The sequence below is a fragment of the Lycium barbarum genome, chromosome 4 (assembly GCF_019175385.1).
Source record: "Lycium barbarum isolate Lr01 chromosome 4, ASM1917538v2, whole genome shotgun sequence".
Taxonomy (NCBI): domain Eukaryota; kingdom Viridiplantae; phylum Streptophyta; class Magnoliopsida; order Solanales; family Solanaceae; genus Lycium; species Lycium barbarum.
This window is the reverse complement of record NC_083340.1, coordinates 64779511-64851599: the sequence shown is the minus strand read 5'-3', so window position 1 is coordinate 64851599 and position 72089 is coordinate 64779511. Positions and strand designations below refer to the sequence as shown.

Genomic DNA, 72089 nt, shown 5'->3' with positions numbered 1-72089 from the left:
GGTTATGCATCTATATAATACCAACTGATCAGGTGGTTACGCGTCTATATTACTCTGCCCTCTTTCCCATATACATATACATGTATCATGTTCATGTATCATGTGCATATATCATGTCCATGTATCATCGCTTTGTCTCACCTTGAAGGAATAATTATTATAAGGTGAGACTACCAATGAAGAATAATGTCAAGAGAAAACATAGAATAAGATCATAAATCTCATAAGGCGTCAATTCATATACTTTGGAATCTTTGAAAATAGTCATCATCCATGAATAAAATTGAGAAATCAAGAAATAGCTCAACATTCGTATATCGTCATTGAAATCGTAAACTTGGAACATTTACACACGGAATCATCATCATCATAATCATTGTAGGAAAATATTCTCATCTTTGACCTCATCATTATCATTGTGAAAACAGGTTCATCGTTGCTATCATAAGAGCTCACGGAGCCATAGATCTTTGATTTAGGAAATACGAACATTTTGGAAAACATTTATGAATTATTAGGAAAGGGGTCATGCCTTGGAGTCATAAACATCTAACTTTTGAAAACAAGGAAGATATAGAAACATTTTTGAAGTCATAACATCGGAATCATGCCTTTGAAAGAAAGGGACGAGCCTTAACATACCTGTTCGACCTCCTATTAGCTACGCTTATTCGTCCGAGCTCGCAAGTCTACATTTAAGAGGAGTTATACTAACGTTCAACTCTTTATTGTACACTTGTTCCAAGTTCCAAATCAACTATTCTATATTTTTCCGAAAATCGAGCAGCATCTCCCCTATTTATATGCCTAGCCCAAAATTACAATTCAGCAACCAACAAACAACCACAACAATACCAACATCAACAACACTATTATCCATACCAATACATTCCATAAACATCCCACACGATGTTTTTCAACATACAACAACAATATACACTTCCTTTCATCCCAATCAAGGAGTATAATTTCATCAACACACCAACAACATTAGCTACCATCTCTATACATATAAATCAGCCCAGCCACACGGCCACAACATGTCCAAAACAACCCATAAACACAACAACTATGACACAACACTTTATGACATTTCCTCCATAACTATTTTCACTTTCTAGGCTTGCTAATCCTTCAAATAAACTCAACATAAGAGCTGGGATGAAGAACATGCCTTATACTTGAAGAAACTTAGCCACACCAACTTTCTCCAACGCCAAACTTAAGTTGAAGCAAGAACAATCGCCTTTCGTGGGCTAGTTTGGCATACTTGTTAAATTCTTGATTTATCGGACTATAATGTTTGGGGGACGTGTGGAGAAGTTTCTAGGACTCTTTGGAATGTCATTTTGCTGAAAAAACGGGGTTGATGGGGTCTTTATACCCCTCCTAGGTCGGTTTCACCAACTTTCTCAAGTGGGGCCCGCGGAGCCATTTGGTAGCTTAGGGTCTTGATCTTAAAATGGCCATAACTTTTGATACCGATGTTGTGTGAGGGCCCACGGCCTACAGTTAGAAAGATCTTTCAATTATCTACAACTTTAATTCTTTGGGTTGTTCCAAATTCGATATTTATAATAGCGTTTTGGCCCCTCCAAGTCAGGTCATCCGAAAACGTATCTTTAAATTACCCTTTTGGAGGGCTTATGCCCATATATGGCTTAAGGGTCCTTCTTAAGATTTGCTCAACTTTCCATATACTACTCATATCACTTTTCATATGTCCTTTACAAAATCCCGACATGTGGGCCCCACCTTACCTTATGGTCATGAGGGTTATCATCGAGTAACGTGTTAACTGATTTACTCCATACAATATCCAAATGTCATATCTATATTCTTGTACTCTGATAATATAATATTTATCCCTAATCCTTGTATAACTTTGCTCTCCCTTGAGCTCATACAAAGCCGTCTACAGTCTTGATAACGCGAAAGTTTTCAGAGTGTAACAAACAATATCACAAACATATCTTCCGGGCTTTCCATACATATATCATATACATAATCATAGTAGTATCGTGCCCGACTATATAGGGTCGATGTCGTACGTGCCCAACTATAATAAAGTGTTACACCTTGGAAATTTCCCCCGCTAGCGTACAGTGATTAGGCCAATGAAGGGTATGACGTATATGGTGTTTTGACGAGGGACAACGTCCTTTAGACTGGTATTGAGGTGTTAAAATTTTTTTAAGAAGGTTCCATAAGGGTCGGAAATGAAGCGAAGTGATGGAAATGAGATTCAGTGAACTGGTGGATTATACGGTCTATTATACGGACTGTATAATGCTTTTACGGCCGTATAATGAACCGTAGAAGAGTCACAGAGTGAGGTTGCTGAGAGGTGGGTTTTACGGTCAATTATACGGACCGTATAAAATTATACGGACCGTATAATGCACCGTCAAATTGACACAGAAAAGGGTAATCACTGGAGCAGTTTTACGGTCGATTATACGGAGCGTATAAATTTATACGGACCGTATAATGACATCGGGACAGATTTCAACTTTATAAAATAATGATCCAAGTGCATTTTTTTTATTTCCCCTTCTCTCTCCACGACCCAATCTCTCTCTAGAACATTCCAAAACTCTTCCAATACAAGAATGGAAGTGAAAATCAAGATCAATAACACCCAAATCCATGAAATCAAGAGTGTGAAACTCACCAAAGTTCATCTATACCAAGAAATTGCAAAGGAAGTGAAGTATGGTTTTAGTATAAAAGAGTATTTCTACTCAAGACTTGTTCCACCATCATCTAAGGTATGTTTTATGACTTTATCATGTTATTTAAGGTATTAGGAAACTAAGAAGCTTAAATTGTAGAAAGACATGGGAAATGGGTCTTGAATGGGTGAATAGTGTCACCATTGAATGATAGTGGAATGGAATCATGAAGGTGACATGTTGTGATTATGAATACGTTATAAATGATGTTTGTATCATGAAACAACTATTAAATGCGCGAAAACACAATAATGAGTTATAAGGACAAATGTGGGGAAATTAGAGAAAAATGGCGGAATGTGGTGAATATATAAATGATGGTTGTTGATTGTAATATTGTGGATGTTGTTGAGAACGTTGGGAGTTGATATGGACTATGGGAAAAGTAGTATAAGTAAAGGAAGTGCTACCCAACTTTCTCTAGAAATAGTGACATATTCCTTAAGTCGACTAACAAACGTTAATACGGATTCTTTCGTGAAGGTAGCGACGTGACATTAAGGAGAGCAAGCGAACGATAGCTCAGATAAATGACAAAGGTATGTGAGGCTAGTCCTTTCTTTCTAATGGCATGAATCCTATAGCCTAAGTTCCTTTCCTCTCCAGGAGTTCCTATATTCCGGTGTCACGACCCAACCCCGTAGGCCGTGACTAGTGCCCGACTTGGACACTCATATCATCCGTTAACTATAATCATTTGCAACCAGCATATCATGAACCTATTTACATAAAAACGGCAGGACGTTATTTAAAGTTGTCACAATTCTGTATGTCGTAGGCACCTGTCTCCTGAGGAGTTATAATTTTTAAACAACAATGTATATATTTCTACGCAAGCCGACAAGGCTGCCACGATATGCAACATACCAAACATACATATATATGCAAGCCGACAAGGCTGCCATTACGAATGGGTACGCCCCAAACATAAGTCATAGTCATACAACGCAACAACAACTATATACAGACCCACAAAGATGTCCACAGACCTCTAAGAGTAATGATAGTATCTTATGACGGGACAGGGCCCCGCCGTACCCCGAATAACACATACATATACAACAAAAGGGAGTTATACCACAAGCTAGTCTCCGGAACAAAGGAGCACTTCAAAGTAGCTGAATAGATATCCTAAGCTGGCGGATCTCCAAAACGAGCGTCTGTACCTGCGGGCATGAACGCAGCCCCCCGAAGAAAGGGGGTCAGTACGGAATATGTACTGAGCATGTAAAGCATGAAACATAGTAATATACTCATACTGAGACAAGGTGTATAGGACTCAATGCAACAATCAGAATTTCATAAAACTTACCTTTGGACATATTTCATTTGTATCGTTCTCATATCAATATCAATATAGAGTTTTGTAATTAAGCTGCATAATCATTCTGTATATAACATATATAACGTGTCCCGGCCCTTTAGTGAGAGACTCGGTAATTAAAATCATAGCATCATGAAACATAAACATAGACGTGTCCCGGCCCTTTAATAAGGGACTCGGTAATAGGGAATATGCCCTCCTGGCCACCATCTCCATATCATCATGTCATCATAACATCATATCATCATATCATAATATCATCATACATATATATATATATATATATATATATATATATATATATATATATATATATATATATATATATATATATATATATATAACGTGTCCCGGCCCTCTAGTGAGGGACTCGGTGATTAATATAGTAAATATGTGCACGAGAACGTGTCCTGGCCCGGGACTCAGTGAAGGATACAGCGGTAAGAACGAGTAGAATAAATAGCAACCACATATATGCAATTAATTCTTTGAGACTCAATGGACAAGCACTAACCAGCTCTAAAGTGTCAAAATAATATTCATATTCAGTTCTTTTTAAGTCTCATAACAAACTATAACAAGAAACGTTTCAGATTTCGTGTACATGTACCAACTTAACATGGTGTAGCTTTTGAAAGTCAAGTATGCCTCTATTTGTGCAATTCTTTAAGAGTAGGAACTTCTATACATCATTCATTAGTCAATCATATAGTAGGCTTGTGACAATAGCATTAAGGAAATATAGAATCATAAGTCATGCATGGAACTAGAGAGTAGAATTTACCCCAAGGTTCATATCGTTTCATACTTACGTCTAGGACATGCCAAAAGAAAGAAGGAATAGGCTTTACATACCTTTAGCGTTTAGTCGTAGTATAACATGTACTTGCTGCCCAAAAACACTTATACTATATTAAGATATCAAGAGCTACAATTAGTCTACAAGGGAATTCAATACGTATTTTGACGCTCACAATCCCTTTCTAACATTTAAACGACGTTTCGTTCGCATTCAAACCAACTAGCGCTACAAGCTAACATTGCTAATCGTTCTTTCATATATTAATCCAAACTTGTTTAAACATGACTTAGGGAACTTGGGCAGTCCATACATCATTCAAAACTGTCCCATACACACGGCAAAACAACACACATAACATTTCGATTCTCACTTAGCAATTTTCCAGTTTTAACTTACAACAACAACAACACGTTTAATGACATTACTTTCATGATTCTTGGAACTGTTTTAGCATCATTTCCATTCTTACAACAGCCCACAAATCATTCCAATTTCGACCTGAATCATTGCACTTCACTTTCTGTCAAGACCCAACCCCGTGGGCCGCGACCAGTGCCCTAGCTGGGCACCTATACGTACCCGATACCCAAATTAGCATATTATCAGAATAATAATATAATAATAACATTAGTGGATGCTACAGAATTTAGCAGAAGAGCAGACTTGGCACACAGAAGCCGATAAGGCTGTCATATAACAAAACATCCCAAACATATGTACAGAACCCACACAGATGTATCCACAGACCTCTACAGAACATATCGCAATCATAAGACGGGACAGGGCCCCGTCATACCCTGAACAAAGTACATATCCAGATAGCAGTGACAGACTGTACCAAAAGATGGGCTCTGTAGAAGAGAGCGCCCCAAAATAGCAGAAATGGGATCCTAAACGTGCGGATCAGCAAACCTGTCGTCCGTACCTGCGCGGCATGAAAACGCAGCCCCCGAAGAAAGGGGGTCAGTACGAAATATGTACTGAATATGTAAAGCGGAATCACAGAAGTCAAATCATAATGATTACAGAAAATGGGTACAAAATCCAGAGTGTCAAATGCATATTTCCAAATCAGACAGAATGTGTACAGAAACATATGTCATATCATATCATATCCGGTCCCTGCCACGGGACTCGGCAGACAAAATGTGGCCACCCTCCCGACGCTGGTGCCACTATACAGAGGAATCAGAAAAAGGGGCGTGGCCCCGTATCATATAATGTCATATCAAAATGGCCATAACAGATCAGATCAGAATAGGCGGACATGGCACATCATACTCCACAGACCCATGTACGCGTATACCTGCCCCCTCACATCGGGACGCGGCGAACAATGCAGAGAATTACGCTTGACAACATATCCTGGCCCGGGCTCAGTGTGGGAAACATTGGGACATCCACGAATGGAGTAGTGAGACACTAATGCAATTTAAAAATATCATAAATGGTTTCAAAGACTCGATGAAGCGTATCAAAGCCAAACAAATCCAATGGAGTCGGACGGAATCAGAACTAATACAATTCGGATATCATAATAATTTACAGGAATATAACCTTCCTGAAGTCATTCCGAGTGTCAAAATAATTTATAAGATTTAATAGAATATTTAAAATAATATTCTTTAAGAGATTAGTAAGGTAATCAAAACATTTCTTTCAAAAATCGCTTAAAAAGTAAGCTTTAGCATATTAGGAGCAAAACCGAAAATAGTGGGCCCGCCTCGGGACAAATAAGGCGGCGGGCTCAAATTATGCCCTCTAAGCTTATGGTATCACCTAAAAAGGTTATACAGACATTCTATGACTTTCCAAGTAATTTGGAGCAAAGTTGCACAATTTCAAGAAATAGCGTATCAAAGATGGTTCAATTCTACTGAAGGAAAAACTGAAATTTTGTCTTGCGGATTCCGAGGGCCAAGAGGTCCTTCGAGGCCCGGATCCGACTCTAACACACTAAGGGCATGCCAAGGGAAGAATTGGGTTTGCTTTACATACCTTTCACGCTCCTTAAGCCTTTCCAAACTCACTTCCCGTTTCGTCGAAAAACTGCAATTGGTCAAGTTTACCAATTGTGAGTTATTAATGCCATTATTACAACTTTAATCATATTTGGCTACCGAAATTTCGGTAGCACTTCCCCTATACATATGGCACCCCGAGAATTCAACTCGGCTAGAAATCATCAACAACAGCCCAAACGACGACATTAACATCAACAAAGAACATTAAGAACACAAATATCCTTCAACAAGACATTTTTCTCACAAGTTGACATAACCTTCATTTCAATCCAAACTTTCACTAATATCAATAATTTCACATTCATCAACAATCAAGATCATCACCATATAGTTCTAGATACATTTCATATCGATTGCCTTAAGATATACACTTGATATACATAATATACAATTGTCCGCCAAAGTCTTAACTTATGCAAAACATCAAACTTTGGCATGCAATTCCATAACAAGTTTCCAACTTCCAAATTCAGCAATGATTATCACCATTAACAACCAAACAACTTCATTTCCTTAATGTCGGAAAATCATACTAAAACGACATAAGTTTCTACATTCCAATTCAATACAAACTTATATCATTCTAACTTCATTTCTATGCCAAGCATTACAACAACACTCCAATACATTAAACAAACTTAATCAATTCCACTCCATAGCCAACATACCACACGGCCATATGCTTATTTTTCCATATCAACTAAATTCATCCAACTTTCAATTCCCACATGCATTTCATCTCAATCATAACTAGAATATAACATAAATTCAATACAATTTGGCTATACAACATGCATATACACACGGCTACAAGCCATATACCAAACCCACATTGCAAACTTCCATTTCTTCATACAATCAACACATTTCCATATACTACAACACAATCAAAACTTCACAACACAATAAAAAGGTAGAAATTCATACCTTTTCTTCAAGTTTCCTTCACTTGGAGATGTAGTCACTTTGATGATTCTAATGCTCCCCACTCCAATCCAACTATACCAAGTTACAAAGGAACCTTGACTTAGTAGGAAATCAACAAGAAATAAATTTTTGAAGCAAGATTTTTGGTACCTATTTTTTCCTAGCAAACCCGAAACCCTCTTCTTTCTCCTCTTCTATTTTTTTATTCTTGGTTATCTCCTTTCATACTTATCATAGTCTTCAATTATATAAGTATTGAAGTGCTTGGTCACATGACCAAGCACATGACCCATAAAATGGGCTTGGACCAAGCCAAAGTGGCCGGCCAAGCACCCCATTTTGGGCCTCACTTTGCTTCAATTATTTTTTGAGCCCAATACTTATGGATCACATTTTGTAATTCCCGAAACTAATTTCCAAAATTCAAAAATTACCCTTAACCTTGTCCCACACTTTCATGACTCTATTCTTTCATGCATAACTCCTATGTTCAACAAAATATCAAATTGATCTTATATCTCAAGAATCCAATGTAATTCAAGTCTTTCCAAACGTGTGAAAACACGGGTCATAACATCCTCCCCCCCTTTAGAACATTCGTCCTCGAATGTAAAATTAATCTTATAGGGTTGGAAAATACTTTGGGGGAGTTCATGCTTACAAACAACACATAGGACATACGATTGACATTGAAATGAAATTAAGCAGGATTTAAGGTTACCTGTGGGCATAGGGAACAATTGAGGATATTTCTTCTTCATTTCCTCTTCGGCCTCCCATGTCATTTCCTCCCTATTATCGTTCCGCCACAGTACCTTAACAGAGGCTACGTCTTTATTCCGGAGCCTTCTTACCTGACGATCCAAAATAGATACGGGCTGTTCCTCGTACGATAGTTGCTCCGTCACCTGAATATCATCCGCAGGGAAAATTCTAGAAGGGTCACCAATGCATCTGCGAAGCATAGAGACATGGAATACCGGATGTACCGCTTCCAAATCAGATGGCAAATCTAACTCATAGGCGACATTTCCAACCTTCCGAACAATCTGATAAGGCCCAATATAACGCGGACTGAGCTTACCCTTTTTGCCGAACCGCATCACGCCTTTCATAGGCGATACCTTCAGAAATACCCAATCGCCTAACTGAAACTCCAACGGTCGACGCCGTTTATCCGCGTATGATTTATGTCGACTCTGGGCTGCCAACAGTCGCTCTCGAATAAGTTTCACCTTGTCCACGGCCTGCTGGACCATATCTGGGCCAATCAACTCTGTCTCGCCAATATCAAACCAGCCGATCGGCGATCTGCACTTCCTGCCATATAAAGCCTCGTACGGAGCCATCTGGATGCTGGAATGGTAACTGTTATTATATGCAAACTCAATCAACGGCAGGTGATCATCCCAGCTGCCTCTGAAATCAATAACGCAGGCCCGCAACATATCCCCCAGCGTCTGTATAGTGCGCTCGGCCTGCCCGTCGCTCTGAGGATGAAATGCGGTGCTCAGACTCACCTGAGTCCCTAGTCCCTCCTGAAAAGATCTCCAGAAATGCGCCGTAAACTGGGCGCCTCTTTCAGAAATAATAGATATAGGAACTCCGTGAAGCTTCACAATCTCCTTAATATAGAGCCTGGCATAATCCTCGGCGGAATAAGTAGCCCTGACGGGAAGAAAATGGGCTGATTTCGTGAGCCTATCAACAACGACCCAGATGGAATCATACTTCCGTGGAGTGCGAGGCAAACCTGTAATGAAGTCCATATTAATAACCTCCCACTTCCAAGTCGGGATTTCTATCTCCTGCAGCAGTCCACCCGGTTTCTGGTGCTCAATCTTGACCTGCTGACAATTAGGGCACTGGGCGACGAACTCTGCAACATCCCGCTTCATACCGTCCCACCAGTATAAGCATCGAAGATCATGGTACATCTTCGTAGACCCAGGATGGACCGAATAGCGAGCATAATGTGCCTCGCTCATAACCTGCTGCCGAAGGCCTGCAATATCAGGTACACACAACCTGCCTCTGTGTAACAAAGTACCGTCCGGTGAAAACTCGAACGGAGTCCTCTCCTTATCATAGGCTGTGTCCCTGTACCGAGCTAAGACAGGATCCTCATACTGACACCGCTTAATATCGTCCCTGATAGACGACTCAGAAACCCCTCGAACAGAAATCTGGGTATCTCTAGAATCGGCTAGACGAACCCCGAGACTAGCCAACTGCTGAATATCACGGGCTATCTCTCTCCTGTCTGGCTGTAAGTCGGCCAAACTGCCCATCGACTTCCGACTGAGCGCATCTGCAACAACATTAGCCTTACCCGGATGATACAGAATATCCACGTCATAATCTTTCAGAAGCTCCAGCCACCTCCGCTGCCGCAAATTAAGCTCTCTCTGTCTGAAAATATACTGGAGACTCTTATGATCAGTATAGATATCCACATGAACGCCATATAAATAGTGTCTCCATATCTTCAGAGCATGAATTACCGCTGCGAGCTCCAGATCGTGGGTAGGATAATTCTTTTCATGCTTTTTGAGCTGCCGGGAAGCATACGCTATAACTCTGCCGTGCTGCATCAATACACAGCCTAACCTCATACCAGAAGCGTCACAATAAATAACATACCCGTTCGGTTCCTCTGGAAGAGTCAGAACTGGGGCTGAAGTCAGCTTCTCCTTCAGCAACTGGAAGCTCCGTTCACAAGCGTCAGACCACTGGAACTTAGCTCCCTTCTGAGTCAGCCTTGTCAAAGGCGCTGAAATCGAAGCAAACTTCTCCACAAATCTCCTGTAATAACCTGCTAACCCCAGGAAACTGCGTACCTCTGTGGGCGTCGTAGGTCTGGGCCAATTCTTCACGGCCTCAATCTTCTGTGTGTCCACCCGGACACCATCAGCTGCAATAATATGCCCCAAGAAAGCCACTGAAGACAGCCAGAATTCACACTTAGAAAATTTGGCATATAATTTCTGATGCCGGAGTACCCCTAATACCGATCTCAGATGATCTGCGTGCTCCGCCTCAGACCGAGAATAAACCAGGATATCATCAATGAATACAATTACAAACATATCTAAGAATGGCCTGAATACCCGGTTCATCAAATCCATGAATACTGCGGGAGCATTAGTAAGCCCAAAAGACATAACCCTGAACTCATAATGCCCATATCGGGTCCGGAAAGCTGTCTTAGGGATATCGTCCTCTCGTACTCGTACCTGGTGGTAGCCGGATCGAAGATCTATCTTCGAAAAACACTTAGCGCCCTGCAGTTGATCAAACAAATCATCAATCCTGGGGAGGGGGTATTTATTCTTTATAGTTACCTTATTCAGCTGCCGATAATCAATACACATACGCAGCGACCTGTCTTTCTTATGCACAAATAATACCGGGGCTCCCCAAGGCGAAGTACTGGGTCTGATGAAACCCTTATCCAACAAATCTTTCAGCTGCTCCTTCAACTCCTTTAATTCTGCAGGCGCCATTCTGTACGGAGGAATAGAGATAGGCTGAGTGTCTGGGAGTAAGTCAATAGAGAAGTCTATCTCTCGCTCTGGAGGAAGACCTGGAAGCTCGTCGGGGAAAACATCTGGAAACTCATTAACCACGGGGACTGACTGAAGTGTCGGCATCTCGGCGTCCAAGTCTTGCACCTGAACCAGATGATAGATATAACCCTTTCTGATCATTTTCTTTGCCTTAAGGTATGAAATAAACTTACCTTTCGGCGATGCTGTATTACCAGCCCAATTTATAACTGGCTCCCCGGGAAACTGGAAGCGAACCACCTTATTCTGGCAGTCAACATTAGCATAACAGGAAGCTAGCCAGTCCATGCCCATAATAACATCAAATTCAGTCATATCTAACTCTACCAGATCTGCCTTAGTATCACGGCCTCATACAATCACAGAACAGTCTTTATAAACCTGTTTCGCTACAATAAAGTCCCCTATCGGTGTGGCTACCTCAAATGGCTTTATAGGTTCAGACATAATACCAATTTTACCGGCAACAAGAGGTGAAATATATGATAAAGTAGAACCTGGATCAATTAATGCATACACAGACCGAGAGAAGACCAATAAAGTACCTGTAACGACATTAGGAGATGCCTCCTGATCCTGGCGACTGGCCAAAGCATAAATACGGTTCGAAGGACCGCTAATACCAGAAGCTCCACCACGGCCTCTGCCACGACCCGCTGGTGCCGAAATACCCTGCCCCGTAGGGCGCATAGCCACTGACGAAGATGAAGACCCAGCGGCTGATCCGGTAGGCTGCGCTGCACCACCCGAACTACCCTTATACGGGCAATCTCTCACAGAATGGCCCTGACGGCCACAAGAAAAGCATGCACCGGTGGCTCTGTAGCACTCTCCCGTATGGTATCTGCCGCAAAAAGAACACTGAACCCTGGGTGGCCTCATCTGACCAGAACCCCTATCTGTCCGCGAACCTGAAGCCCTGGAGCTCTGGCCTGCTCCTGAATACCCTGGGCTATCGAATCTGCGACCTGTAGGCTGGGGAGGCGCGCTCTGCGCCGGCTGAGATGAAAATCTGCTAGGCTGCTGCGGCTGTTGGGGTTGTCTGCCCCGAAAATCTCCAGATGACCTGGCCCTCTTGGGCTGTCTCCGATCCTGGCCCCTGTCAGGCTGGTGTCCTCCTCTGCCCCGATCCTCCATGCCCTGGGCATGGGCCTGGATACGGGCAATGTCCATACCGGGCTGAGCAGCCAATACTAAGCAGCTATCAACAAAATACCGATCCAGCCCCATAATATATCTGTGCATCCGGTCCGCCATAGTAGCCACCACAGTAGGTGCATATCGGGCCAAGGAATCAAACTCCAAACTATAGTCCCGGATACTGCGGCCCTTCTGCCTCAATGATAAGAATCTATCAGATCTGGCTCGTCGCAACTCTAGGGGCAGAAAATGTCCAAGAAATGCCTGAGAAAAATCGCCCCAAACTGCTGGAGGAGCGCCGTCCCCCCTGGATAGCCCCCATGACTCGTACCAGTTTGCCGCCACATTATATAACCGGTACGAAGCTAACGCGACTGACTCTGTCTCGGAAGCATTAATCAAATCTAGAGTGCGTCGCATCTTCCTGATAAACTCCTCAGGATCCTCCTCGGGCTTTGTCCCGAAGAACTCTGGAGGGTTACAAGTCAAAAACTCACGGGCTCTCGAACTATCACGCCTGACTGCCCGGTCACCTCCCAGTCCATGCCCCTGAACCTGCCCTGCCACAAGTCTGGTCAGCAACTGGACTGCCTCCCTCATAGACTGATCCTCAGTGCCTGGCCGTGGAGCTGGAGGCTCAGGTACTGGAACTGCGGGAGCTGGCGGTGGAGCCGCCCCCCGATCTGCGGCTGCGGCCGCCCCAATCTCCTCCACGAGTGGCGGTGTAGACGAACCCTCTGTCTGGGGCAAAGTCCCCGGAGCAATATGTGCCTGGGCCCTGGTAATCCTCTGGACCCGGCTAGTCTCTCCCAAGGCTGCTGACTTGGCCTTTTGGGCCGCTGTTGCCTTTTTTGGAGGCATATCTGCAAACATAGCCACTCGTTAGGGAGGGGTCATCCTGATAACACAGCTCTATCGCACGATCTAAGACAGAAAGAAAGGTAGTATCCTAAATGCCCTGTAGCCTCCTGTTTATAGGCGTGGTGCACAACACACCGTTAAACAAGACTCTACTAGACACGGTCTGTGGACATTCCGAGGACGAACTGCTCTGATACCACTTTTGTCACGACCCAACCCCGTGGGCCGCGACCAGTGCCCTAGCTGGGCACCTATACGTACCCGATACCCAAATTAGCATATTATCAGAATAATAATATAATAATAACATTAGTGGATGCTACAGAATTTAGCAGAAGAGCAGACTTGGCACACAGAAGCCGATAAGGCTGTCATATAACAAAACATCCCAAACATATGTACAGAACCCACACAGATGTATCCACAGACCTCTACAGAACATATCGCAATCATAAAACGGGACAGGGCCCCGTCATACCCTGAACAAAGTACATATCCAGATAGCAGTGACAGACTGTACCAAAAGATGGGCTCTGTAGAAGAGAGCGCCCCAAAATAGCAGAAATGGGATCCTAAACGTGCGGATCAGCAAACCTGTCGTCCGTACCTGCGCGGCATGAAAACGCAGCCCCCGAAGAAAGGGGGTCAGTACGAAATATGTACTGAATATGTAAAGCGGAATCACAGAAGTCAAATCATAATGATTACAGAAAATGGGTACAAAATCCAGAGTGTCAAATGCATATTTCCAAATCAGACAGAATGTGTACAGAAACATATGTCATATCATATCATATCCGGTCCCTGCCACGGGACTCGGCAGACAAAATGTGGCCACCCTCCCGACGCTGGTGCCACTATACAGAGGAATCAGAAAAAGGGGCGTGGCCCCGTATCATATAATGTCATATCAAAATGGCCATAACAGATCAGATCAGAATAGGCGGACATGGCACATCATACTCCACAGACCCATGTACGCGTATACCTGCCCCCTCACATCGGGACGCGGCGAACAATGCAGAGAATTACGCTTGACAACATATCCTGGCCCGGGCTCAGTGTGGGAAACATTGGGACATCCACGAATGGAGTAGTGAGACACTAATGCAATTTAAAAATATCATAAATGGTTTCAAAGACTCGATGAAGCGTATCAAAGCCAAACAAATCCAATGGAGTCGGACGGAATCAGAACTAATACAATTCGGATATCATAATAATTTACAGGAATATAACCTTCCTGAAGTCATTCCGAGTGTCAAAATAATTTATAAGATTTAATAGAATATTTAAAATAATATTCTTTAAGAGATTAGTAAGGTAATCAAAACATTTCTTTCAAAAATCGCTTAAAAAGTAAGCTTTAGCATATTAGGAGCAAAACCGAAAATAGTGGGCCCGCCTCGGGACAAATAAGGCGGCGGGCTCAAATTATGCCCTCTAAGCTTATGGTATCACCTAAAAAGGTTATACAGACATTCTATGACTTTCCAAGTAATTTGGAGCAAAGTTGCACAATTTCAAGAAATAGCGTATCAAAGATGGTTCAATTCTACTGAAGGAAAAACTGAAATTTTGTCTTGCGGATTCCGAGGGCCAAGAGGTCCTTCGAGGCCCGGATCCGACTCTAACACACTAAGGGCATGCCAAGGGAAGAATTGGGTTTGCTTTACATACCTTTCACGCTCCTTAAGCCTTTCCAAACTCACTTCCCGTTTCGTCGAAAAACTGCAATTGGTCAAGTTTACCAATTGTGAGTTATTAATGCCATTATTACAACTTTAATCATATTTGGCTACCGAAATTTCGGTAGCACTTCCCCTATACATATGGCACCCCGAGAATTCAACTCGGCTAGAAATCATCAACAACAGCCCAAACGACGACATTAACATCAACAAAGAACATTAAGAACACAAATATCCTTCAACAAGACATTTTTCTCACAAGTTGACATAACCTTCATTTCAATCCAAACTTTCACTAATATCAATAATTTCACATTCATCAACAATCAAGATCATCACCATATAGTTCTAGATACATTTCATATCGATTGCCTTAAGATATACACTTGATATACATAATATACAATTGTCCGCCAAAGTCTTAACTTATGCAAAACATCAAATCTTTGGCATGCAATTCCATAACAAGTTTCCAACTTCCAAATTCATCAATGATTATCACCATTAACAACCAAACAACTTCATTTCCTTAATGTCGGAAAATCATACTAAAACGACATAAGTTTCTACATTCCAATTCAATACAAACTTATATCATTCTAACTTCATTTCTATGCCAAGCATTACAACAACACTACAATACACTAAACAAACTTAATCAATTCCACTCCATAGCCAACATACCACACGGCCATATGCTTATTTTTCCATATCAACTAAATTCATCCAACTTTCAATTCCCACATGCATTTCATCACAATCATAACTAGAATATAACATAAATTCAATACAATTTGGCTATACAACATGCATATACACACGGCTACAAGCCATATACCAAACCCACATTGCAAACTTCCATTTCTTCATACAATCAACACATTTCCATATACTACAACACAATCAAAACTTCACAACACAATAAAAAGGTAGAAATTCATACCTTTTCTTCAAGTTTCCTTCACTTGGAGATGTAGTCACTTTGATGATTCTAATGCTCCCCACTCCAATCCAACTATACCAAGTTACAAAGGAACCTTGACTTAGTAGGAAATCAACAAGAAATAAATTTTTGAAGCAAGATTTTTGGTACCTATTTTTTCCTAGCAAACCCGAAACCCTCTTCTTTCTACTCTTCTATTTTTTTGTTCTTGGTTATCTCCTTTCATACTTATCATAGTCTTCAATTATATAAGTATTGAAGTGCTTGGTCACATGACCAAGCACATGACCCATAAAATGGGCTTGGACCAAGCCAAAGTGGCCGGCCAAGCACCCCATTTTGGGCCTCACTTTGCTTCAATTATTTTTTGAGCCCAATACTTATGGATCACATTTTGTAATTCCCGAAACTAATTTCCAAAATTCCAAAATTACCCTTAACCTTGTCCCACACTTTCATGACTCTATTCTTTCATGCATAACTCCTATGTTCAACAAAATATCAAATTGATCTTATATCTCAAGAATCCAATGTAATTCAAGTCTTTCCAAACGTGTGAAAACACGGGTCATAACACTTTCACTAAACGTTCACAACAAGAATCAACACTCAACACATACAAATTCACTTCTAGCACTAAAACAGTCCACTGTTTTGGACTGCTTGTATGCTTCAACATAATTCATTTCTTTAACACCTCAATTCACAAATTCAACATGCATACAATACACCACAATGTCCATAACAACAACAACCAAAATGTGACACAAAACAGTCCATAATCTCCCCTAAAACAGTCCCCTCACACTGCTACAACACCACTCCAACAACTTCATGATTTTTCATCCATTTATCCATACTACAACACATTCAATCCACTTCCAATACATGTACAAGAAGATTAAACATGATTCCATTAAAGCATACAACTCACGGGTCATTTAAATTTTAAGAAAAACAGTCCAATACCAACATACAACATCGTAAACCAACTTCTAAAATCTTTGTTCATTTACGTATGTTGACACATATTCAATTCATCAACAATACAAGCAAAATGAAATCAACCATGACTTCACCACTACTCACGACTCACCCCCTACTTCAACTACAACAACAATCCAATAACCTTCATGAACTATACATTCAAATCATCATGCAACACAAGAACAATAAACATTCTTACCTTACAACTTGTTCTTTACTTTGGCCGAATCTTCAACCCTATTGAGGTGCTACACCTCCTTGTTTCTTTTCCACAACTACTACACGTTCTTGTACACTAGTTGAGGAGTAAAATTGGTGAAGAAACTGATTTTTTTGGAGCAAATTTTGGACCTCACTCTCGGCTAGTTCTTGGCCGAGAGCTCCCCTTCTCTCTCTAAGTGTTCTTAGTTTGTAAGTGTTGAAATGAACTTGTGTATTGTTAATGAATCAGATTTTTTTTGTATATATGTTTCCCCCATGATTTGGACATGTGTATCCCACTAACTTGGGTCAAGATTCTTTGACTATCCCACTATAGTGCACGACCAAACATGGCTTAAAAGTGGACTGATTTTTGTCTTTCCAATCCCACTTATTAATCCAATTATGGTTAGTTTAATCCCAATTTTTCCATTAATACTTCCATGCCAAACGAAATTGTAGGTAAATTGTGACTTGAAATGAAACCGGAAGTTAAAGTCTCTACTTCGTACCTTAAAATAGTCTTGTCTTTAACTTGTCACGTTTAGTTTAAAACGTCCCAATGTATGAAAATATGGGATATAACATCCGGAAAGCTAAAAGGGGTTCATAAGGCCCAGTTCATCGCCGTGGGGAGTAACGGTCTTATTTGTGAGAAAGAAGGACGGATCTCTACGGATGTGCATCGATTATAGACGGCTGAATAAGCTAACAATAAAGAATAGATATCCCCTCCCCAGAATTGATGATTTGTTTGATCAACTGCAGGGTGCCAAGTGGTTCTCCAAGATAGATTTGAGATCTGGTTATCATCAAGTGACAATTAGAGAAGAAGATATTCCCAAAACAGCCTTCAGAATGAGGTATGGCCACTATGAGTTCTGCGTGATGTCGTTTGGGTTGACGAATGCCCCGACTGTGTTCATGAATTTAATGAATAATGTATTCAGGCCATTTTTGGATCTCTTCGTGATAGTATTTATTGATGATATTCTGGTGTATTCTCGCACAGAATCAGAACATGCAGATCATCTAAGGATTGTTCTTGGCATTCTTCGAGCTCGAGAATTATATGCGAAATTTTCAAAGTGCGAGTTTTGGCTAAACTCTGTGACATTTCTGGGCCATTTTATTTCAAATGATGGCATTCGAGTCGACACTCAGAAAATTGAAACCGTGAAGACTTGGCCAAGGCCTACGACGCCTACAGAAGTTCGTAGTTTTCAGAGTTTGGCAGGCTATTATAGAAGATTTGTAGAGGGTTTCTCATCCATTTCAGCCCCATTAACGAAGCTAACCCAGAAGTCGGCAAAATTCCAGTGGAGCGACGCTTGTGAGCGTAGTTTTCAAGAGTTGAAAGATAGATTAACTTCAGCTCCAGTGTTAACACTTCCAGAAGGACCAGATGGCTATGCTGTCTATTGTGATGCTTCCGGTATGGGACTAGGTTGTGTATTAATGCAGCATGGCAGAGTTATTGCATACGCTTCGAGACAGTTGCGGAAACATGAACAGAATTATCCAACTCATGATCTCGAATTGGCCGCGGTTATTCATGCCTTAAAAATATGGAGGCATTATTTGTATGGTGTGCGTGTTGATATCTACACAAATCACAAAAGCCTCCAACATATTTTCAAACAGAAGGAGTTGAACCTGCGGCAAAGGCGGTGGTTAGAATTCTTAAAAGACTATGATGTGAACATTTTGTACCACCCCGGCAAAGCAAACGATAGCCGATGCACTTAGTCACCGATCAATGGGCAGTCTATGTGAAGTTTCTCCGGAAAAGAAAGAGATGGCTCGTGAGCTCCGCCAACTAGCTAATCTGGGAGTACGTGTGATGTTTTCGGGTGATGCAGGGATCAGCATTAATGACCCCACAGTGTCATCTTTGAATATAGAAGTGAAGGAACGGCAATATGAAGATTCTCAGTTAATCCATTACCGAGACCTATCTCGTGAAAAGGAGAAGTCCCCATTTGAAGTTTCCATAGATGGGATCCTTAGATATCGAGGCAGGCTATATGTACCGGACGTGGCAAATTTGCGCCAACAGATTTTAGAGGAAGCACACTATTCTTGGTATTCTATTCATCCTGGTGCGACCAAAATGTATCATGACCTCAAATTGATATATTGGTCGGATGGCATGAAGAGGGACATAGCAGATTTTGTAGCACAATGTCCAAATTGCCACCAAGTGAAGGCCGAACATGAAAAACCAGGGGGCTTGTTGCAAACAATGGAAATTCCTACGTGGAAATGGGAAATAATTAATATGGATTTTATCGTGGGATTACCCCGTTCACGAGGGAAGTATGATTCTATATGGGTGATCGTGGACAGACTCACGAAAGCCGCTCATTTCCTCCCAGTTAGAGCCACGTATTCAGCGGAAGATTATGCCAGGTTGTATCTCAAGGAAATTGTGCGACTTCATGGTATTCCATTGTCTATTATTACTGATAGAGGAGCACAGTTCACGGCCAAGTTTTGGAAGTCCTTTCAAGAAGGTCTAGGTACTCAAGTTAAACTCAGCACGGCGTTTCATCCACAGACCGACGGACAAGTCGAGCGTACTATTCAGACCTTGGAAGATATGCTACGAGCATGTGTGCTGGATTTTGGTGGTAGTTGGGATGAGCATTTGCCCCTTATTGAATTTTCTTACAACAATAGCTACCATTCCGGTATTCAAATGGCTCCATATGAAGCTTTATATGGAAGGAAGTGTAGATCTCCAATGGGATGGTTTGAAACAGGAGAAGCACAATTAATAGGCCCCGACTTGGTTCAACAAGCGGTCAAAAAAGTTAAAATCATCCGAGATCGGTTGTTGACAGCCCAAAGTCGTCAAAAGTCTTTTGCAGACAATTGCCGACGAGACTTGGAATTTCAGGCCAATGATTGGGTATTCTTGAAAGTATCGCCAATGAAAGGGGTAATGAGATTTGGTAGAAAGGGTAAGTTGAGCCCAAGATATATTAGACCTTATAGAATTATCCGTAAGGTGGGCCGTGTAGCCTACGAATTGGACTTGCCTTCGGAACATGACTCAGTGCACCCAGTTTTTCATGTATCGATGCTCCGTAACTGTATCGGAGATCCCACAAAGATTGTCCAGGTAGAGAATTTGCAAGTGATAGAGAAGCTAACATACGAAGAAGTGCTTGTTTCCATTCTAGATAGGCAAGTGCGAAGGATTCGGAATAAAGAGGTAGCATCAGTCAAAGTTTTATGGCGGAACCACAATCGGGAAGAAATGACTTGGGAGGCGGAAGAGAAGATGAAATCCAAGTATCCACATTTATTCCCATCTCCAGAAGAGGTTCATGGTGTAACGTCGACAAGATGAGGTATGTATGCTTTATTTTTACTCTTTTTGTCGCGTGTGGCCATAGATATGTTGATATTGTGATGTATCCCTGTGAGGCGATGATATTATGGGTTGTTGTGTCAGGTTGGTAGTGTCAAATTACAGGGGAAAACTCTGGCAAAATGTTTCTAGAATCCCGAGTATTTAACATTCGGCGACGAATGTTCCAAAGGGGGGAAAAATGTTACACCTTGGAAATTTCCCCCGCTAGCGTACAGTGATTAGGCCAATGAAGGGTATGACGTATATGGTGTTTTGATGAGGTACAACGTCCTTTAGACTGGTATTGAGGTGTTAAACAATTGTTAAGAAGGTTCCATAAGGGTCGGAGATGAAGCGAAGTGATGGTAATGAGATTCAGTGAACTGGTGGATTATACGGTCTATTATACGGACCGTATAATGCTTTTATGGCCGTATAATGAACCGTAGAAGAGTCACAGAGTGAGGTTGCTGAGAGGTGGGTTTTACGGTCAATTATACGGACCGTATAATGCACCGTCAAATTGACACAGAAAAGGGTAATCACTGGAGCAGTTTTACGGTCGATTATACGGACCATATAATGGACCGTATAATGACGTCGGGACAGATTTCAACTTTATAACATAATTATCCAAGTCCATTTTTTTTATTTCCCCTTCTCTCTCCACGACCCAATCTCTCTCTAGAACATTCCAAAACTCTTCCAATACAAGAATGCAAGTGAAAATCAAGATCAATAACACCCACATCCATGAAATCAAGAGTGTGAAACTCACCAAAGTTCATCTATACCAAGAAATTGCAAAGGAAGTGAAGTAGGGTTTTTAGTATAAAAGAGTATTGCTACTCAAGACTTGTTCCACCATCATCTAAGGTATGTTTTATGACTTTATCATGTTATTTAAGGTATTAGGAAACTAAGAAGCTTGAATTGTAGAAAGACATGGGAAATGGGTCTTGAATCGGTGAATAGTATCACCATTGAATGATAGTGGAATGAAATCATGAAGGTGACGTGTTATGATTATGAATACGTTATAAATGATATTTGTATCATGAAACAAGTATTAAATGCGTGAAAACACAATAATGGGTTATAAGGACAAATGTGGGGAAATTAGAGAAAAATGGCGGAATGTGGTGAATATATAAATGATGGTTGTTGATTGTAATATTGTGGATGTTGTTGAGAACGTTGGGAGTTGATATGGACTATGGGAAAAGTAGTATAAGTAAAGGAAGTGCTGCCCAACTTTCTCTAGAAATAGTGACGTATTCCTTAAGTCGACTAACTAACGTTAATAAGGATTCTTTCGTGAAGGTAGCGACGTGACATTAAGGAGAGCAAGTGAACGATAGCTCAGCTAAACGAAAAAGGTATGTGAGGCTAGTCCTTTCTTTCTAATGGCATGAATCCTATAGCCTAAGTTCATTTCCTCTCCAGGAGTTCCTATATTCCGGGAAGCTAAAAGCCTATATCCATGAACGTCTATGTAAGATAAGAGATATGATATCATGATGCCATATTTGTAATGATGTTATTTATTGCTTACACTCACCTTATGTATTAATTCCTTCAAGTTGAGGTAGAATGTCAATCATTGCTCCATAATGAGATCGGGGGATCACGACCTTACGTCACCCCGATAGAGTATAGTTGATCTTGAGCTTTATGCATGTACTATAATAATATGAGCATGTTATGATAATATCACACCGCGCCTTGTTGGACGGGCAGTCACCGCTAAGGCCGGGAGCTATACGGATACACCATGACCATTTGGCATGGGCAGACACCACTAGTGGGCGGCATGAGATGGTACCCCGGACGCGGGAGGCCTGGACGCGGGCTATTGTTATTGATTATCACACCGTTCCGATATGGACGGGCAGTTTACATATTATGCCTATATGATATGATGATGAGTATGAGTAAGATAGCATGCATTACTTCTCTTATGATTATCACTCAGATCCAGATGTTTCATATTGATGTCCTCATTATATTATTGTTGTCTTTCTTCATTGTTCATGCCTCTCATACTCAGTACAATGTTCGTACTGACGTCCGTTTTCTTTGGACGCTGTGTTCATGCCCACAGGTAGACTGGGAGGTGAGATTGATCCAGATTCTTAGTAGCAGTCAGCTGATTGAGAGCACTCCATTGTTCGGAGGTGCTTGTGACTCCCCTTTTGGTATATATGCATATTTTGGGCACGGCGGGGTCTTGTTCCGTCTATATGTTTAGTATTTTAGTTGAGGCTCGTAGATACGAAGTGTGGGTTAGGTGGTATCACAAGATGCTATTATGTGTATATATTATTTTGATGGCCGAGAGGCAAATGTATATAAAGCATTTATGTTTCCATATAAAATATGATTTTCCTACAATTAGTGTATAAAGTTGGTAAAAGAGCATTAAGTGAGTAAGATGAGTGGTAGCTGAGTGGTGCTCGGTGGCTAGCCCCGGGTACCCGTCGCGGCCCCTAGCTGGGTCGTGACAGAAGTGGTATCAGAGCGGTTCAGTCCTAGGAAGTGTCTACGAGCCGTGTCTAGTAGAGTCTTGTTTATGGTGTGTTGCGTGCCACGCTAATAGACAAGAGGCTACTGTGCATTTAGGAAAATGACCATCCTTCTTCTTATGAAATGGTGCGATAGAGCCATGAGTAAGATTTTATCCTCCCTAATAGTGTGTTGTGATTTCAGAGAACGCCGCCAAAGGGAAAATCTACAGCCGCCCAGAAGGGCAAAGCTAGAACAAAAAGGCGGGCAGAACGAAAGCTTTCGATGAATATAGGGGAAGGCGAATCACAAAATGAGGCCTCACCCGATGTAGAGGAGCAAGGAGGGGCTTCAGCTCCAATTCCTCCACCAGTTGCCTCGGGTCAACAAGTGACCGAAGCTATTCATTTATTGACGCAGTTGGTTGCCGCCCAGGCATAGCGGCAAAATGCGGGCTCGAGTGATCGTTCAGCTAGTACGAGAGCCCGTGATTTTATGACCTTAAATCCCCCGGAATTCTTTGGGTCGAAGCCGGATGAAGATCCGCAAAACTTCATTGATGAGATGTTGAGGACCTTAAAGATTATTCATGCCTCTGAGACCGAATCCGTGGAGTTGGCTTCTTATAGACTCCACGATGTGGCGGTACTATGGTACAACAATTGGATGGCATCAAGAGGAGAGAATGTGCCTCCTCCGGTATGGCAAGAGTTCGTGCATGCCTTTATTCGTCCCTATTTACCACCCGAGGTCCGCCGAGCTAGAGCAGACAGGTGTTTGAATCTAAAGCAAGGAAGCATGAGTGCCCGAGAGTATAGTATGAAATTCAATTCTTTGGCTAGATATGCTCCAACTATGGTGGCCGACATGGGAGACCGGGTCTATAGGTTTGTGAGTGGGTTGGGGCCACATCTATTTAGAGAATGTTTGACGGCCTCTTTGCAAGACGGGATGGATATTTCCCGAATACAGGCCCATGCTCAGAATCTTGAGGAACGACAACAACCGCAAAGAAGTGATTGTGATAATTATCGAAGACAAGGTAAGAGGGCTAGATCTATGGGAGCGAGCAGTGAATATAGAGGGGGACCGAGACAGATGAATTCTAGGCACTCAGTTCAGTCAGCGACCAGTGCGCCACCCAGATTCTCAGATATGAGGTTTGATCGTTCTTTTCAGTCAGGACAGGGCCAGAGTTCGAGGGCCTCAGATTCTCAGTTTAGGGGAGATTTTAGTCAGCGGAGACCTCCGGTACCGCGGTGTAGCCAGTGCGGTAGATTGCATTCCGGACAGTGTCGTTAGGGTTCGAATGCTTGTTATGCCTGCGGGCAAGTTGGCCATATGATAAGGGATTGCCCTTCAATGAGAGATAGAGCTGGGACTTAGACTATAGGATCAGCAGCTGGGTCTTCTTCAGTACGCCCGACAGCACAGACTTCCCAGACTACAGCAGGTAGAGGTAGAGGCAGAGGGGGAGCATCTACTTCAGGTGCTGTTCAGCCCCGCGTATATGCTTTAGCTGGGCGACAGGATCTTGAATCCTCCCCAGATGTTGTCACAGGTACATTGACTATATTTTCCCGTGACTTATATGCTTTGATCGATCCGGGTTCTACATTCTCTTATGTTACGCCGTATGTTGCTGATTGTATTGGGGTGAGCCCTGAGCCAATTAAACCTTTCGTGGTATTCACTCCGGTTGGTGATCCCGTAATAGCGAGGCAAGTATATAAGAATTGTGTAGTTGTTATATGTGATCGCCAGACAAAAGCAGATTTGATTGAGCTGGAAATGATAGATTTCGATGTAATTATAGGTATGGATTGGTTGGCCTCGTGTTACGCCAATGTTGATTGCCGGATGAAAATGGTTCGATTTCAATTTCTGGGAGAGCCCGTACTTGAATGGAAGGGTAATACGGCATCTCCAAAGGGTAGATTTATTTCTTACCTTAAGGCAAGAAAGATGATAGCTAAAGGCTATATTTATCATCTAGTTCGGGTTCATGACACCGAGGCAAAGCCGCCAACTCTCCAATCTGTTCCAGTAGTGAATGAATTCCCAGATGTATTTCCAGATGAACTTCAAGTTCTTCCTCCTGAAAGGGAAATTGATTTCACTATTGATGTATTGCCGGACACTGAGCCCATTTCTATTCCTCCTTATCAAATGGCTCCGACAGAATTGAAAGAGCTAAAGACACAGTTGAAGGATTTTCTTGAAAAGGGGTTCATAAGGCCCAGTTCATCGCCGTGGGGAGCACCGGTCTTATTTGTGAGAAAGAAGGACGGATCTCTACGGATGTGCATCGATTATAGACGGCTGAATAAGGTAACAATAAAGAATAGATATCCCTTCCCCAAAATTGATGATTTGTTTGATCAACTGCAGGGGGCCAAGTGGTTCTCCAAGATAGATTTGAGATCTGGTTATCATCAAGTGAGAATTAGAGAAGAAGATATTCCCAAAACAACCTTCAGAACGAGGTATGGCCACTATGAGTTCTGCGTGATGTCGTTTGGGTTGACGAATGCCCCGGCAGTGTTCATGAATTTAATGAATAATGTATTCAGGCCATTTTTGGATCTCTTCATGATAGTATTTATTGACGATATTCTGGTGTATTCTCGCACAGAATCAGAACATGCAGATCATCTAAGGATTGTTCTTGGCATTCTTCGAGCTCGAGAATTATATGCGAAATTTTCCAAGTGCGAGTTTTGGCTAAACTCTGTGACATTTCTGGGCCATGTTATTTCAAATGATTGCATTCGAGTCGACACTCAGAAAATTGAAGCCGTGAAGACTTGGCCAAGGCCTACGACGCCTACAGATGTTCGTAGTTTTCTAGGTTTGGCAGGCTATGATAGAAGATTTGTAGAGGGTTTCTCATCCATTTCAGCCCCATTAACGAAGCTAACCCAGAAGTCGGCAAAATTCCAGTGGAGCGACGCTTGTGAGCGTAGTTTTCAAGAGTTGAAAGATAGATTAACTTCAGCTCCAGTGTTAACACTTCCAGAAGGGCCAGATGGCTATGTTGTCTATTGTGATGCTTCCGGTATGGGACTAGGTTGTGTATTAATGCAGCATGGCAAAGTTATTGCATACGCTTCGAGACAGTTGCGGAAACATGAACAGAATTATCCAACTCATGATCTCGAATTGGCCGCGGTTATTCATGCCTTAAAAATATGGAGGCATTATTTGTATGGTGTGCGTGTTGATATCTACACAGATCACAAAAGCCTCCAACATATTTTCAAACAGAAGGAGTTGAACCTGCGGCAAAGGCGGTGGTTAGAATTCTTAAAAGACTATGATGTGAACATTTTGTACCACCCCGGCAAAGCAAACGATAGCTGATGCACTTAGCCGCCGATCAATGGGCAGTCTATGTGAAGTTTCTCCGGAAAAGAAAGAGATGGCTCGTGAGCTCCGCTAACTAGCTAATCTGGGAGTACGTGTGATGTTTTCGGGTGATGCAGGGATCAGCATTAATGACCCCACAGTGTCATCTTTGAATATAGAAGTGAAGGAACGGCAATATGAAGATTCTCAGTTAATCCATTACCGAGACCTATCTCGTGAAAAGGAGAGCCACGTATTCAGCGGAAGATTATGCCAGGTTGTATCTCAAGGAAATTGTGCGACTTCATGGTATTCCATTGTCTATTATTACAGATAGAGGAGCACAGTTCACGGCCAAGTTTTGGAAGTCGTTTCAAGAAGGTCTAGGTACTCAAGTTTGTCACGACCCAACCCCGTGGGCCGTGACTAGTGCCCTAGCTGGACACCCATACACACTCATTTACCAAATCGACATATCAAGGACTTATCCGTATTCAGCATACATTAAGTTATACAGATGCTGAAATCAGATGTCGTCTTAAGCGGTTACATACAACAAAGTATCATACAGAAGACGGCAAGGCTGGCGGAAAACACATCGCCCAAATATCTACATCCATACACATACATATGGGCCGTTTCGGCCATCACAGCACACGGGACCACTTAAGACACAAATCACAGACATAACCAAACAATCACGACCCATGACCCACATATATGTCTACAGGCCTCTACAAACAACAACAGAAATATATGACGGGATAGGGCCCCGCCGTACCCCAAATAGTCATATATATACATACAGAAACATGTACAACGAAAGATCTGTACCAAAAGTATGGGCTCCAGATCAAAGGATCACTCCAAAGTAGCAGAATATGTATCCTACACTGGCGGGTCACCAGAATGAACGTCTGCACCTGCGGGCATGAAACGCAGCCCCCGGAGAAAGGGGGTCAGTACGAAATAGGTACTGAGTATGTAAAGCATGAAATACACTATCCAAAATCATAACGAAAGTACAAAGTATGGAAAATGAGTATAAAAAATCAATATACCAAGAAGCTTGTTTTAAAACACAAATGATGCATATATAAGAGTCATGCATAGGGCTCAGGAACGTGGTCGCCACTCCGACGCTGGCGCCACAACACATCATACTCCAGAAGGTTTCAAATCTCTGTACAATCCCGAACATATCGTATCATCATAACATATCACAACATCATAACACATCCTATGCCATAACACATCATAACACCGTATATAGGTGGTACCCGGCCCTATGGCGAGGGACTCGGGAACCGTAACACATCATACTGCCGAATGTAACATAGTGCGCACGATAACAAAACCGGCCCGGGACCCGGCGAACGATATAATAGTAGTATGCACGAGCAGAGTAGTGAGAAACCATATGCACATAAATCAAGACTCGATGGATATGTATACTTACCGACCCCTGAAGGCTCAGAAACAGGTTTCAGGTCAATCCGACTTAGTATGAGAAAGTTACGAGTGGTTGAAGTACAAAACGTTCTATAAGCATTTCAGAAGCCATTTTTGGAAAATTAAGGCCAAAATCATGTCAAGTACCTCTCGGATATTGTTATGGATCATATCAAACAGAAATTTTAGAATCATATGTACGTATCAAAGTATGTCAAAGACTTGATGGAATAATCGATCGTGCTAGCATTTGAAAGGTCAAGACTTTAGTCAAATCATTCATTTCTCGAATGTCATTCGGAAACATATTGGCCAAACTTCAGACATTATAGACATGCATTAAAACAATACGAAACATCTTATGGAAATCAAGAACGTTAGCCATCCTAGTGGCTCTAAGAATAAGAATCTTTTCGAAACCATACATATATATATATATATATATATATATCATATACTTATTTCATAAGGATCATGCCAAAGAAGGAAAGGTTAGGCCTTACATACCTCGCTCGCCTCCTACGCTAATTCCAACTCAAGTCTCGGGCTCCCCAAGATCTAAAATAACGTTATTAATTACCAAACGTTAGCTACAAGTACTTAGAAATTCAATTCTAACTAGCACTTATCTACAGAAATTTCGGCAGCATCTCCCCTGTAAATACAACAACCCCGAGAATTCAACTCGGCCAAATTTATCAACAACCATACCAACAATCGTTTCTACCATACTAATAATCAATTTGAAGCATATTCTAACATTAGTAACCCGCACGACATTCAAAACAATCCAACCAAACTCTATTCCACCCGAAACTCTACAAATGCAACAAAAGCTACAACAACACATTTTCTTCTTTCAAATTCATAAACTACAACAACAATTCATACTTTAGCAACTTCCTTCTCACAATTACATAAAACCATATTAAAATCACATTAATTCCTACAACAACCCACAACCAATTTCAATGCCGACTTGAACCATTAAACCTTCATTGGCATCATAAAGTCCACAACAACACAACTAACACACTAAGAAAAATTAATTCATTTCTTCTCCGCCCTACAACACCCACACAGCCACAATTACACACACACACCCACACGGCCACATACCGCACACATTATTTCCATGATTTTCATTCTTTTCTACATACTACAACATGCATAAACCTTCCATAACGTATAAAAGAATAAGAATTCTTATCTTTTTCCTTAATTTCCCACTTGACTAGAAATTTGGACTTGCAACAAAAGTAGTTTTCTTGCTCCAACAATTATATCACGTTAAAGAGGACCTTTGAATTAGTAGGAATACTAGGAGAATATATTTTTTTGGATCAAGATGGATGGCTTCAATTTTTTTTTCCTTTTCTTGTTCTTGGCCGAAAGGCCTTCTCTCTTTGCTCTCAACTTTCTTTCTCTTGAATGTTCTTGAATAAGTTGACAATAATAGTAGTCATCCCTTTTTATTTGACTTGGATTAAAATTCCCAAGTGGGCCTTGGCCCATGCCTTGGCCGGCCACACTTGGGCTTTGTTTTTTTTTTTCAAGCCCAATTATTTCATGTCCAAGTTTTTGTAATTCATGAAACTATTTTCCAAAATTCCAATTTTGCCCTTAGCCTTCCTCAATATTTCCTCATCAATATTTTCGTGAACAACTTATGTATTGAATAAAATCAAAATATTGCTTGATCTCTTACTAGTCCAATTATCTCAAATTATCCGAATGTGCAAAAATACGGGATATAACAGTTAAGCTCAGCACGGCGTTTCATCCACAGACCGACGGACAAGCCGAGCATACTATTCAGACCTTGGAAGAAATGCTACGAGCATGTGTGCTGGATTTTGGTGGTAGTTGGGATGAGCATTTTCCCCTTATTGAATTTGCTTACAACAATAGCTACCATTCCGGTATTCAAATGGCTCCATATGAAGCTTTATATGGAAGGAAGTGTAGATCTCCAATAGGATGGTTTGAACAGGAGAGGCACAATTAATAGGCCCCGACTTGATTCAACAAGCGGTCAAAACAGTTAAAATCATCCGAGATCGGTTGTTGACAGCCCAAAGTCATCAAAAGTCTTATGCAGACAATCGCCGACAAGACTTGGAATTTCAGGCCAATGATTGGGTATTCTTGAAAGTATCGCCAATGAAAGGGGAAATGAGATTTCGTAGAAAGGGGAAGTTGAGCCCAAGATATATTGGACCTTATAGAATTATCCGTAAGGTGGGCCGTGTAGCCTACGAATTGGACTTGCCTTCGGAACTTGACTCAGTGCACCCAGTTTTTCATGTATCGATGCTCCGTAAGTGTATCGGAGATCCGACAAAGATTGTCCCGGTAGAGGATTTTCAAGTGACAGAGAAGCTAACATACGAAGAAGTGCCTGTTGCCATTCTGGATAGGCAAGTGCGAAGGCTTCGGAATAAAGAGGTAGCATTAGTCAAAGTTTTATGGCGGAACCACAATCGGGAAGAAATTACTTGGGAGGCGGAAGAGAAGATAAAATCCAAGTATCCACATTTATTCCCATCTCCAGAAGAGGTTCATGGTGAAACGTCAACAAGATGAGGTATGCATGCTTTATTTTTACTCTTTTGGTCGCGTGTGGCCATAGATATGTTGATATTGTGATATAGCCCTGTGAGGCGATGATATTATGGGTTGTTGTGACAGGTTGGTAGTTCCAAATTACAGGGGAAACTCTGGCAAAATTTTTCTAGAATCCCGAGTATTTAACATTCGGGGACGAATGTTCCAAAGGGGGGAAGAATGTTACACCTTGGAAATTTCCCGCGCTAGCGTACAGTGATTAGACCAATGAAGGGTATGACGTATATGGTGTTTTGACGAGGGACAACGTCCTTTAGACTGGTATTGAGGTGTTAAACAATTGTTAAGAAGGTTCCATAATGGTCGGAGATGAAGCGAAGTGATGGAAATGAGATTCAGTGAACTGGTGGATTATACGGTCTATTATACGGACCGTATAATGCTTTTACGGCCGTATAATGAATCGTAGAAGAGTCACAGAGTGAGGTTGCTGAGAGGTGGGTTTTACGGTCAATTATACGGACCGTATAAAATTATACGGACCGTATAATGCACCGTCAAATTGACACAGAAAATGGTAATCACTGGAGCAGTTTTACGGTCGATTATACGGACCGTATAAATTTATACGGACCGTATAATGGACTGTATAATGATGTCGGGACAGATTTCAACTTTATAAAATAATGATCCATGTCCATTTTTTTTATTTCCCCTTCTCTCTCCACGACCCAATCTCTCTCTAGAACATTCCAAAACTCTTCCAATACAAGAATGCAAGTGAAATTCAAGATCAATAACACCCACATCCATGAAATCAAGAGTGTGAAACTCACCAAAGTTCATCTATACCAAGAAATTGCAAAGGAAGTGAAGTAGGGTTTTTAGTATAAAAGAGTATGTAAGATAAGAGATATGATATGATGATGCCATATTGATAATGATGTTATTTATTGCTTACACTAACCTTATGTATTGATTCCTTCAAGGTGAGGCAGAATGTCAATCATTGCTCCATAATGAGATCGGGGGATCAAGACCTTACGTCACCCCGATAGAGTATAGTTGATCTTGATCTTTATGCATGTACTATAATAATATGAGCATGTTATGATAATATCACGCCGCGCCTTGTTGGCCGGGCAGTCACCGCTAAGGCGGGCAGCTATACGGATACACCATGAGCATTTGGCATGGGCAGACACCACTAGTGGGCGGCATGAGATGGTACCCCGGACGGGGGAGGCCTGGACGCGGGCTATTGTTATTGATTATCACACCGTTTCGATATGGACGGGCAGTTTACATATTATGCATATATGATATGATGATGAGTATGAGTAAGATAGCATGCATTACTTCTCTTATGATTGTCACTCAGATCCAGATGTTTCATATTGATGTCCTCATTATATTATTGTTGTCTTTCTTCATTGTTCATGCCTCTCATACTCAGTACAATGTTCGTACTGACGTCTGTTTTCTTTGGACATTGTGTTCATGCCCACAGGTAGACAGAGAGGTGAGCTTGATCCAGATTCTTAGTAGCTGTCAGCTGATTGAGAGCACTCCATTGTTCGGAGGTGCTTGTGATTCCCCTTTTGGTATATATGCATATTTTGGGCACGGCAGAGTCTTGTTCCGTCTATATATTTAGTATGTTAGTAGAGGCTCGTAGATACGCAGTGTGGGTTAGATGGTATCACAAGATGCTATAATGTGTATATATTATTTTGATGGCCGAGAGGCAAATGTATATAAAGCATTTATGTTTCCATATAAAATATGATTTTCCTACAATTAGTGTATAAAGTTGGTAAAAGAGCATTAAGTGAGTAAGATGAGTAGTAGCTGAGTGGTGCTCGGTGGCTAGCCCCGGGTACCCGTCGCGGCCCCTAGCTGGGTCGTGACATAAAGCTTGGTGTTATACATGCCTGGCCCTACCAAGGCTCAGTGTTGTCTGTGACTGGCCCTACCAAGGCTCAGTGATATGCGTGCCTGGCCCTACTAAGGCTTAGTGTTTTTCGTACCCAACTGCAGAGGTGCGCGCGCATTACATAAATATATATATATATATATATATACATATACATTCTACCCGGCCATATAAGCTCGAGGTTTCACAATAGCCATACATAGGCACATATACATAAAATCCCATAAATATCTTTAGCGTCATCATTATCATCATCGCTATCAACATCGTCATCGTTATCATCACATATATCTTATAAGCTTATCATAACTTTTCATAAAGCATGCATTTGAATTTAAAGACAATCTATGAAAATCATATCATATTCGTAGCATGAACTTTGTAAAAATATTGTATGATAGGCTTTATAATCTCTAAACTTAGGCTCATCATTACCATTATCGTATCTACAGTATATTTCTTACCTTTATCTCATATGGAATCCCCTATGAACATAGACACGTAACTTTTCGGAACATTGGTCATAGGACATGCATTAGAACTTATAGACAATCTATAATAAGGTCGGGGTGACATAAGGTCGAGAGCCCCCGATTCCATTATGGAGTAATCATATTCATCGTATCTCACCTTGAAGGGACTATCATTTTATGGTGAGTGTACACCATAGACAACATCAAGGGATCGTAAGTAGGATCTTTAACTTCATAGAGATCACATCTTGCTTTAGAATCTCTAGGCTTAAACTTACCATCATTATTTCCGTATTCATGACATTTCTCTCATCTTTATCTCATAATAAGATCTTTATCAATGTTGACTCATAGTTCCCGGAATGTAAGAAAGTCATGGAGAGGTAGGGAAATAATATCATAGGGATCAAATAAGGATCATTAGCTTCTTAGGGATATCGTATCATGAGCTTTAGGACTTCTAGACTTAGATTCATCATCGGTATTGTCATGCTCGTAACGTATCTCTTTTCTTTATCTCGTATGAAGCTCTTTATACTCGTAGGTTCATAATTCCTGATATGTAGGAAGATCATGGAAAGATGGGAGGATTCATACCATAAGAGTCATGCCTTAGAAAGAAAGGACTAGCCTTAAATACCTCTTTCATTTGACAATTTCCATCGCTTGATTGTTCTCCTTTAATGCTCACGTTTCTACCTTCAAGAATTCGCATTCATATTAGCTAATCGATCATATGAACGTGCTTACTAAAGCAATGGAAAATTGGGAAGCATTTCCTTTGTTTATACAACCTTTCCCATATCGTATATCAACTCCCAAACATTTACAATAACGTTCACAATATCATAACCAACAATCTTCATTCATCTACACTAACCTCATTTCACAATTCCACTTCAATTCATCCATAATCATCGTCATAGTATATTAGTATGTTTTCTTGCATATAATACCTATCCCGTGTTCTCAATATCATTTATAACATACTTATAATCACAACATATCAATATTCACAACTCATTCCAAAATACTACTCAAAATCTCATTATTCTCATATTTATGACCCATTTCCCATATCCTTCTACAATCCAAGTGTTTCAACTTTCAAACACCTTAAGCAACATGGGAATACCATAAATATTACCTTAGATAGTGTAGAAGCAAGTTTTGGATGATAATCTTTCACTTGAAGAAAAACCCTAGCTTCAATCCAATGGGGTTTCTTGCCTTGGATGAACTCCAATGAGTTTCTTACACTTGATTTCCTTGGTTTGATGAATTTGATCACTAATATCTCTTGAATTCTTGTGCGAGAAGTGTTCTAGAAAGTTCTAGAGAGAAGGAGAGTGAAGGGGAAAATGAAATGGAATGAACTTGGCCCCTTATTAAATACCCAAAATCTGTCCCGACACATTTATACGGACACACATACGGTCCGTATGTGTGACCGTATAATGGTTCCAGCGTAGTCTCTTCTCTGGACAGGTTATACGGCCAGACTTACGGCCCGTATCTTTTGTATGGTCCGTATAGTGGACCGTACAATCCACAGTTTTTAGATAGTCGTTCTCGTTGACTCGTTTGATCTCCAATCCTTATGGAACCTTCTTGACACTTGTTGAACACCTCAATACTAATCTAAGGGTCGTTATAACTCTTCTCCAAAGCATCACTAAATCATCATTAACTCGTTACTCGTAAATCCTTTATGATACATCTCGTATGTCTTGCCTCCTCTTAGCAAACATTCTTCTCTTACTTCGAATGACTTTGCAAACTCATTTAGAATCATCAAATGTTATTTCTTACTTATCAAAACATCGCATACGTCGTGCCCTTCGTCATTCTATTCACCGTGCATGAACGGAAAATTTTCCGAGGTGTAACATTCTTCCCCCCTTGGGAACATTCGTCCTCAAATGTTAAACTATCCGGGATTCTATGAAATTTCGCCATATATTTTCCTTCAACTGACCCGGAGTATCATGACCACACTATTATTTCTTACCTCTTACTCCTCTTTTTAAGTACCCACTTGGTTTCATTGGCGACGTATAAATACTTGCAAGTTACATAATCGTTCTTGCGTGATTCGAGTACATACATATCTATACATATACATGTATTCATATCCGTATCTGTATTCATAATCGTACTCATTTACATATCGTATCTATAGTCATATTCATATACATATCATTTACATAGCATGCCCGACCACGAATGTTCGGTGTTTCGCGTCTCCGACCATGGCTAGGCTCAGTGATTACATATACCTAAACTCTTTTGTCTATCTGTAGTAACTTATCTCGTCATGCTCTCTTCCTTTCTTTACTTTCCCTTGATTATCATATCTTATGTCCTACTATATAAAGCCTTAGGTCCCTTTCTTGATTGTCACTCATAAATAGCAATATCATTAACAACGACTCTACCATTAGTGTCGTTGTCTCCATTCTAGTATAGCATCGCTATCTTTTACAATATCCCTTGTGTTATTTGCTCTCAATGTTACGTGGTTCAAGGTCTTCGCTAATGGTTTCCCGTACAGTCTCAGATGCCTTCTCAATTCGTGTTCGTTTATTTACTAGTCATTAGACTCATTTCTGCATAACTCTCACTCTTTGTTTTAGAGTCTATATCTGTCACATCTTAGGGTCCATCATTTCAATCTCTACACTTGTATCCTCTTTATTCGCTTCCCCCCTTTAAGGGTTTTACTTGTACCATTCTCAAATATGTTGCCTCACCTTCAAATCTTGAATTCATATACCCTTCACTATACTACATCTTATTCATGCCGTTTCCCATAATCTATAGCTACAATAATTCATGTGTGAAGTCTTAACATACTCACCTTGCAGTCTTGTAACCAAATAATACAACCGATATAGCAATCCGAACAAGGATGTATTTTACTTAGCTCATCCGGTCAGTGTCTAAATCTGCTCCAATTAACAACCTTTGTTCCATAGGTATGTTCAAAATAATAGTATGTCTAGTTATCCATACCATCCATGCGAGTCACTTGCCCTCTTCTTTGGGGCTCAAAGTTCACTTGCAACGTCATCTTTGTTTCCATGGCCTAAGTCTCATGCGTAACTAATACCCCTTATGCCTCAAACTCTTTTACTCTTGTTTTGTGCTCAACTTTGGTTTCAAAACCAATAATAATCATATTGTGTTTGTCGTTGATGATAGCTTTACTCTCTCGCTTTATAGTCGTACAGTAAACTCATAACTCATGGCCACCTTTTTCTTTTCAACTCTTTACTTCATATACTTTACTCGTTCTAACTTGGTATAGGATACTCGTAAGAGATGCATCTTCCTTTACTCATAGCATGACTACTTCTTAAGCATGCGTACTTCGTATATTTCCTTTTCTCTTTATATCCGTACTTATTCCTTTACATTCTTTCCTCCTCAATTTATCTTATTTTCTCCCGTTTTACAATCAGTCATTTATTCTTCGTATGAGGAACCCTATTCTTAACTTAGTACCACTTTTTCCTTTGGAATATACTACCTTTGTACAATACATTCTTCGCTTCCAAAACTTATCCTGTTCATTCTGATCATCCCCCCTCATCCTTATTGTGTTGATTCTTTTCCTAACAATCGTCCCATTTCGTTATTCATCTTTCTGTAGTCTTGGTCGTTTACATCCAGCCCAAGATATCACTCGTACTCTTGATTATACCAATCACAAACTACTACTACTTTTCCATATCACATTTCTCTGATTCCTTTTTCAAGTTCGCTTGCTATCATTTCTATCATTGCGAAACCTCTATGCTGGATTTTTCTAACAAGGCCTTTTTAAGCTTTCTCATCTACTGCCCCACGGATCGCTTACTGGTTTCACACTTGCATTAAATCTTCATTCATATAGAACATGTCACATCTTTAGTCGTCTCCTCGCTATACTTTGTATTACAGTTCTTGCCACACTCTCATTATATCTTGATCATAATCAACGCTATAGAGTGCCACTTCTCTACCTCATTCGCAAGCCTTCTTGTAAAGTAGAATAAACCTTGCGAAGTATGCATACTCAACCTGTTACTCTTTCTAGTCAGCCCTATTACACTTACCATATAAATTGTTTTACCAATGGATTCACATTCGTCATACCCCTGCCTCAGTCATGTTGTTACTTCATTTTGTTAATAAACTTGTCGCATTTTACTCGTGCTTATCCCTCCAATCAATACTTCAATATCACACTCCATTGGAGTTACCCTTTTTTATTCTATGTCATGCTTTAGCACTACCAGTCTCCCTAACTTACTCTAGCATTTCTCTTTACCGTATCAATGTCGCTCTTATAACTGCCATTACTATCAATTCAATAGTGTTTAACTCACCTCGTGTAGTTATTAACGATACTCCTAATTAAATCTCGTCCTGCCATTACTCTTTGCACATCATCTTTTCTTGTTAGGACATATTACAAGCTTATATCTTATCTCCTTTAGATTCCAGGAAAATTTTGGCAGAATTTCCTCTATATTTCTTACTATCCCAAAACCTGCACGCAGCAAATACCAGCAATGCCTCACAGGGCCAATATATACATACGACATATCTCGGCCACACAAGGCTTCCACTTTCAAATAAAAGCACAAAGATGTCAAAACTTACCTTATATATCACGCTTCGAGATGTACCTGATCCTTTAGCAATCTACCCTGTTATCCTTTCCTATTTACTTTTCCTTTCACCCTTCAGCTTTATATTTCAATCATACCTCAATACTCTTACCTTACTCGATACACATCTTTCGTACTGTCGCTTACCTTTGTTCTGATTCATTCAATTTGCTTAGTTCTCAGCTTATAACTGAACTTATCACCAAGGGATACATTTAATCAATTTCTCTGTCGTACTTACATCTATTTACCTCTATGAAAACCAATTCATTACCATATGAATACATATTTCGATAACGTAGCCTCAACGAAGGGGCTTACATCCGTAACTTCAACATCATCAATCACTTTCTTCTGTCATTACCGTTCTTCTGCTGCAATCAAGAGTTAGTATAAGGAATCTCATTCCCTATGGCTTAGCTCTATCACACGATCTTAGGGATGAAAGAAGAGTAACTATCCTAAATGCCCTGCAGCCTTCTATTTATAGATGTGGCGCGCAACACACCATAAACAAGACTCTACTAGACATGGCTCGTAGACACTTCCTAGGACTGTAATCGATTAGCTAATGTGAATGCGAATTCTCTTGAAGGTAGAAACGTGAGCATTGAAGGATAACAATCAAGCGATGGAATTGTTAAACGAAAGAGGTATGTAAGGCTAGTCCTTTCTTTCTAAGGCATGAATCTTATGGTATGAATCCTCCTATCCTTCCATGATTTTCCTTACGTATCGGGAATTATGAGTCTACGATTATAAAGAGCTTCATACGAGATAAAGAAGAGAGATACGTTACGAGCATGATAATACCGATAATGAATCTAAGTCTAGAAGTCCTAAAGCTCATGATACGACATTTCTACGGAACTAATGATCCTTATATATGATTCCTACGATATTATTTTCCCTACTTCTCCATGACTTTGTTACATTCCAGGAACTATGAGACAATATCGATAAAGAGCTTCTTATGAGACAAAGATGAGAAATATGTCATGAATACGGAAATAATGATGGTAAGTTTAAGCCTAGAGATTCTAAAGCAAGATGTGATGTCTATGAAGTTAAAGATCCTACTTACGATCCCTTGATGATGTTCGTGGTTTACACTCACCTTAAAATATTAGTCCCTTCAAGGTGAGATACGATGAATATGATTACTCCATAATGGAATCGGGGGCTCTCGACCTTATGTCACCCCGACATTGTTATAGATTGTCCATAAGCTCTAATGCATGTCCTATGACCAATGTTCTGAAAAATTACGAGTCTATGTTCATAGAGGATTTCATATGAGGTAAAGGTAAGATATATGCTATAGAAACGATAATGGTAATGATGAGCCTAAGTTAAAGATTATAAAGTCTATCATACGATATATATACAAAGTTCATGCTACGAATATGATACGATTTTCATAGATTGTCCTTAAATTCAAATGTGTGCTCTATGAAAAGTCATATAAGCTTATGAGATATATGTGATGATAATGATGACGATGATAATAGTGTTGACGCTAAAGATATTTATGGGATTTTATGTATATATGGGCCTATGTATGGCTATTATGAAACCTCGAGCTTATATGGCCGGGTAGAATATATAAATATATATATATATATATATATATATATATATATATATGATGTGTGTGCACCAATGCAGTTGGGTACGAAGAACACTGAGCCTTGGTAGGGATGTTGGGCCGTATAATGCCCAGCTATTCCAATTTCGTTCTCGTCGACTCGTTTGATCTCCAATCCTTATGGAACCTTCTTAAGACTTGTTTATCACTTCATTAACAATCTAGGGTACGTTATAACTCTTCTCCAAAGAATCATTAAGTCATCATTAATTCATTACTCATAAATCCTTCTCAATACATAACGTATACCTTGCCTTTCTTGGCAAACTTTCTTCTCTTACTTCGAATGTCTTTGAAATCTCATTTAGAATCATCAAATGCTATTTCTTACTTATCAAAACATCGCATACGTCGTGCCCTTCGTCAGTCTATTCACTGTGCATGAACGGAAAATTTTCCGAGGTGTAACATTGACGGGTACCCGGGGCTAACCACCGAGCACCACTCATTCTATTACTTATCATACTCAAATCATAAGAAAATCATTTTCCATTTGAGAACATAATCACTTTTATATACATAAGCCTTTCGGCTATCAAAATAATACAAACATATACAATAGTAACATTGTGAGACCATACGACCCACACATACGTATCTACGAGCCTCTACTAGAATGCTACACATATGGACGGGACAGGACCCCGTCGTGCCCAAAACATATATGTACATCAAATAGTAAATCACTGGCACCTCCGGAATAATGGAGTGCTCTCAAAAAGTCTGCTTATCGGCTTCTATAGATCTGGGTCGCCTCCCTGTCTACCTGTGGGCATGAACACAGCATCCAAAGATAACGGACATCAGTACGAATATTGTACTGAGTATGTAAGGCATGAATGAAATGAACATATTAGAGAAATCATAAGGGCATAAGATGAAGACATAACTTGTGTAACTTTTAAGGGAGGATACCTTTCATGCCTATATCATATATAATCATAGCACATGTATCATAATAACGCAAACGTCATCGTATCATACATATATATATCATAGCACCGTATCTACTCATACACATTAAACATTATTCGTATTCGGCCATGCATTGGCTCAACAATATCACATGCGTATCTTCCGGGTTTTCCATACATATATCATATATATAATCCTAGTAGTATCGTGCCCGACTATATAGGGTCGGTCTCGTACGTGCCCAGCTATAATAAAGCTTGGTGTTATACATGCCTGGCCCTACCAAGGCTCGGTGTTGTCCGTGCCTGGCCCTACCAAGGCTCAGTGATATCCGTGCCTGGCCCTACCAAGGCTCAGTGTTTTCCGTACCCAACTGCAGAGATGCGCGCGCGTTACATAAATATATATATATATATATACATATACATTCTACCCGGCCATATAAGCTCGAGGTTTCACAACAGCCATACATAGGCATATATACATAAAATCCCATAAATATCTTTAGCGTCATCATTATCATCATCACTATAAACATCGTCATCGTTATCATCACATATATCTCATAAGCTTATCATAACTTTTCATAAAGCATGCATTTGAATTTAAAGACAATCTATGAAAATCATATCATATTCGTAGCATGAACTTTGTAAAAATATTGTATGATAGGCTTTATAATCTCTAAACTTAGGCTCATCATTACCATTATCGTATCTACAGTATATTTCTTACCTTTATCTCATATGGAATCCCCTATGAACATAGACACGTAACTTTTCGGAACATTGGTCATAGGACATGCATTAGAACTTATAGACAATCTATAATAAGGTCGGGGTGACATAAGGTCGAGAGCCCCCGATTCCATTATGGAGTAATCATATTCATCGTATCTCACCTTGAAGGGACTATCATTTTATGGTGAGTGTACACCATAGACAACATCAAGGGATCGTAAGTAGGATCTTTAACTTCATAGAGATCACATCTTGCTTTAGAATCTCTAGGCTTAAACTTACCATCATTATTTCCGTATTCATGACATTTCTCTCATCTTTATCTCATAATAAGATCTTTATCAATGTTGACTCATAGTTCCCGGAATGTAAGAAAGTCATGGAGAGGTAGGGAAATAATATCATAGGGATCAAATAAGGATCATTAGCTTCTTAGGGATATCGTATCATGAGCTTTAGGACTTCTAGACTTAGATTCATCATCGGTATTGTCATGCTCGTAACGTATCTCTTTTCTTTATCTCGTATGAAGCTCTTTATACTCGTAGGTTCATAATTCCTGATATGTAGGAAGATCATGGAAAGATGGGAGGATTCATACCATAAGAGTCATGCCTTAGAAAGAAAGGACTAGCCTTAAATACCTCTTTCGTTTGACAATTTCCATCGCTTGATTGTTCTCCTTTAATGCTCACGTTTCTACCTTCAAGAATTCGCATTCATATTAGCTAATCGATCATATGAACGTGCTTACTAAAGCAATGGAAAATTGGGAAGCATTTCCTTTGTTTATACAACCTTTCCCATATCGTATATCAACTCCCAAACATTTACAATAACGTTCACAATATCATAACCAACAATCTTCATTCATCTACACTAACCTCATTTCACAATTCCACTTCAATTCATCCATAATCATCGTCATAGTATATTAGTATGTTTTCTTGCATATAATACATATCCCGTGTTCTCAATATCATTTATAACATACTTATAATCACAACATATCAATATTCACAACTCATTCCAAAATACTACTCAAAATCTCATTATTCTCATATTTATGACCCATTTCCCATATCCTTCTACAATCCAAGTGTTTCAACTTTCAAACACCTTAAGCAACATGGGAATACCATAAATATTACCTTAGATAGTGTAGAAGCAAGTTTTGGATGATAATCTTTCACTTGAAGAAAAACCCTAGCTTCAATTCAATGGGGTTTCTTGCCTTGGATGAACTCCAATAAGTTTCTTACACTTGATTTCCTTGGTTTGATGAATTTGATCACTAATATCTCTTGAATTCTTGTGGGAGAAGTGTTCTAGAAAGTTCTATAGAGAAGGAGAGTGAAGGGGAAAATGAAATGGAATGAACTTGACCCCTTATTAAATACCCAAAATCTGTCCCGACACATTTATACGGACACACATACGGTCTGTACAATTTATACGGTCCGTATGTGTGACCGTATAATGGTTCCAGCGTAGGCTCTTCTCTGGACAGGTTATACGGCCAAACTTACAGCCCGCATCTTTTGTACGGTCCGTATAGTGGACCGTACAATCCACAGTTTTTCGAAAGTCCTTCTCGTTAACTCGTTTGATCTCCAATCCTTATGGAACCTTCTTGACACTTGTTGAACACCTCAATACCATTCTAAGGGTCTTTATAACTCTTCTCCAAAGCATCACTAAATCATCATTAACTCGTTACTCGTAAATCCTTTCCGATACATCTCGTATGTCTTGCCTCCTCTTAGCAAACTTTCTTCACTTACTTCGAATGTCTTAGAAAACTCATTTAGAATCATCAAATGCTATTTCTTACTTATCAAAACATCGCATACGTTGTGCCCTTCGTCAGTCTATTCATTGTGCATGAACGGAACATTTTTCGAGGTGTAACATTTCAGTTCGCCACCTCGCGAGTGAGTTGAAGGCCACTTCTATGAGATTTTGAGGGTGACCCACTTGCCAGAATTATAGCCTCGGATCCCCTCCCTGCTTATCTATCTATCTTCTTTTACTTAAATAGACTTATTATGTATTTTTGAGACTTGTACTAGTATTTCAAACATTGTATTAGTATTAGAAGCTCTTCTTTAAGTTCAGACCAGGTTTTGGGGTTTGCAGTGTTTCATACTTCCGCACTTATGTATTTATATATCTATTGTGACTTTGATATATATCTGTATTTATTTTCGCATTTCTTGACTAAATGATGTGATTTAAGGGAAGGGTTCGCCCACCTGGGGGAGAGTGTGGGTGCCCTCATGACCTATATATTTGGGTCGTGACATGTTCGAGGTTAGGCCTTGGGTTACAGACTTGTAGAGAATTCTTTGGACAAGTTCAAATTGTTTCAAGATTGGCTTTTCACAGATTAGAGTAGAAAAAAGAGTTATGCAGATCGAAAGGTTTGTCATTCGGAGTTCATGGTTAGCGAGTGGGTTTTGTTGGAAGGCTTCACCCATCAAGCATGTCACGTGGTTAGAGAAAGAAGTGCAAGTTAAGCTCGAGGTCTATTAGTCCATTTGAGATTACTCAGTGTGTTAGTGGGGTAGCTTATGACTTGTCTTTGCCACTTGGTTTGTTGAGTTTTCACCCCATATTTCATATTTCGATGTTCAAGGAGTACCTTTTGAATTGTTCCCATGTGATCCAATCGGATTCAGTGTTTCTTGATCAGAATTTGACTTTTGAGTAAGAGCTAGTGGCCATTTTGGATAGGTAGATTTTAAAGTTTTGATCTAAAGATATAGCTTCAGTATAGGTTTAATGGAGGCATCGTCCGGTTAAGGTGGCTACTTGGTAGACCGAGTCGGACATACGGAGTAGATATCCCCAACTTTTTGTTACTTCAAGTACTTTATTTCATTAAGTTTGTTGACGAACGTGTGTTTAACTGGTGTATGATGTAATGACTTATTATGTCGTTTTGAGCTCTAGGTCTTTTTTTTCACCTTTCAGTAGCTTTAAAATGTTGCTTTTAACTTGCAGAGATGGGTGGCGCGATGGCTAAGGAAATTGGGTGAGTATCAGAGAAGAAAAGATTTTTTTTGAAATCCTTAGGTTAAGAAATGAAAATGATAACCAAAGACAACATCTAGGGTTAGCAAACCCTTATGTGAGTTTGGACAGTTCGGTTAGGTCTAAAACCTCATTTATTACTTAGTTGGATGGTTAGGACGGATCCTGAGAGGCTTGGGTGTGTTTCAAACCCTTGGTTAATAAACTAGTTAAAGTAATAAATTTTAGTTGACCACAGTCAACATTGGTTCAAGAGGACCACGGTCCAGTGTTTTGAGTGCGCGAGCAGGTTCGTGACGTGTTTTGTGACCGAAATACAAATTTGGTTTGTATCCAGCGGGTTCTAGATGAGTTTCGAGGGTTGATTTCAAGTTTAGGAGACACAAGAATTATCTGGTGCCCTGTGTGAAAAATAACTCTACATGATCGCATGGTCAGTCCCGCTATCGCAGAGGAGCGCATGGCAAAGGATCATGTTTACGGTGGGCTATGTCGGGATCGCGATGAGTATTTCTGGACCGGGTGGGGTTTAACCTTCACGGCCTCGAAAGAGGTCCCGCGATCGCGAAGGAGGCCTCCCGATCGCGATGGAGGGACTGTTCCTAGCGGTATTTAATTTCTAAACTTAGGATTTGACATTTCATCTCTTATCTTGAGCTAGATACCTGATTTTTGAAGATGTTTGAGGGGGTTTACAAGATTCATCGCGGGGGTAAGATTCTAACGTCCCTTCTTAGATTCTTGTGAGATTTGATCATTGAAATCATGAATCAAATTGTGGAGTTGGGATTCTAAAGCCCTAAGTGAAATTTATGAAATTCTTCAAATTAGAAGTGGAACTGGAGTCATTTTTGTGATTTAGATTCTATGTCTTATGGTAAGCTGATTTTGAGACAAAATTACAGTTTTACCCTTCGGGGCTTGGGATTGCCTTTTTGGGGACATTGTGGGTCTGGTTTAATAGTAAAGAAATAGGGTGTCTACGAACTTGTATGCTTATGTATAATTCATATTTGAATAGATTGGGATCATTTGGAAGCTTTAAGAAGGGGCAAGGCTTCATTGTGAGCTTCAGACTTAAAAACTGTCATGGTAAAGCCTTACTTAACTTTATTTAAAGCGTGTGGTTGATAAAACTAACTAATGAAGAGGGATTAATGGGAATAAATGGGGCCCCATACCTATGAGGTGACGAGCACTTGTATCAGGTAGCAATGCCATATTTTGGGAAATTGAGTAGCAATAGAACTGTTTACTTTCCCTATTTAAATGCCAAAGCATATGAGCATTATCTGATAGCTTGGATCGATTGATGTGAGATATAAATCTCCTATTTGTTGCTTTTATGATATTTATGTGTTCTCATCACTCAAAAACACTCGTTTAAGGATGCAAAGAAGCTAAGTTGAGCCTTTTACTTCATAAGCTTAATGTCTATTTCTGTACATGTCATATTCAAGCTTTCATATGGTATCTCGTGCATATTACACTTGAGGATACATAATGTCTGATGAGAAATGGTTTTGGACGGAGTGATGCGAATAATAAAAGCCGAATTGGGTAAGTACAGTTAATAAGAGGAAGTGTTGAGATTGAGAGCCTAAATGGCTGAGAAACCGATAGGAAATGGTTTCGGGTGGTGTACGGACCTCACGAGTCCCCTATAGGCCACGTATTCCATATTACAGAGTGTGTGCATACCGGTGGTAGATGTCCTTTGCATTGCATTTGCATATCATCTCATATCACTTCATTGATTCTTTGTTTATTCCTGATGTGAAGTATTGGTTGAAATGTACTTATCTTATTTGACTGATTACTTGAATACTTGTTCAATTGGGTGAATTACTTATCTTTTACTTGTTGGACTACAAGTATGCCCTTAAGTGCTAATAATCCTTAAGTGTGGGAGTAAGCATTCGGAAGACCAACTCTCGTCATCGCTTTAGTTTTGGGTCAGTCAACAATGTTACTAAGTACACGTTGATTTACCATACTCACTCTACAATTTCTATACCTTTTTGAGTTCCGAGTCTGTCCCTAGTACCAACGCAGCACGAGGATTCACCGACTATTAAGGTGATTGTTTAGAGGAATCGGGTGAGCTGCTGACTGATCCGCGACAATTGATTTATCACGATCCAATCCCGTAGGCCGTGACTAGTGCCCGAGGTGGACACTCGTTCATACTTACTAGCCAAAATCTACTTGCGTTTAGCATATTAGGGACTTTCATTCATACAAGACAATATATCATTTAAATCGTCACTTATAATATCGCACGTAAGCCGGTCAGGCTATCGTAGTGTAGGGGAATGTCAAACACAAACCACATAAACATCACTGAACAAATACAACCCACGACCCACATACATGTCTACAGGCCTCTAAGAATAACAACAACATCATATGGCGAGACCAGGCCCCGCCGTACCCCGAAATAGTCATATGTATATATATGTACATCAAAAGGATCTGTACCAAAAGTGTGGGCTCCGAAACAAGGGAGCACTTCAAGACAGCAGAGTGGATGTCCTATGCTGACGGGTCACCGCAACGAGCGTCTGTACCTGCGGGCATGAAACAGAGCCCCCGAAGAAAGGGGGTCAGTACGGAATATGTACTGAGCATGTAAGGCATGAAATACAATTGAAAAGATCATAACTGAAATAGAGATTCCAGGAGACAAGTTTGATAATAAAGAAACCGCTATACCTGTGCAGTACGAAACAGAATCAAGCATACGAATACCACATACCGTACCCGGCCCATTATGGGAATCGGTGAATAAAATCATGTCATCACGTCATTATGAATATATGTATACGTATACCATACCCGGCCCTCTAGTGAGGGACTCGGTGAATAAAGTCATGTCATCATGTCAGCATGCTATCATATCATCATGCATATACATATATACCTACCGTACCCGGCCCTCTAGTGAGGGACTCGGTGAATAAAATCATCATATGCCCTCCTGGCCGTCATAACACATCGTCATCTCATCATGTCATCATATACATATACCGTACCCAGCCCTCTAATGAGGGACTCGGTGAACAATGCAGTGGAGTGCGCACGATAACATACCCGGCCCGGGACTCGGTGAAAGATGTATTGAGGCATGCACGAGCAGAGTAGTGAGAAACCATATGCATATAAATAAATTTTCTTTCAAGACTCGAAAGATAAGTACACAAACCGACACTTGAGGATCGTAAACACGTTTCAAGTCAATCCAGTTTAGTATGAGAAAGTTATGGACACTTTTACCACAGAACCTCTACGAACGTTTCCAAGGAAATCCAAGACTGTATACAAAAGTTAGAGACATTAATACTTACAGAACCCTTTTAGGGACATGAACTCTTTATACTTTACTCGTTATTCAACCATACAATAAGCTCAACTATATAGAGCGTACTCATGTCAAGAAGTGAATAAGAATCATAGACAAACTCGGAAACATATCAAATAGAGCTTCGGAAATCATAGATACGTATCAAAACCATATGAAGTAGCTTATGGAAATCAAGAATATTAGCCATCCTAGTGGCTCTAAGAATAGGAGTTTCTTTGAAATCATACATATACTTGGTCTGTTTGTTTCACAAGGATCATGCCAAAAGAAAGAAAGGGTAAGCCTTACATACCTTGCCCGCTTCCTACGCTAATCCAACTTAAGTCTCGGCTTTCGCAAGATCTACAACAATATTAGTAGATACCAAACATTAGCTATGGATACTTAAGAGTTCAATTCTAAACTAACACCTCATCTACAGAAATTTCGGCAGCATTTCCCCTGTAATTACAACCAACCCTGAGAATTCAACTCGGCCAAATCATCAACAACAATCCCAACAATCATGTCAACAACATCAATAATCAATTCAAAACGCATTCTAACGTTAGTAACTATTTTCTACATAATTCGACAACATCCCATTTATATTCAAATCGACCATATATAGTCAAGCTAACACCAATGATCTCACATTCAAGTGTTAATCCGAAATCATTCTAACATGATTCAAGAACACTTCAAACAATTCACACAATATTCAAAACAATCTAACCAATATGCCACTCCACCCGAAACCTCCAAAATACAACAATAACAATAACCACACATTTCCTTCTTTCAAATTCATGAACTACACCCATAATTCACATGCTAACAACATTATTTTCCATAAATACAAAAGACTACATTCAATCCACATTGGCTTCTAAAACAGCCCACAACAATTTCAACCTCAACTTGAATCATTAAACTCTCATTTTCATCATAGAATCCATTACAACAACAATCAAAGTACTAAGTAAAAATTGGTTCATCACTCCTACACAACACAACACATACACGGCCAACACCAACACATAGGGTTTCATGGTTTTCATCCATTTACACACACTACAACATGTACAAAACATTCATAACATATGAAAAAGAGGATTAAACCTTACCTTTCTTCACTACACTCCTCAACTTGGCTAGGGTGGTAATAGTGCACAAATAAGTGTTTTGCTTGCTCCAACAACTACTCCACGTTAAAGAGGACCTTCCAATTGGTTGAATTGCTAGAAGAAAATATTTTTTGATCAAGATTTGAGGGCTTCAATTTTTGCTTGCTATGGCCGAATGGCCTTCTCTTTGTTTCTTCAAGTTTCTTGAATTTTCTCAAGTGTGGAAAATGATAAATGTGCTCTATTAGTCATCTTTTATCCATTTATATTAAGCTCCCATGTGGGCCTTGGCCCACATCACTTGGACGGCCACATGGCCTCTTATTTTCAAGACCATTCTTTTTTTTTTGTATTTTGTAATTCATGAAAATTATTTTCCTAATTCCAAATTTGCCCTTAGCCTTCCTCAATATTACCATGAACCACCTTGTGAATTTCCCTTTTTACCCCTAGCCTTTCTTAATATTTCCACATCAATAATTTTCACAAACAACTTGTGTGTTAAATAAGATCAAAAATATAGCCTTGCCCTTAACTTCTCACAATTATCTTAAAATATCTGAATGTACAAAATACGAGATATAACATGATTCCCATTCCTTGACTTTATTTATGTCATTTTTCATTCTTAGAAAGTGTATTCGAGATGATCATTCAGATTGTACTTTTTATCCTAGTAATTCTTGTACTTGTGGCACCATGTTTTGGGTTGTAGTACTTTTTCCGTTTATCTATGATTATGAGACTTAATTATGACCTTGACAAGACTTTATTTATTTCTTTCTACATAATACACTTGTTAAAGTTGGCTTAATCGGCTGTGGATTGTTTGCTTACCAGGTTGTAACACCTCATAAATTTTTGTGCCATTTGTATCATAAGTAAAATAACGTAAGCTCAGAGATACCATGGAACCCCTATAACAAGTGTTAAGCATGTTCCATAAGGTTTAGGGGTTAAGCGAATCAGTGTTATAACCAGTTCTTTCGGGGTTAAACTAGGAGTGCTAATGTACTAAGGAGGTCATGTTTTAAGGTACTTGAATCATATAATATTTGTATCTTAAGTTTTTGTTGCACCTCGTACTTTCGTACGTTGAGTTTCGTTGTGAGTTGAAAGTATTAATTGAATATGCAATATAGAGGATAATATTTTATGTTTAGTGTATAGTATATTATGTATCAGATAAGTATCAACTTTATTAGTATATAATATCAGCTTTATTAGTATCTATTAATTATTGATTGTTAAAAGTTTAAGTGATACAACAAGGTCCAGGTGGCAGCAAGATAAACATTACTACATGACTATTGAGATGAGCTTTGTTTGAAGTGTATTGTTATAATATATAGTCATTTTCATTGAACAAAGAGAAAGTGCTGAATGAAGGGATATATATTTTGAGCTATATTTAGTGGGACCCATGGAAGGGCATCTCTTTAAAAAGGAAGTACCAGAACTTGGTATTTTGTGGCTTTGGTCTTCTTCTCAAGAAAAACGTGGCACTTTTGCTACTTTTGCCTCTATTTTGGCCAACAAATATGGGGTGTTCTACGGAAATATAAGCCATCAAATTCTTTCATTCTTATATGTGTAATATACAACAACTGCTTGTGCTTTCCATTTCAAAGGTTGCGTAAGAAAGAGATATAAGGAGATTTTTTGGGAGTTTCACCTCCGCAAGGTAAATCTAATGTTTTAAACCCATTTCTTATGGCAGTTAAGAATAGTTACAGTACATCTTTTAAGTTGAACCAAGGTTGGGGAGAGTTGATTCTTGAGATCTAAGGCATGATTCAACCTCTCTTACATGTATAAGAGTTTAGTGAAGTCGTTGAAGTGTTGTCGGGTTAAGAACTTATGAGGTAAAGGTCGGGAATCATATTTAAGATGTTGTGTTGTATTAGATTATCTTGAAGTCATGTTTATAATGTGTTGTGGTTTGGAATTGATGGATTCGCTTGAGTATGATGTTGTCAATGTTGTTCATGCGTTGTTGGTATTGATGAGAGTTTGAGGAAGTAATGAAAGTATGGGAAATGTTGTCCCTTTAATTTTAGAACTAAATTATCAATTGATATATGTGATATACTAGTTTCGTCTAAGTTCGTATATGTATTCCTTTGTTATAGGATTGCCGTACTACCTAAGACAAATTCGTTGTTGTATTGTATTGACAACTTGAGGTATGTAATGGCTATCCTTTCTTTTCTTGGCATGATCCATAGACAGTAGGTGTTTATCGAATCTTAAAGAAAGAGAACTATTGTTAGAGCTATAATAAAGGTGTAACGTTTCTAGATGTGGTTGTGTATCTTCATAAGAATTTCTATCCGCTCCTTAGTTCATTGTTGGTAGAAGAGTTAAAGAAAGTCATGTTAAAATCTTCATATATTTCAGTCTACACATGATATACAACATGATATATACCTACATTTTATTAGCCTGACCTCTTGGTCAGTGAGACATTTTATTAGCCTCGCCACTTGGTTAGTGAGACATTTTATTAGCCTGGCCACTTGATCAGTAAGACATTTTATTTAGCCTGGTTACTTGGTTAGTGAGACATTTTATTTAGCCTGGCCACTTGGTCAGTGAGACATTTTATTTAGCCTGGCCACTTGGTCAGTGAGAAGTATTGCCTGGCCGACGGGTCAGTGAGATAGATTTGTCTGGATGACGGGCCAGTGAGATTTATAGTTGTCTAGCTAATTGGTTAGTGAGATATATGATTTTATTATATTGCATTTCATATGAGACAAATCAGGTGAGATATTCAGGCCATTCTTTGGCCTCCAAATTATTGCGTTTTAAGTTCAGTCCATTTTTAGTTATTTGTTGCCTTACATACTCGGTACATTGTTTCGTACTGACGTCCCTTTTGCCGGGGAGAGTTGCATTCATATCTGCAGATACAGATAGACAGACTGGTAGACCTCCCTAGTAGGTAGAACCTGATATCAACTGATTGGTGAGATCTTTTTGTTCAGGGTTTCCAGGTCATTTGGTGTCTTTCCTTTGTGACTGCAGATTGCATGGGTCGGCCGAGGCCCTGTCCCCACCATGATACAATTATGATTTCTTTAGAGGCTTGCAGACGAGTGTTGTACATAGTGTGTCAGTGTGATAGCCTTGCCGGCTTGTATATGTCTATTTTGGTACTGCTGGCTCTGTACAATAATCGTAGCCTCATCGGCTTGCTCAGTTCTATGTGCATATTTTGGGTGTGTGTGCCCAATTCAGACGAGATAGCCAGTGTATATATATCCAATTCTTAGACTTGCTAGCTTGTTGGTATTGTCTGTGTGCAGGTAGGCCCTATCGGCCTAAGTTGAGGGCTACACCTCCAAAGTTGCAGATTCAGAGTGGTTTACTCGAGCCGAGTGTGGCCTCGGGTGCCGGCCACACCTCTCCGATTTGGGGCGTGACAAACTTGGTATTAGAGAAATTTTGTCTAAGGTTGTCTACAAACTGTGTCTAGTAGAGTCTTGTTTATGGGTGTGTTGCGTGCCTGATACGCTCAAATTGCACCTATTAATGGTATAACGCGGACGTTGTCAAATATAGTAACCCAACAAGGTTAGGGTCGAATCCCACAGGAAATATGGTGTGAAAAGGTTACTAAAGTCGTAGGATGCTAAGTTCTAGGTCTAATGTCTTAATCCGATGATTTTGATAAAAGTTGGTTTTTCTATAACTAATTGCTATATACTTGCTTTGGTGGAAATTTATGGTAAAAGAAACTAAGGTTCTGTCCCCGTTAGATAGAGTGTATGATCATGGGTATTGATCTTGATATACTTCTAATGGATCATTGTATGAATGCACTTAATCTCTATATTAATCTCTACTATTTCCCAATAGATAAAGATTATCTCTTTCTATGATTTTCCCAAATATAAGAAAGTAACTATGAAGAACGATTAATCATGCCAAGTAAATTCTTCTTATTCCTAAGTGAATTTATTAAACAAAGTTTAAAGCTTTGAGTCCTTGTTAGTTATTCTTACCAACCCTAATTATTTTCCCAAATAAATAAAGGTTTATGACTTTAATCAATGTTTGCAACCATTAATTATGAATGAAGAATGAAGAATAACTAAACCCTAATAATCCATTAAGTGTATATCAATCACAGAACACTCATCATTGGGTTCACAACCCTAGTAAGGGAATTTAGCTACTCATGACAAAGAACAAGAAATAAGAAATATAAGAATTCATAATTGCTTTCTTTGGAAGAAAAGAGGAATTGATAATACTTGAATTGATGTTCTAAGTCAAGAGACAAAAATATAACAACTGGTAACTATTAAAAACCCTACAATGACTATATATAGGTTTTGAAAACATGAAAGTTACAAATTTGCACTTTGGTCTCGTCGATACGAAATACGGTCCGTAAAGTGAAATACGGACCGTAAATCAATTTACGACCAAGTCATCCTTCCAGTTGTGAGCAACTTCCATCTTTTGAAATACGGACCGTAAAGTGGTTTACGACCCGTAAACTGCCCGGTCGTCTTTCAACTTCCAAAACTCAGACTTTCTGCCAAATGCTCGAATGGTTAAATACGTGTTGAAATACGGACCGTAAACTAAAATACGGTCCGTAAACTTAGTTCGTAAATCACCATGTTCTCAGTCTGCCTTTCTGGTTCTGTTATTCTTTAATACGACCATGAAATACGGCCCGTATTTTAGAATACGGATCGTAAACTAAGTTTACGACCACTTCTGTACTTCCAACTGTTTTCATTCCAAATCTGCTCCGTTTCCTGAAAAACACTAAAAACCGCGTAAAATCACATAGACTTGCTTAAAAAACAAGTAAAACTTATAGCAGAAAAGCATCGATTTGTGGCGTAAAATCACGCCACATCAACACCCCTAACTTAAAGTCTTTGCTTGTCCTCAAGCAAGCCATACAAGACAACGACTCAATCTAACACCTAAATCTCATAGAATAACAATGTCTACATTGGTTTTGACTCTGAACTACTGGCATGCATGTTTTTCTTCAAAGGACCACCCCAACTTTCTATTTTAAAGCAATATACACAACTCAAGAACACTATGACTAACAATGAAGCTTCAACCCATGACATTACATTATCAAGCCTATTATGATGCACACAAACGCTACTTTAGGCGGTCACTTTATTTCGCTCAATTCTCATCCTTGTGTCCTCACATAGACCAAAGAATGTCCCAACACACATACATAGAACAAGAATGGGACGAAGACAAAAGAGAAGGGAAAAACACTCACACTCACAAAGAAATTCATATCTACACATGCAAATACCATAGGCTTGCCCTTATTTTCTCTGTTCTCATCCTAGGCTCATTCGGTTGTGATCACACTAGGACTTGTTCTGGCTTGTAATGTAGGCTTAGGGACAGGTAGGATACTTTTTGGATAATAGTGACTCACCCTCCTTGAACACTACAACATCTCGTCACCTTAATTCGCCTCTTTTCTTTCAACCCCTTTATTTTCTTTCAAGTTTTCGACCTTGATATGGTTTTATTCCTACCTAACTTACAACTCTTTTTGTGTGACAATTTTCTGATTTTTGTTTTTAATTTATATGCAACTACCACATCGACTCTCTACTAGCAAACTCCACCACCCCCAACTTATGTTTTTGACATCTACTTCACATTTAATTCACCCCCTACTTAGGCACTTTGCCTCATCTATCTAGTAGCATCAAGGAGGGAACGGGTGCGAAAATGGATAAATTGCACAACGAGTGCGGTTTCATTCGGCTAGCCAAGAAAAAGGTCAAAAGGCTCAAAAAGGGAAACTAGTGATATTTTCAGCTTTCGTAAGGCTTATTTAGGCAAAGTGACTATTTACACAAAGAAAGCCTAAGATCATTTCACAACCAAACTAACTTTCAGATTTCAAACAAGACCAACCAGGCAAGTTCTAGATTATACATGCTTAAACAGAATTAAACTAACAACTCACACACACATTGGCATAAGGACAATTATTTTTACACTTGTGACCTCCTAAGTAGTCATTTATCACACACAATACCCTAATAATTCCAATGTCATATAAAGAATCAATCATGTCAACCAATAACTATTCTAAGTATGCATTTTTCAAACTTCGAGGGGTCCAAAATTTCCAACAAACCATAACACATGCCATCAGTTACAAAGTAACACCAACTAAGTCAAAATTACTCTACTCAACTTAAGCCACATCCTAAACATGCCAGTTTCAACAAAATAAACCCCTCTCAGGAAAAGAACTCTGGCAAAGAAAAGCCGAGGGGATTCCTAAACACATATTTACACTACATTACTTTCAAATAGGCCCACCCCTAACTAAAGAATCAAGCACTGTCCCAGTGCTTCACTTATAAGAACGAGGGAAAAAGAAGTGGTGCCCTTGGTGCTTTGCGAAACTCATGACTGGCCCGCTGCATCCGGCGGTTGACTCGTGGACTCTCCCGGTTGGCACTGCAGCTCAACCAACGACTGAAGGATTGCCTGCTGCATTTCCTTCTTCTCTGTCTTCTTCAATCTCTTGTCCAACTCTTCTAGGTCCTCAGATGGCTCACAGACCCTAAGGTTCGGCATCCTCCACCTCCTCTTCAGAATCCAGCAGATCCAGTACCTTAAACGTATTAGGAAAAATGGCACGTGGTGCTGGCACCGGTGCGGCTACCATACCTTGCACTTTGAGTGCCTCAAGATCCTTCTTCAGCTTCTCCAACTCACTCCTCAATGAGCTAGACTTCCCACCGGGTGTGGTTTTCTCTCGAGTCAACAATTTCGCCTCAAAACTATCTAGTCTAGCCTGATACACTTCATGCTTTTTCTCAAACTCCACACGGATTTCTGTGGTCGCCTCTGTAACCAACTGCTGCACTATTTTCACCACTTTCGGCTTAAATTGTTGCAAGATTTTTCCTACTTGCCTTTCAGTCCTCACTGCTTTGAATGCAATCTGGCTGTAGTTAGCATGGCTGAAGTGCAGCAACTCCAGCTCTGGATCAGCAGGCTCGGCTGTCGCAGCGGCAGTGGCAGACCCCGAAGGAGGGCCCTGTGTAGACCGGGGTGGTGGTGGAGGTCTTGCCTCAGAAACACCCAGCGTGGCTGCAAAAGCTTGTGTATCGATAGTATCTGGAACAACTGTCGTGGGACTATCAGTCCCAGTAGTAGCAGCACCAATCTCGGACTCTACTAGATCAGTCCCATAAGCATGGCTCGGACTCAACTCTAGCTGAGTGTCGTCGTCATCACCAGACTGATCTGCCTCTTGGGCCTTCTTGCTCTTCACCTTATTCTTCCTCCAATCCCCCACATGAACAGATGTGATGGTGCCGTCCCATTCTGGAAGCTGAAATATCCTTGCCCGTCTACACGATTCCGTGATAAGACACGGAAATACCATGTTCTGGTTGGGCTTGTGTGCCCGCACATGCAGCTCCTCAGCTATTAGCTCCCCAATATTCATCGGGTACCTTGACATCAATGAGGCAATAGTGACTGCCTGACTGGTGGAGAGGGTATTATCTGCCTGGGTTAGAGTGATCCTGTACCGAAGCAACGTCCACCAAAACTTAGCCTCTGTGAACAAATAACTTTTAGCAATCTTGATTTTCCCATCATTAGTCCATTTTTCCTCATGTGGCTCAGATGCGATAATTCCAGAAGTCCATTCCCTCACAGATTTCTTGTCTTTTCTGTCTCGTTTGTCTAGGAACAGGCTCAGATCAGTGGGAGCCCCAAAATCATTACCAAACAGGACTCTGTTGATGGCTTTGGAGGAATTATCAACCAGTGAGTTCCGGACTGTCACATTCTTCATCATGGGTATTTCATGCCAAGTACGACTCGACTTCTTCATCGACATCAATACAACCCCATATGATGCATAGAACTCCCGCACAATGTGTGAAGCATACTCTCCCGGCTCATGAGTGAACACATCCAACTTGTACCCTTTGATGGTATCATCCAGCTGTGGATAAGCCGAAATACCATCGAAAATCAGTCGTCGTTCTTCAAATATTTTCCGCGGCGACTGTCCCCCAGTTTCTGTCCCTGCCATCCATTGGTCATACAATTTCTTTGACCCTTTGACCGAGAACCGAAGTTTTTCTTCCTCCAACCATTTGGTCCTGACGGCCAGTTTACGACCCTTTGGCGGCGTACCATCATCTGGATCATTACCATCACTAGGCCCTGCTGAGTCACTCTCCTGATCTGTTTGGTGGGCTGCCCCCCTGCTTGATACTTCCGCATCAGAATCCCCCTCTTCAGACTGGGAGGCTTCCGACGCAGACTTGGACGGCGTCATAGGTGGGGGATGTGATGGCCTTGCCGATGTGCCTTGTGTGGGGGGCCCCCTGACCTTTGGTGGCGGTATAACCTCTGTGCACTCAGATCCTGATTTTTCCCCTTCCGAATTGGAGGGTTCATCTATCAACCTCGAATCCGAGCGCGCTTTCTTTCTTGTTCCAGTGCTTTTGGCCCCCGCTTTCTTTGCATTCCTTTTCTAACCCATTCCTGCAAAAGACACATCATATTAGTTACCATGGAACATCCGATCAAAAATAAGACAACTTGACTGTGCACAAAATCTATGTTTTGTCTGTGATCGTAAACTCAAAAGATAGACCGTAAACTGAAATACGGTCCGTAAAGTACGATCGTAAACTGCTCATTTTCTTGGAGAACATTATGTCCCTTCGCGGCATGCTTAAATACGGACCGTAAACTGAAATACGGTCCATAATGTATGATCGTGTTTCGCGTTTCGCATCACAGACCTAGAACAGGTTTTGCTTTCCGAATTTCGTTACACATCTCGGTTTCACATTGTTTTTGGGATTAGGTTACTTAGACTTCACCTAATTTTCTACCAATTTTTCATAATTCCTTCAAGAGTCAAGCTATTGGTGGGCAGACCAAAACTTCAAATTCATGGAATTTTTAAAGTACGGAATGCCCTCCAACCCATTTGGATTTTATTACAACCTCCCAAGAGAATTAACAGAAATTAACATATTTGTCCCCTCACAAGACCATTAACCAAGGTAAGCAAATACTTAATTTCACAAAACCTATCCTAATCAAGACTTACCATCAAGTTCAAACTCACTGTTGGAAAATAAGAGTAGAGAATGTCAATCATACCTTTTTATGATGAACCAACAGATCACAATCAACAAGGATTTGGAGAACACAACTTCAATCACAACCAACTTTAAACCTAGGGCAGAGAGATTAAGAATTTTGGTGAGAATGGGTTTGTTTTTGGGTGTGAGTTGTGTATTTATGGAGTTTAGAAAAATGGAAGATGATGGGTTATAGTGGGAAATCGTGGGAATGAGAGGAGTTAAGGTGGGAACGTTACTGGAAGAGGAGTTAAGGAGGGAACGTTAAGATGATGGTTATGGTGGGAACATTAATGGTTCTCTGCCCTTTGATTTAAATCGCTGCCCTTTGTTGTATTTAAGTCGTCCCTTTTTTTTTTAATTCTAAATACGGTCCGTAAAGTGATTTACGGCCCGTATTTAGAGATGTTGATGTGGGAAGTACACTGTATTATCTCATGAAATATTACGATAAGAATTTACGGTCCGTCCTCCATGGTCGTAAACTGTCATGTTACATTACAGTGCTTACTGTTTTGTGACATTGTTAAATACGCCCTAGTTTACGAGCCGTAAACTGAAATACGGTCCGTAAACTGCAGGCGTATTTTGCAATGTTGCGAAACAGTCTCTTACTACTTAACTTACCTGCTATTCAGCAATATTTTCTACAATATATTCCTGCACCAAAACAACCATTACCATATATGTTGAAAAACAAACAAACAAGAAAAAACATTACACTTGGGTTGCCTCCCAAGAAGCGCGTGATTTAACGTCGCGGCATGACGGTGGTGACCATTCACTCCTTATCTTGGTACACCAGGTCATTGTTCGTTCCGAGGTGCTTTAACCTGTAGCGATCAACAATCCTATCCTCCGAAACCATTCTGTGATAGTGCTACAACCTCTGCCCATTCACCTTAAATGTCCGAGTTCCATCTCCGGACTTTAACTCGATTGCTCCATAGGGTGAAACACCTACCACCTCAAACAGACCAGACCACCTTGATTGAAGCTTACCAGGCAGCAACTTCAACCGAGAGTTAAACAGCAATACAGGGTCACCCTTGTATAACTCTCGCTTCAGGATCTTCTTGTTATGGTATTGCTTCATCCTTTCTTTATAAAGTGCTGCACTCTCATATGCCTGGTACCGAAACTCATCCATCTCATTCAGTTGAAACAACCTGAGCTTGGTTGCTTCCTCCCAATCCATATTCAGTTTCTTCAGCGCCCACATAGCCTTGTGCTCAAGTTCAACCGGCAAGTGACAAGCTTTTCCGAATACAAGCTTGAAGGGTGAAGTCCCAATCGGAGTCTTGAAAGTAGTCCGGTATGCCCATAGAGCATCATCGAGCTTGCGGGCCCAATTAGTTCTATTTGCATTCACTGTTTTGCTAGAATACTCTTGATCTTCCTATTGGACACTTCAACCTGTCCACTTGTCTAAGGGTGATAAGGCGTTGCCATCCTATTTTTTACATCATATTTCTCCATCAGTCCCGCGAAAGCTCTATTCCAAAAGTGGGATCCACCATCGCTGATTATAGCCCTCGGAATACCAAAACGAGTAAATATGTTTTTCTTGAGGAACCCCACAACACTCTTGGCCTCATTATTAGGTAAAGCCACTGCTTCTACCCATTTTGACACATAGTCCACAGCAACCAAGATGTATTTCATGCCACCCGAACTCACAAAGGATCCCATAGAGTCAATCCCCCAGACATCGAACACTTCTACCTCCATAAAAAAATTCATAGGCATCTCTTGCCTTCTGCCGATATTCCCTTGCCTCTGACATTGATCACAAGACCGCACCAATATATTAGCATCATGATAAATAGTCGGCCAGTAATAGTTGCACTCAAGTACCTTAGCCGCAGTCCGGTTTCCGCTATGATGACCCCCAACAGGAGAGTCATGGCACGCCTTTAGAATCGCCATCACTTCACTTTCCGAAACACAACACCGAATGATGTTGGCAGCGCATGTTCGGAACAAATAAGGCTCGTCCCAATAGTACTGTCGAGCATCCCGTAAGAGTTTCTTCTTTTGGTAGGCTTTGATGTCTTCTGGAACTATGCTTGTTACCAAATAATTAGCAATGTCAGCATACCATGGTGCCACCTCATTTGACACAGCCAACACCCTCTCATCCAAAAAAGCATCATCTATATCAAGCTCATCAGAAGGTCTCCCAGCCTCTTCAAGCCGAGAGAGATGGTCAGCAACCTGGTTTTCAGTGCCCTTGCGGTCCTTCACCTCAAAATCAAACTCTTGCAACAATAGCACCCATCTGATCAGTCGCGTCTTTGCTTTCTTCTTTGCCATGAGGTATCTCAAGGCTGCATGATCAGTGTAAACCACTACTTTGGACCCCAAAAAGTAGGCTCGAAATTTCTCAAAAGCAAACAATGGCAAGCAGCTCTTGCTCTGTCACTGTGTAATTCATCTGAGCAGCATTCAGTGTTCTGCTTGTATAATAGATCGGGTGCATGATTTTATTATGCCTCTGCCCAAGCACAGCACCTATTGCGAAACCACTAGCATCGCACATTAGTTCAAATGGCAAGGACCAGTTAGGAGCAACAATAATAGGAGTAGTAGTGAGACGCTCTTTTAACTCCTCAAACGCCTTCTGGCACTTATCATCAAACACAAATTTAGCCTCTTTTTCAAGAAGCTTGCACATTGGATTGGCAATCTTGGAGAAATCTTTGATGAAGCGCCTGTAGAATCCAGCATGTCCCAAGAAACTCCGGACACCTTTGACTGAGATAGGTGGTGGAAGTTTTGCAATCACATCAATTTTCGCTTGATCGACCTCGATTCCCTTTTCAAAGATTTTATGACCGAGGACGATTCCTTCCTTCACCATAAAATGGCACTTCTCCCAATTTAGCACCAGATTTGTCTCCTTACACCTTTTTAGCACTTGACCCAGATGGCCAAGAAAATCTGTAAATGAATCACCCACCACGGAGAAGTCATCCATGAACACTTCCAAGAAATCCTCTACCATGTCAGAGAATATTGACATCATGCACCTCTGAAAAGTGGCTGGCGCATTACACAAACCAAAAGGCATCCTGCTGAATGCAAATGTCCCATAAAGACAAGTAAAAGTGGTCTTCTCCTGATCTTCCAAAGAAATGTTGATCTGATTATAGCCCGAATAACCATCAAGGAAGCAATAGTAAGAACGCCCTGCTAGCCTATCAAGCATCTGATCAATGAAGGGCATAGGGAAGTGGTCCTTGTAAGTGGCTGTGTTGAGCTTGCAATAGTCCATGCAAACTCTCCATCCGGTGACAGTTCTGGTCGGGATCAACTCATTCTTTGCATTCGGCACAACAGTGATGCCGCCCTTCTTAGGAACACATTGGACTGGGCTCACCCATTTACTATCCGCAATTGGGTAAACCACACCCGCATCCATCCATTTGATGCTCTCTTTCTTGACGACTGCTTGCATATTCTCGTTCAGTCGCCTCTGATGCTCTACACTCGGCTTGCTATCCTCCTCCAACTGGATTTTGTGCTCACAGATCCCAGGTGGAATACCTCGAATGTCTGCTATGGTCCAACCAATAGCACGCCTATACTCCCTCAACACCTCCAAACGCTGTAAAATCTGCTACTTAGTCAATAGGGCTGAAACAATCACAGGTAATGTATTGTCTGGACCAAGGAACTCATATTTCAGATGTGATGGGAGCTGCTTAAGCTCCAACTTAGGCGGCTCAGTGATCGAAGGCTTTGCTGGAGGAGTTGTTCTATTTTCCAGATCAAGATTTAGCTTCTTTGGGTGGTATGAATATGAGCCCAACCCAACAAGTGAACTAACATTCTCTACATAGCCTTCCATGTCTTCAGCATCGAAATTCGTAAGAATACCAGCTAGAGCTTCACCCAAACTTTCTTCTTCCATCTTGAACTCCACTGCTTCATCAACAACATTAAATGAATCAATTATTGAAACACTCTCGTAAGCACTTGGTAACTTCATCCCTTTGCTAGCCTGAAAAGTCACTTCTTTATTGTTGACTCGGAACTTGATATCATTTTTCTCCGAATCCATCAGAGTCCTCCCTGTAGCAAGAAAAGGTCTCCCCAGAATGATAGGAATGTCCCGATAAACAGAACAGTCAAGAATCACAAAATCAGCGGGCAACATGAAATCACCAACCCGCACAATTACATCATCAACCACCCCAACAGGTCTTTTGATAGACCTATCAGCCATTTGCAACCTCATCGTAGTCGGCCTTGGCATCCCCAAACCTGATTGTTTATATATAGCAAGGGGCATCAAATTAATACTCGCCCCATTATCACACAAAGCACGAGCAAAATCATGGTGCCCAATAGAACAAGGAATGGTGAACGCCCCAGGATCTCCCTTTTTCTGAACAGTTGTAGTTGAAATGATGGAACTCACAGTGTGATTCAAACTCACGGTTTCATGCTGCACCGTTTTCTTCTTGGTCAGCAGATCCTTCAAATATTTAGCAAAACCGAGCATCTCCTTGACAGCTTCCAAGAAGGGAAAATTCAGTGATAACTGCTTCAGCTGATCATAAAACATCTCGAACTTAGCATCTTCCTTCTTCTTTACCAACCTCTGAGGAAAGGGAGGTTTAGATTTGAACAGTTGCGTCAAAGGGGTGAGAGCCCCTTTTGCAGCCTGCTTGCTTGTTTTATCAGCTTCCTTCACCATATCTGGAATATCAGCAACCTTCTCGTCAGTAGGAATCTCATCAGCAATAATGGGTGCTTCAGACTGCACCTCATCCTCTTCATCTATCAGCTCAAGATCAATCACCTTCTTAGCAGCCCCCTGGAGTGTTTTACCACTTCTAGTAGTGATGGAAAACACACGATCTACACCGTCTCCCCCATTCTTGGGATTTGGAATAGTGTCACTTGGAAGTCCTCCCTTTTTAGGAGGGTGCTGCTCTCTAGAAATATCCCTCATCTGCGACTCAAGCTTCTGAATAGCTGCTGTATGGGAACCCACTGTTTTTGTGAGCCCAGATAAAGTCCTTTCAGACTTAGATTGATTTGCCAGAATCTTCTCAAGCATTGCTTCAACCTTCGAACTACCTTGCTCTGTTGACTGCCCTTTCGATGGTATATAAGGATTGGAACTCTTGTTCCCGAAATTGTTGCTGTTGTTGTAGCTCCCTTGGTTCGCACCACCATAATTATTATTGTAGTTCCCAGAGTTGTTGTAAGCACCTTGACCTTGCTGAGGTCTCCATTGATTCTGATTCTGATATCTACCTTGGTAATTCTGTCTTTGTTAAACCCCTTGAGAGTTATTAACATAATTAGCATCTTCAACCTGCATAGGTGGCCCATCATGGAATGGACCATCTTGAGCAGGGTACATCCCTTTTTGGCAAAATCGTATCATCCTCACAAATATTTACCTTCTTGATTTGCGATTCATCAAACTTCTTCGTTAGCAAAACAATATTTGTTGCAAGTTCTGCCAAAGTTTGCTGGGTGTCTTGATTCTCCTTCACTATATTCTGGATCATAGCACTACCATACGGTACCACATCAGCGTTGTTTAAGTACCAAGCCTGATTATGAGTCGTCAGCTTGTTAAGTATGGTGGTCACTCGTCGAAAGGTCTTGTTCATGAAACAACCATCAGCTGCATTATTAGCTACTGACTGTGTCACTGGATCTAACCCTCGGTAGAACTTCTCCATTAATATATGTTCCGGAAAACCATGATTTAGGCTCTTCTGCAAATACTCCTTGAATCTCTCCCAGGCTTCATATAGTTGTTCCCCCGGTAGCTGCTTAAATTCATATATCTTGTCACGAATTTCAGCCTTCTTACTAGGGGGGTACCACTTTGTGAGAAAAGCAGCTACCATCTCTGCCCATGAAGTAATCGAATTTCGGGGCAGCTTCTCAAACCATGTTTTTGCCTCTCCAGCTAAGGAGTATTTGAATAACCTCAACCGAATAGCATCTTGTGGAACGTTGTTCTGGATGTGATTAGCACACACATCCATAAAATTTTGCAAATGACGTTGAGGGTCATTCTCGGTAGCGTTCCGCAAGTATCCCTCAAGTTTCAACAACTGGTATAGAGAGGAGTCAATTTTCACAGTAGCAGCTGCAACTCGAGGTTGAACAATAGCAGATGCATAGTCCTCCTCTGGAACAAGTTCAGCGAAAATATTCTCATCATCTGAATCATTCGCCTGATTGTTCAACCGATTCCCCTGGTTACCAGCACGTTGATTTTGCTGATTTTGATTCATGTTCACCTGGTTTACACAGAGTAGCAAACAAGGTGTGATGGAATAAGGAAAAGACTTTAATCAAAGCAAACACTATTTAAGTCGTCCTGATTTTTAATCACCACCCTACACTTAAACTCTTGCTCGTCCTCAAGTAAGCATTAAAATCACTCTCAATGAATCAAGCCTAGGAACACCACCACTTTGGTTGATACAAACAATTAGGCCTCATAACAACTCAAACCATCAAATATACACTTCCTGATCATCGTGCAAGATATACAAGCCAACTCAAGCAAACAACAACTTCTAACCTCAAAGACGGACTCTAACTAATCAAATTTAAGCTTGCTCACCTACTCTGTCAAAGAAGCTAATAACATCACCTATCTATCATGAAACAAGTGCCCTCACAAGAAGAAATAGTCCACACACTCAAATCAAGGAATGAATGTAAATTAAGGACTTAGCATCAAAGCACAACTCTCACGCTCACAAAGAAATTCACCTGTATGCACAAAGAACCATAGGCCTGCCCATTATGTACATCTCTACTAATTAAGTGTGCTCGAGTAGAATCAAATAGGACTTTAAGGGGTTGTAATGTTGGCTAGGGGATGGGTAGGATAACTATTAATAGTGATTTACACTGCCCTAAGCACTTTGCACTTTTAGACTTCATCACCCATTATTTTCTAATCTTCACTTTATTTTTCATCCCTCTCTTCGTCAATTATTTCACTAGAAATTTTCATCATATCAAGAACGCTTCAATTTTTATTTTTTTCAAGCACTTTTTCTCCTATTGTTTTTCACCTTCTTTCTAAGAGAGCCTTTCCATCACTTTGCAGCTATCATTGGTCACCATTTTTTCACTTGACCATCCCTTTTCTTCAGATTTGTCAATTAATATCACAGTCTATGCTACAGTACTCAAGGAAGCAGGGTGCAAAAACAAGGGATTCAAACAAAAGGATCAAGGCAAAAATACGGCTAACAAATGAAAGGCTACAGGCTCAAAGGGCTAACTAGTGGTACAATTTCTGAAAAGGTTAAAAATTTACAAGACATATCAAATAAAGCCTATTATCATCTTCTAAATAGAGCAACACTTTTTATTTCGCTTCAATAACTTGCAGGGAAATTTCTAGACTAAGATGCAGAACATGGAATTTATGCAAGAAATCCTCACCACACATGGCACAAATCTCAATCAAGATGGATCAATTCTATTCTAGGACAGAAAGGATCATGATGAACTACAAAATAAGAATAAGCTATATACAGAGTCACACCCTGGAGTGTAGGTGTCAGAAAGCGTGCTATCTTTTTCATTACTCAAGCACTCACAGGAAAGTACTACTCAAGCTCAAGCCCAAATATGCTAGTATCAAAGAAGTCAAAAATGGGTCTTTCTTCTCTCTCCTTTACTACTAAAAAAAAAAACTACTCCAAAAAAAAAAAAAATTACCTGGTTCAAAAGCCCCCCCTCGGAAAAGAACCGAGGCCATAAGAAAACTCAAGGGGTGGATGATCTATGCCACTAAAAGAGAAAAAGAAGCTATAAAAGAAAAATAAAAGAATGATTTTATTAGTGGCAAATTTCCAATGCTTAGATTTCTCGTTGCTGCCAGGTACGTTTTCAACTTAAACCTCTTTAATTCATTACTTTCCCTTAATCATTCAAATGTAATAATCATTATGTCCATTTTGCTGCTTCCCTTGTTACAATTCAAATGTTTTACTTCATCTCATGCCACGTACACAAACATCTTGAGCCAAAAACTTGTTACAATTTTTTTTTTATATTAGTTTTATGTTTTTTTTTTATAATATATAAGGCTAAGAAAAAAAATCTTATGGCGTAATCATCCTTGACCTCAAAAATCAGAAGTACCCCACCCCACACTTAAAAATATGCATTGTCCTCGATGCATGTATAGTAGAGAAATAATTAAAACAAGGGTGAGAAGTACTCCCTGAGACCCTCTAGGGCCTAGCTAGCAGCATAATCCTCAACATTAAGGGTCGGTACGACCTCACACTTAAGCCCAAACATGCTCCTCAGCTTTCAACTTCGGGTACTCGAACTTCCCCTAATCGTTTTTCTCGCCATTTGGAGCTTATGAATTGGGCACCCAACTTGGATTCAAGTTTGTGACCACGAGCGGCGGGGGCTTGTAAGTAGATGAATAAGCCAAGCATAATATTTTTCATCTTACACTTCTTGGCTTTCAAGTGAGGAATATCGTTCTGCCTTCTTGAGTTTTCAAATTACAAGATATATGGCGTTTGAACTTCTTGAATTTTGACATCCTCTTTTTCCCCCGGATTGGAGTCAACAACAACCATATTTTTCAGAACAATGGTTGACTCCAATTTATATTTTTCTTTGGCATTCCCAATAAACTCATCTTCGTGATTGACCCCAAACAAAGGGATTACCTTTTCAGATTGAGCGTTGGGGAGTTCATATTGATTCTCATCTGGATCGAATGCCCATGGCGGATTTTCTTCTTTTGTCATCAAACCAAGTTGGAGACTAGTTTCCAAGTATTCTTCCAAGGCTTTTTGATTTTCGTTACCCTCATTAAGCAGACATTCCAACATGAGTTCGAACTCACTAATTCGGCCATGCTCACAATATAAGTCAAAATCACTACCAAACAAGTTTTCATGAAAAGATGCCATTACTTTTTATTTTTTATTTTTTACAAATAAAGTAAAACACAGAAAACAACTATACAAATATTCACAGGTTCGGTTCAAAGCAAGTTAGCTTATTTCCTAAATTAGCCAAAATTTGATACGCTCAAATTACACCTATTAATGGTATAACGCGGACGTTGTCAAATATAATAACCCAACAAGGTTGGGGTCGAATCCCAGAGAGAACAATATGTAGGCAATTTAAGCAGATTAGGAATTATCACTAACAATAGCTAGACCGAACGCATTAATGGTGGTTTCTGATAAGGTTTTGATAAAATACGAAAATATAAATTCTAATCTAGAAAGCAATAAAATTGATCAATGGCCACAGGAATGGAATAAAGGAAACTACTTCTCAAGTAACGATCCAATATATTTCACGAATTATAAATAATAGCAAGTTTATGTTATTTAGCCTCGGATAATGACTCTAAATTAACTTCTCCCAAAGATTAACTAGACTAACCAATTGAAGATCCCTCAAGCAATTAGGAGCATTAAGAACACCCGAATATGGCTACAAGTGGTATCGCCTATTCCTAGGTCAATTTCCATTAGATGAGGGTTAACGCCCCAAATTCATGTTAATTATTCTATCCCAACCCGGTTCATCCTCTTTCGAGTTTCAAACAAAGCAAATGGGCAAGTCCTAGGGTTAGCTACTCCCTTGAGAAACGTTGAAGAATAAGAATAATTAAAATAACAAGAACTTACTTGTTTAAAAATAATGTCAATGAATAAATAATCAAAACAAGAGTATCAATCTCAATTGTCACAAAGAAATTTTCATAAACAATGTTCAAATAAAAGAAAGAATATTTACGTAGGAACCCTAGCCTCCAAACTTGAGTTTTATGCCAAAGATGTCTAAGAATTGTGGCTTATGAAATATTTATAGGTGTAGGAAAAATCCCAAATAAAAATAACTGAATCTAACACAAGTTGGGAATTATTTTTTTTTTTTTCGAAATATAATTTGACGTTCTGCCTCGCATTGACGCGTCGCTTTTTAGTTCTGCCCAGGTACGTCTTTATTTTGCAAATTTCAATTGCTGCATCTTATTTTCCTTATTTTTGTCTTTCAAGATGGGGGGACACAATTAACATGTGCCTCACTTCTTGTCCCCGTCCTTTTCCCTTTATTTTATTTCCACTTTGATTCTTTTTTTCTCCAAATCTCTTTAATTTGGCAATTCTTTATTCCTACACAATAAAATATAATATTAAGCACAATTCAATATAGTAACACTCAAAAGACTATTAAAAGTATTATAATGTGAGGCAACAATGATTAAATATATGCAAATTTAGCCGAACATGAGTGCCACACTTATAAACAGAAGGCTAAAGGACATTCAGGATGGTTACCTTTTTTTCTAGTTTAGATCGTGCGAGAGAGCCAAGTTGTAGGATATGAGATTCTTAATCCTAGCCCTGATTGTTTTGTAGTTGGGAGATGGCTTCTACGGGAAAGAAGACTGATGGTGCAAGGGCTCCTTGGGTGATTATTCATATGATATGGATCCATCTGAGGATGTGCCCTTTATTCAGACAGATCCATCTAAAGTCATGTCTTCAAGGGAGACAGACCCATTGTAGGTTCATGAAGGATCGACGGGTAAGGTGGGAAGTTCAAATAACCCAAGCTTGATTTTATCTGCGGAACAAGGTTCAAATGAAAATGATGATAAGTCGAGAAAAATCAGTATAGTAGGTACGTTTGTAGAACGTATGAGTGTCATGGAACAGCCTGTAGAAGTACAACAAGAGGGAGAACCTCCCTAACTACCGTTGGATAGACTTGTACCAGATCAGAGTTCCAGATTAGGACCAAGGTAAGGATTTCGATCGTTGAAATTTCAGGATTTGGGTAATAAAATAAGAAAATGAAGCTTGTCGCTTAATTAAATGTTAAGAGTACTACAGGTAAGTATAAAATGTTTGTGTTGGCATCAGCGGTGAAATGCAGAATCTATTGTTAATAATTTTAGAGAGGAAGTAAGGGAATATGTACATAAGAGATAGTTTGCGAACATATAAGCCTCTGTGTAAGAGGATTGGTTGAAGTTTTGTGAACTGATTTCAGATGCGATATGAAATGAACATTATTACTTCATATTCTTTCTCTATTAATCAGCCCTGTGTGGTTGAGTTGCATATTATATGTGCTTCTATATTTGGCCTTGTGAGGCATGTGATGCATTTTCTGAGCTATGTGCAGGTTTGGGATTTGTAATAATTATAGAGGAAACTCTGACGTAATTTTTTTTTGAGACATAAAGGAAACTATTGAGTAAGTACGCAACCTTCTAGTAAGATTGTTACAAGGGACAAGGTTTAGTAATAAAAAACTAGAGGTGAAATTGGCAGTCAATTGGGGAATAGATTTAACAGATAACCTTAGGTTTGAAAGAGTGAATGGTTGGATAGTGTGATAAGTAAATGAGCATAGGATATCCACATAGAGAAAGTGACATATTTATTTAAACCAAAAAGTCGAGAAGGAGTTAAATGCTTATATAATGAGGAAGCCAAAGAGACGAGTCGCTCCAAAGGGAGCTATGCATTGAGGAATAGTTGACTGATCCTTATGTAATTTTCATAAGATCGAAATAAGAGACAGACTAGATATATATATATATTTAGAATTGATACGAGTTGGCCAGTCAGAGCTAGACCCATGGTTGTGAGTGAAAATATATAGGTTACTACAAACTAGCCCAACAGACCTTTGCAGGGTTACGAGACAAGAGATGAGTAAAGAGGCTTCATGGGATTTAAAATTTACTAAGGATAACTACGTGACAAGGGTCCATTGCTATTGATACAAAAAGAAGATAATAACCAAGGAAGGAAAAGGTAGAATAATATGATCGTTGGAAGCAAGATAAGCAGAATCAGTAAGTTAGAAACTAATAACGAACAACGAGTATTGGATACACGGCATGGATGTGACAAGAAGAAAAAGGATATATTGTGAATAGATGAAGAGAGGTTCGAGTAATAGAGGAACAACAAAACTTTTGCCTGTTATGACGACGTTGATAAGAGAAATATGGAAGCAATACACCACTTCTGGGTACTTTGATGATAAGTAAGGATTTTAATGGACATTTTAAGGTAATTGGGATTATTGTAGTATCGTAACGATATGTGATAAGTGGTTATTTCAATCGAGGCACGAGGCGATATGATTGCTTATCGAGTACCTTACTCCACAAATGTCAGTTAAGGATAACTCTACAACTATTCTAAGTTCATTCGACAGTTCCACTGGACTTCTAAGAGATCCCTAAGAGGACTTTCCTTCGTCACATTAATAGCACACCGGAATAGTAGCGAATTTTACGTCTACAGTGTTATGAGCTGATTGAGGGAAATTACAGAATGATTCAACCCCAAATTTTAAGTCAAAGCTGGAAGGTGAATGTAGTTTACCTAAAGTTATCATACTGCTAATAGGGTCCCTTGGGGAAAAGAAGAAGGCGAAGTAAAACATGAAAATGGACGAGGTATTGTTTTAGTGTTTATTGGACCAACTTAAGTATTTGGCGGGGGCAATATAAATGGAAATCATGTTTCAAGTAAGTTATGTTGCGATGTCTTAAAGGGAAACCATTAAAAGGGAATGGAATTAGAAGTTGGAATGCGAGTGTGATAGCTAAGATAGCATGGTTGTGGAAATGGCTGCAAAAGAATTATAGAATAATTATGAGCTATTTCAGACAAGATGACTTATGCGTGAAGTAATTTATGTGTTGCAAGTCCTTGGAGTTTGAAATTGTAGCGAGAAATATTCTAATAAAAGGGATCTACTATGTGATTTGATAACTATTAAAGCTCAGATAATAAGGTAAAGATTAACCCTGACTTTATAAAGCAATGTCAGCTTGTTGAGACATGAGAATGAATTGACAAAAGGTACAAATCGAAGGACGAAAGCGAGGACGTGAAATCCCTAAGTGGCGAAAAGATTTCTACATATGAGATATAATTAAGTGATAGATGGGGGATTAAAGTGACATATTAGTATCAATGTAAGAATGGACAATGTGCAAGAGTCAATTATACAGTGAATGTTGATTCAATATGGTAAGGAAGGTGTACCTATAAGTACTTAATAATTATGATGAGAGACTTGAGAGATTGACTCAGTAAATGATTGGAAGGATGATGACTACATCAGAAAGGATAAAAGGTAAAGAGCACCTATAATAGTGCATGAAAAAAAAGAGGATCGACGAGTTGTAATATCAAGAATAGAAAGGGAAGTAAATTCCTATTGATTCGTCTTTGACGTTATTGAAAGGAAACCTAAAGGATGTCAAGAAGTGGGCAGCGAGGGACAGTTAAAATCTCATAGACCACGATAAGACTCGGCAGACGACAAATTACAAATGATGCTTCATGAGGATGAACATGTAAATAAGCATGCCCTATGAAGAGCATTGATGAATAGTGAATATGACTTGTGTAAATAACAAGGAAATAGACATCAAATGATCAGTCCAGAAGGACTGTAAGTCATGAAGACATGAATATGCGCAGTGCATAGAAAATGAGAAATCTTCAAATTGAGTAAAGGCATAAACAGGGAAGGCAACCAAAGGTAGCAACGTCGAGTTATTAGGAGAAGGGACACAACTTCAGATTATGTTCGAACCGAGCTAATATTTGTGGTGTATATATAGTTCTTTTGATCGTTTCTTCACAAGTACCTGTCGTAGCATTCAAGTAATGTTTCAACGTGTGCTTTATAAATTGTAAGAGGAACTATATAGACTGAGGAAGCGATATGGAGCAGCAAAGTATAAGATAATGGAGAATTCGATTAAGACTTGCGTACAAAAAGGACATCCCTCGAATTAAACAGCCAAAGGAGGTTGCTAGTCGATTTGGTGAGTAGAAAGGTGAGCTTACATTGATGAAAGTATTAAGTCTAGGATAGCATCGTAAGAAGAAGGAAAAATGAAATAAGCTAACGAAAGGAAGTGACTAAGAGCCCGTTTGGATTGGCTTATAAGTTGCTTATAAGCTGTTTTCAGCTTTTTTGAGTGTTTGGCTGACCAGCTTAAAGTCATTTTGTGTTTAAAATAAGCTCAAAAAAATAATTGGGCCCATTTGACTTAGCTTATCTAAAGCAGCTTATAAGCCAAAAAAAATAAGTTAGACTACCCCAATTTATTTTTTTTAGCTTATAAGTTGTTTGCAGCTTATAAGCATAAGCCCATCCAAACAGGCTCTAAGTTAGCAGCAAGGGCTCCAGTACCAAAGAAGAGAAGGATTACAAGAAGAATGCGAGTAAGGACAACAAAAAACAACTGGGAGCCGCTATAAGAAAAACTAAGACACCTTCGATAAAACATTTAGACCTCCTGGGTATCAAGAGCTTAAGATGTGCGGATCGACACACCAAGTTGAAAGGCATTCGATGAGGTTATGTACGAGTGAAAAGACATTGACGTTTAAAATAATGGTAAATCTACTTTAATATTCAAGGACGAATGTTCCTAAAGGGGGAAGGATGTTACACCTCAAAAAATTTTGTGCCATTTGTATCATAAGTAAATTAACGTATCCCGGAGAGGCCATGGAACCCCTATAAGGTTAAGAAATACTTTTAACAATAGTTAAGCATGTGCCATAAGGTTTTGGGGTTAAGC

At 40.0% G+C, this 72089-nt stretch overlaps 1 non-coding gene across 1 annotated transcript; it reads left to right on the top strand.

Annotated features, from left to right (window-relative positions):
• Window positions 1-63187: 63187 nt before the first annotated feature.
• Window positions 63188-63293, top strand: LOC132638922 (small nucleolar RNA R71). The gene has a single exon (XR_009581979.1). It is a non-coding gene; the product is annotated as a small nucleolar RNA R71 (small nucleolar RNA).
• Window positions 63294-72089: the final 8796 nt, after the last annotated feature.